This window comes from Dreissena polymorpha, chromosome 1 (assembly GCF_020536995.1).
Source record: "Dreissena polymorpha isolate Duluth1 chromosome 1, UMN_Dpol_1.0, whole genome shotgun sequence".
Taxonomy (NCBI): domain Eukaryota; kingdom Metazoa; phylum Mollusca; class Bivalvia; order Myida; family Dreissenidae; genus Dreissena; species Dreissena polymorpha.
In genome coordinates this window covers 87,777,954-87,850,042 of record NC_068355.1, presented here as the reverse complement: position 1 = coordinate 87,850,042, position 72,089 = coordinate 87,777,954, and the positions used below count along the sequence as shown (strand labels likewise).

Genomic DNA, 72,089 nt, shown 5'->3' with positions numbered 1-72,089 from the left:
GTGTGGTCATTTATTAGACGATCTTTAAAAAATAAAAAAAAGGAAAAAAAATTTGGAGGGGGAGGGGGGGTGAGAGGGGGGGTATAATGTGGGGTGGGGTAATTTAGTAGATGTTTAAAAAAATTATTATTTATTTTTTTTTGGGGGGGTAGGGTAGGGGGGGTGGGGATGAGAGGGGGGTATAATGTGGGGTGGGGTTATTTATTAGATGTTAAAAAAAATTTGGGGGGGGGGGTAGGGGGGTGAGAGTGGGGTATAATGTGGGGCGGGGTAATTTATGAGATGATGTTAAAAAAAAAATTAGGGGGGGGGAGGTTGGGGGGGGGAGGGATTCTGGGTAGGGGCGTGGGGTATTGTTTGGGTGAAATCCATTGTGGTATTCAGGTAAGTGTTGTTTTGTCAAAGTAATAATAAAATGTGATCATAAATAAAGAAGTTATGGCAATTTAAGCAAAATGTTCAATTCTCTATGTGTTAAAGGGGCCATAATTATGTAAAAATGCTTGATACAGTGGTCTGCTCTTGTTTAAAGGTTGGGAAATGTTGGTTAACAAGTATGCAACATATAAAAGCAATATGTCAAAGGATATAGGAAATATTTGGGGTAGTACGCAAACTTTAACATATATTTATCAATATTATGCATATTCTAAGTATAAAAGGGGCAATAATTATGACAAAATGCTTGATAGAGTTGTCTGCTTTTGTTTATAGGTTGGGGTGATGTTGGTAAACAAGTATGCAAAATATGAAAGCAATATGTCAAGGGACAATGAAAATAAATGGGGTAGTACGAAACCTTTAACATTTGCTGCATATTGTAAGTGGAAAAGGGGCCATAATTATGACAAAATGCTTGATAGAGTTGTCTGCTCTTGTTTATAGGTTGGGGTCATGTTGGTAAACAAGTATGCAAAATATGAAAGCAATATGTCAAGGGACAATGAAAATAATTGGGGTAGTACGAAAACTTTAACATTTGCACGCTAACGCAGATGCCGGGGTGAGTAGGATAGCTCCACTATATACATTTTATATATAATAGTAGAGCTAAAAAGGGCCATAATTATTACAAAATGCTTGATATAGTTGTCTGCTCTTGTTTATAGGTTGGGTTCATGTTGGTTAAGAAGTATGCCAAATATGAAAGCAATTTGTCAAGAAACATAGGAAATATTTGGGGTGGTACGCAAACTTTAACATTTGCACGCTAACGCCAACGCCGGGGTGAGTAAGATAGCTCCACTATATATATTTCATATACAATAGTCGAGCTAAAAATCTAAAAATAAATGACTAGTTATGGTAAGGACATACATTTTGTTTAAAACGCACTAAGTGACCCCATGACCTAGTTTTCAACCCGGCATGACATTCAAACTTGTTCTAGACATCATCTAGATACAACTTCTGACCAAGTTCAGTGAAGATCAGATGAAATTTTTGGGACAGACGGACAAAGTGACTCCTATATAGCTCCCATTACCAATGGTAATGGGGGTATAAACAAGGCTTTTCTTTGTTAAATTTACATGAACTTGACCCAAGCAATCCAAATCTGGGTCAGGACTTCAGTTATTATGTTTTATTACAATAACTCAATGTGTTATCGAGAAATTCAGTTTAAACAAGCAAATTCGTTGAGTTGATATCCCCCGCTTAAATGCTTCTGGACACAAAAGTGTTTTATTTGACACTAAAAAAAAAGCATTTTTTCAAGATGCAAAGGGCCATAACTGTGTTATTATCAAATGGTGTACAATGCCATTTGGCGTGCATCATCCTATTATCCATATATATACTCATACAAAGTTTCAATTAAATCCGCCAAAGCACTTCCAAGATAAGACTCCCGACGAACAACGCCAAAACAATATCCCTCCACCTATGGCGGGGGATAATTATTAACACACCATTAAAAGCCCTTAATTAAAACACATTATAAGCTGGAGTAACCAAACCTTGCCTTTATGGTGATTTCAATATGGACAATACATTTTACTAGTTTGATTGATATACATCATGCCATTCCTGAGAAACCTGCTTACTGAAATACTGTTAAACAGTCTTTTTTATGAATCCATATTTCCTAGTATAAAAAGGCACTTAATATAGACAGATTTCAAGTAGTTACTTAGACAAAAAGGTCATTTTATTGAGAATAAATATTTCAAAATTGGATAAAATACCTCAAGCCAATCCTGAGAAACTAGCTAACCAAAAACTTTAAACTGCATATAAAGTGACGCAAATTGCTTAACAATTAGGTGTAAAATGTCATCTAACTTTAGACAAATGCAGATGACTAAACTTAGCCTATGACACAATTAAAATATGGGGAATACATATTGTATTTAAATGTAATCCTTGAAGCAGTTCCTGAGAACCTAGAATGCTGAAACTTGCGCTGGGAAGTAAAATAGCTGCATTTTTGAAAGTTGTGCAAAAACTGCTGGCTTAATGACAGTAACAGTAAAGACAAGCTTGAGCGCACCCACACTTGATCATATCGACTGCTTAGTTGAGCTTTTCCACAATAATAGCCAACAAAAAAGAAATCTTGACATCATCACTCAGGTAAACAGTTTATATTTCCGTCGTATCAGCCATTAGCAACGACAAAGAAAGATTCGATTGGTCATTGACTGATTGGGAACAGCCTAAGTGTACCCCGGGTACACTCAAGTATACTAAAATGTCCCAGGGAACAAAAATTACACTAAAACGTTGCCGGGAATTCTAACGCTAATCCCTTTACCACTTAGATACATATTTTTACGCATTTGTAGTCCCTTAGAAATGTCATTTAATTCAAGACCTTACTACATTGAAGTTTTAAAGGCTTCATTTCCAAACATAAGATATTTATGAGCAGCAAACAGTATAAAACCTGAACAGACTGCGAGTTACGCGCAGGCTGTTTTGTAATTTGCAAACAGTGACAGCCATTTTCACTTTGCTTCCGAGAGGAAACTTTGTTAAAAATAAATTATGTTCATATTTGTCAATAATTTGTAAAATGGCCTCCACATTATTTAAACTCGTACTCAAAAAAGAATGTTGCGGCAGGTTTTGTTAAAAAAAAGAAATTATTTTGTATTGCGAAGCGCGTTGACATCAGAGTCTGGGCAGGACTACTCGGGTAGTCTAAATTGGCCTGGTATGAGTATATTTTTTGTACCTGGGGTACATTTGATTTATGTAAACTTGAGAGTACCAAGGGTAAATTAAAGTAGTACCTTTGCTTACAATGTTCAATCGAGCCAAAGTAAGTGTATGCTGTTTATCAAATTGTGTACATTATTATAAGCAGTTATCACATTCCAGCACTTAAAAACAAAAAAAGGGTGAATAAAGCTACTTATGTACATACCTTGATGTAAAGTGATTAACATAGATTTAACAAATCAATACTTGTTTCAAGCATTTTATTTTCATTATTTGTATAAAAACGTTTTAAAATGTATCTCATCCATAGTATTTCCAACTAACAAGATATACACATGGTCAGATACTTACATAAGCAAAGACATCAATGGATTTTGTTCCTTGTTAAAATGAAACCAACTATGCGAATCCCTCACACATTTCCTTGTTCCTTGCTCCATAGAAATAATTATTCCAGATATTAGAGGATTCCAATAAAATATTCTCACAAAAACAAGCCATTTCCAATCCATTTTGCATATCCAAAGCCTCCCTGATGCATGTGACCTATAGAGACATTTCAAGCACAGTAATACATGCAGTGGTCAACACCCTCTTATCACCTCCTCTGTTCTTCAGTTGTATCCGGGTGTTGCTACCACAAATATTACTGTACAATCTTACATCCAAGTTAAGTTTCCTTATCCTGCATGATTCAAATAAGAGGATTGAATAGAATCCAGCCTGCAGACCAAAAGATTGAGGGCTCCTTGGAGTAAAATATCCCCATACTTACCAACTCCTAAGACTTAATCCCCAAAATTGCTCAAACAATCCAGATTGTGTTTTCCGATCCATCTGTTTTTATTCCCTCCAAAAAATGCAGTGTTTTCAATCACCTGATCCTAGAATTTACAAGTTTGCTCCAAATCCATTGAATTCCAAGTAATGAATGAATAAATATGAGCAATCCAAAATATCCTAATCCATGGATTCCTGTATCCTCCAAATATCCGGCTCCTACTTGGATCCATTATCCTGATCCATGAGCCCTTTAGAATATAAACAGATAAAAATTACATATAAGTACATTTTACAATAAATTCTATACTCTACATACAAAAGCAATTACAATTTGTGATTGAAGTGAAATTATGCAAACCGCGATTACATTTACAACACATAAAATCCCAAGTACAACAATTCATTCTATGTTCTTTGTAAATTTTCTAAGCCAATAAACTATTTAAACCTTTTTCTTTGCTAAAAACATTTACCAATTTAAATATAACGAGATGTTTTTCAATACCACTATTACACTGACACTTCTAATTGTAACATGAAAGTGTTTCTTGTATATTGCAAATCTAAGCGATCCTGAAAATGTCCCCATAAATGTGTGAATGTCTATGCAACATGACCCATAACTTGTGAGCGCTCTAGTATGGTGATCGTGATCTAGATCTCATGGGCGAGTATCTTGGTGACCCCCTGGATCTGCGGGGTGCAGACATGGACCTGCTCCGGGAGCGCCCGTATGAACCACCTCTGTACCCACCACCACCAGAACCACCACCTCCACCACCACTGCCTGTGTCCTCCTTAACACGCACGTATGATGTCTCACCCTGAAAACACAGCCAACAAAAATGCGTACAGTAAATGCTCCTCTTTACCATCATAATGATCAATATATATATTATTTTATTAAAGTTAAAGGGCTTTTTAGTTGCGTTTCTTTTCCACAATTTTGATTAGTGCCCAACTTAATTACAAAATAAACAAAGTCTCAAATCCAGTGCCTTCCCCAGGAATTTTTTCAGGCGCCCCGGGGCCGATCGGGGGTGGGTTCGGGAGAGGTGTCCCCTCCCTACGTTGATTTTTTTTAATTTAACGTGTCAATTCACGTTCTGTGGTGCGTTATAACTCAAAGAAAAACAGTGTCAAAAGACGTCATTTGGTGCGCTATGACTCTTCAAAAAAATCCCCCAGTCATTTAAAAAAATATTTTTTTTATATTGTTTAATTGTTTTAAAACTTTTCCGCACAGATAGTAAAATCCCGACTCGAACGATTCCCCAATACATCCGTTTCAACCTGACTCTATTACTGTATACTTACTATTTTTCAAGTTTCTATTTATTACCCGATAATCCTGTTTATTCCGTTTTTATCAATCTCTTTCTGGTAAATATTAACGATAAAAGCTTTCAGTTATTTCTTTAACACAAACCTTGCCATTTGTTAAGTGACTATTTATAGATTTGATGAAATATTGCCTCTGAATATGCGTCAATCCCCTGACCTGTTGTGTGCTTGTTAAAACGCTCAATACACGCCATTTGTATGCAATAGACGCGACGTTGTACATGCTGCATAATGTTCGCGCTCTTTTTAATTGAGAAAAAGATTCGACACAAAATAAATTTGCACTGCTAATTTGAAGCAAAAATATTTAACGTTGCGGTAACATTTACATTCGGAAGTGTGTTTCGGATTAAAAACGCGTTAACATCGACTTACGGGAATGGGTTTCGGATTACACATTTTATTATTCCCATTTGAGATTTCAACAAATATTAACCGTTGCGTTATAAATTCAACGATAATTTGTTTAAACACTTTACAAGTCGAATAAATGTTTTGACGGAACTATGCATGAAATTCACGTTGTCCACGAGGATCACGGCCGGTTGCCATCATCAGTCTTCTAACTATCGATTATCAGACGAAACATTTACAAGTGTGCGTAATTAATTCAAGGAAAATTTGTTAAAGCGCATAACGTGTCGAATAAATGTCAGAAAAAAGAGGTGAATCAGTTCTATAAATGGACATGTTGAAATATACATGTACTGGAATTAAATAAATTGTTATCACATAATTGTAACCGGGAGTCATTTGCACAACTTACTCGCTATAATAATTAATTGTTTACCACTTGCAATAAATTTCTCGTATTAATTATGAGTCATAGGTAACACTTGTTTACAGTAAAAAGGTGTGATGATGATGCCCGAAACCGTCTTTAATGTTCTGTACTGTACTAATTACCGGTTTTATATTACTCAAATGGTACAACTTCTTGCTAATCAAGCTGCGATAAACTCTTACTTCATGCCCGACGTCAATCAAAAATAATGGTCGATAGTTAACCCCGCCCTCATAAGCATTCGCGTAACCGATTGGACGATGAACTTCACAGTTTGACGACTGGAAAGTTACCAGATACATCATTGTCAGCATTTAAATGACCGTGTAATGTGGCTAGAATAATCGATATGCGCGTCATGCTATTCTCTTATCAGTGGATTATCCATTACCCCATGTGGTGTTTATGGCGATAACTTGTGAAAGTAGATACCGAGTGCTCTTTTAAAACAGGGAATATTGATACACTGATAGGGAAACCTTGATTTTTTTGGACAATCTCCACTTTCTTTTACTGAAGAATACACTGATCGGAAAATTTCAAGCGCCCCGGGGACTCTGATTTCGAAATTCAAGCGGCAAGGGGCGCTAAAATGGCCTGGGGAAGACCCTGCAACTCAAATATTCAAATTTTTAAGTTTGCGACTTATGTGCTCACAAATTTGAACTTGTTGAGACTTTTTCTCACAAAATAAAGGGATCAAGGCCACTTCAAAAAGATGGGTATAACTCCTAGTTATACAGAGCTATCCATAAGGCAAACATGGTGAAAGACCATCACAATTTACAGGCCAGACTGGCCTACGAGGACAGTGATTTTTTTCTTTCTTTATAAAGTACCAGAGAAAGGCACTTTCCCAATATAATAGTTAAACAACAGATGTGTTTGTCGCTTTGAAGCCATATATTTGACCTTGGAGGATGACCTTGGCCTTTAACCACTCAAAATGTGCAGCTCCACGAGAAGTAAGAGAATGAATGGATAAATGATTTTTTTTAATTTTGACATTTGACCTTTAAGGATGAACTTGACCTTTCACCACTCAAAATTAGCAGCGCCACGAGATACACATGCATGCCAAATATGAAGTTGATGTGTTCAATATTAAAAAAGTTATGATCAAACTTTAACGAATTTTAAAGTTTTAGGAAAGAAAAATACAATGATATTTGACCTTTGACCTTGAAGGATGACCTTGACTTTTCACCACTCAAAATGAGCAGCTCCATGAGATACACATGCATGGTAAATATCAAGTTGCTATGTTCAATATTGCAAAAGTTATCAAACTTTAACCAAGGTTAATGTTTTGGGACAGAATGACAGACATGCAGGACAAAAACAATATACCCCCGATCTATCGATCCGGGGGCATAAAAAATCCCAATTTCTCAATTGCTAAAAAAAAATCCCAATTGAAGGTTATTTTTTAGCTCGACATTTTCTGAGATGAAAAAATAGAAAGTGAGCTTGATTATCTTCCTTACTTTAAACTTACCTCATGTGATTTGAACTTGGAATCATCAAGCTTCCTGCAGGCATATTTCATATCTTCTTTCCTAAGGAATTCACAGACTCCAGTTCCATCTTTGTAGACATCAGCATAGCACACATCACCAGCCTCTCTCATGTGATCCTTCAAATCCTGCCAGCTACCAGTGGGTGGCAAACCTGCAATTGGTATCAGCCACTTTAATAAACACCTGTCGCAGATGGATTTAATTAATGGACATCCAGCAGCATGTTTATAATATATTAAATGAGTGGAATACTTTAATAGGTACATTTTATTTTTTATCAAAACATTCGAAAGAGCTTATATATATCCATGCCACAATTTATTTGCTTTACATTCACTTTTAAACAAAGGTTAACATCAAAAGTTCAAACCTGAAACAAGCACCCTGTATTCTGATCTACGTGAAGGTGGTCCACCCCGCCCACCACCACCACCACCACCTCCTCCTCCACCTCTAAATCCTCCTCCACCACCACCGCCACCACCACCAAAGCCGCCTCGAGAACCACCACGGAATCCGCCTCCAAATTCACTGGGGCCACCTGGCCCACTACCACGAGGAAATTCTACACGCAGAGTATAACCATCGTAGTTGTATCCATCACGGTCTCTAACTGCATCTACAGCATCTCTGAAACAATGATGGTATTGAGAATACATCACCTTCACAAAGGTGAACACGATGAAATAATAATTACAGATAGATTCTAAATATGAATTGTGATGTTCATATTTTCACACTAGTCAATATAAATTTCCGCCAAAGAGTCTTTTGATGAATTTTGAATTGGCAGACTCTTGGCGTCAATAGTCCACTCAATCTTTTTAATAGCAAGAGTTCCGACACGAATTTCGGTCGCATCACTCCTGAATTTAAATACACACATATGTGTGACTATTATGAAAGAACGTTGCCTAAATAGTATATATTGAGCAAAATATATTGAAATTTACCTGTTAATAAACTATATTTCGAGTTTGTTTCATCTAATATAAATCCTTGTATAGTAAAGGTTCATGTTATCTCCCTTGGTGGAGGTTAAATTCAACTATGTTTGTAGCTGAGTTCGAACAAAAAGTGTGCACTATGCACAAAACAGTAAAAATGAAATTGGAAATAATAATCATAAGAAGAAGCAAAAGAATAAATATAACCAGGGCTTTCCTTATACCTCAAATCTCAAGAGTCAAGGACTCTTGGGACCATATTTTCAAGAGTCAAAATCAAACTTCTGAGAGTCCTAATAATAACGCAGGAGAGTCAATGATTTTTTGCAATTTAAGCAAATTACTGAGATATAATATATAAAAAGCAACAAATAAAAAGATACATGTATGTTAACATTTATTTCTTACATTTTACTGTCACTACAACACTATGCATTTAAACACAATATTTCAATGATTAATAAATACAAAACATGTATTCTAATACAACATTAACTTCATGTATACAGCAGAGTTATATGTCATAAGTTCTTCTTTCGCACGTTTGGGGGTGTTAGGAGCACTGTCATTTAGATCTAAAGTACGCTTTGTCGTTGGCGTCTTACACACACTTTCAGAGTTACTACCGAATCCGAATAGGTTTCTCTGCGACATTTTCCGATTGCACTAGCACAATTACACTTTGCACAATTACACTTTATCCAATAACTTTGTTTGACCGTTTCGCGTGGCTATTAAATTAAGAATGAAATACAAAATGTGAAAAAAAACCCATTTCCGCTGGCTATCACCAAAAAAAACAACAACATACGGGTGGTACCTAAACACAATATAAATCGGTAAACTATAAAAGGAAATTATTTATACTCGCCGATAAAGGTGCCTCCGTATTTAATCCCATCAAAAATTCCGACGCCCTTTAATTATTTCATGTGCCATCTTCACGGAAGACGTGCGACCAACACGCCGTTTTCTATGCCTTCTCAAACGGTCAATTATTACGCCTACATGTATTTTGTAATCAATTAGTGTAATGTAATTTGACGTTGTAGACAGTACATATGCCAGCATAACTTTCGCGCGTCTTTGAACTGAGCAATCATGAAGTGAAACAGTGATGGGTGCATTCAGCTTTGGAAATACATTCTGCCATACTCTGGAAATATCTCAAAATATGCTTTACGGTGTTATGTGGATATGGATGTTATTATTTTATATTGAATATTATTAAAACTGAAGCAGATGAGTCCATTCTGTTTTGGTGGGTTTATAGTTCTTCTTAAATGCTCTGAGCTTTTATGAGTACATACGTACAGCTCATAGGGTCAATAGCTGGGAGTTGGATTATTGCAACTAGGTGGGTTTAATACACGTCTTTTCCGCAAACAGCTGATAACAAACGCTATGATAAATAATGGAAAGTTAATACACGCGTCATCGAACCAGCAGTGTTTTAATTGGTCAATACTAGATTTCTTAATTAACCAAACTCCGCCTACTGGGTGGACTTGTGCTTCGATGATTGGAAACGGGCGTCAACGATTAGTGTGTACTAAATGAGATACTCCCCCCCGAGCCAATTATCGCTTAGTCTTAACAACTTATGATCTCGTTGACGCAAGTCGGTATATTCCCCCGGGTCAAATACGACGCATGACGTAATTTTCTCAAGAGTCAAAAAGGGGTCTTCTGTAATTTTCAAGCGTCAAAACCCGGGAGCTCGGGTCAAAGGAAAGCCCTGATAACTATTATAACTCAAAATATTAGAATCGACAGTAACGAAATACCCCAAAAGTAATAGGTTACAGGTACGAAATAGCTATGGTACGAAAAAGAACAACAACAATGCCAAAATACTTGCCTTCAAAAAAATGATCGTACAATGTCTATGATTTCGAATGAAATACAGGTATTTTTGTGATCTTAGTTTATATTTGTTACACACCGGGTAGATTTTAGATATATACACTTGTAAATACTGTTGCAGTTTTTAAAAGATCATACATTAGCTACTTTATTAGTGATTCTTTTACTTTTTGCATCTAAATTGTTTTTATAGCAATAATGATTATTTTCACTTTTTGAGGTATTATTCATTAATACTGGTATCAATATTTACTACATAAAACATGTGCATGTATCTAAGGTGATAGTTCTTCAGGTAGATTACAATATATTATGTAAACTCAGGTACACCTACAACTCATTACCAGGTCAGTTCTGGATAATTGCTCATCAATAAGGGATAATTGCTTATCAATGGGAATCTGGCACTAGTGTGTATTGAATGGTCAGGTTCATGATTTAGTGGACTTTTAGGTTAACCTTAAGTTTAAGAGTTATGACATAACTGAATTTCAGGTACACCTTAAATTTAAGGTACATGACCTACATAACTGAATTTCAGGTACACCTTAAATTTAAGGTACATGACCTAAACTGTTTATTAGGTTAACCTAAGATTTCAGGTAGGGGGTTTACTATATAAACCTGATGTTATATTCAAAGGGGGCTTGGAATTAATTGCTAGGAGAGATGTATATATCATAAATATCAAATGCTTGACTTAAGTTGGAAATGTGAAAATAAATTGTGTATATAATGTAAATAAAATGTAGTAGTAGAAACGAATGACTTTACTTAATTTCTACTAGCTCTGCTAGTTAAAGGAGTTACAAGAGAGTTCGTCCACTTTATGGACTGGTGGCAGCGTATTAACTTGACTGACTTATAAAATTCTAGTCAGGATATTTGTGCAAGACTAGACTTCGAGTTACTACCATTGAAGTTCTAATTCTGCGACAATACTGTAATTCCCATAATAGTATTGTATTTATTTTTCGTTATGGTTTTAACAGACCGGAGTTTCAGCATTCAGATTTATTCTGAACGCGAATTATTTCAGCTAATTTTCCAACATCATTTTTATAAATAAGCTGCGTTATATTTTTGGTAAAATGTTTTGCCATTTTTCAGCTGTGTTTTCTATAATAACTTGTGATAGGCTGGCTTTTTAAAACAGGAAATGTGTTTGCCAGAAACACTATGCCCCCTATGGCACCGCTTTGAAGCCATATATTTGACCTTTGACCTTGGAGGATGACCTTGACCTTTCACCACTCAAAATGTGCAGCTCCATGAGATGCTAGTTGCAATAATTCAACTATCAGCTTTATAACCCAAATGAGTTGCTGATAGTTGCAATGCGCTCTCTCTTGGCCATGGGTGCAAAATGTTATCAACAATGCAAGGGTTAAGAAACACTGAAACTGCACGAACTTATACAAGTTTACCTATCTAAACCACAAACTCATCCAAATGGTACCATTAAAGCAAGAAATAATTGACAGGGCTCGGCCGTGAGGGCGACGTGGGCGACATCTTCGCCCGAGACATAATAATGTCGCCCTTAAATTACATGAAGGAGAAGTTGACTTCGCCTTCTTTTTTTACAACATCGAAGTTTTTTCTCTCAACTTTTTCATCTAAAAATTCTCTATTACACATGTCATAAATTCACTGATGACGCTTGTTATGTTATCAGTTTATTATCACAGCAAAAGATCGACTGCTGTGAAAGCTTATCCAGGCAACTAGCATACATGGGCATTCACTTCAAACAATAACGGTTTAGATCAAAAGATCATAGCGAGTGTCATTTCGCCGACAGTTTGGATAGTTCTCTGTTCTGCAAGCCAAATTAGTACACGCCTTGCAGGCGGAGTTAAGCGGTACATTAACAACGATAGTTACCAATGAGAACGCGCGCATTGTATATACATATGCAATAGTTTACCTGAGCGATGAAATGACGTCGTTATAGACATGTATTTACGCTCAAAAAAGTTTACATGCGCAACACATTCCCAACAGTAAATATGAATACAATTTATTCTAGAATGTTCTACTGTTTACTTGTTTCGTGTTTCAAAACTCTTAAACACTAATTATCCAGTCGATGTGCAATTTATTTTGTCAGACATTAATTCATAACCATATACATGTAAACGAAAACTAACAACCCACCCGTGCAAACTGTAGTGCTAATTTCCATAATTTTATCTACCGTATCCATACGTTAACGACTTTATTTTATATCCCGCAACCTCTTTGCGCGTGCTTAAGGTTGTCAAATGATTACGTGATAATTTATTGACCATTCGATGATTACATGTTTTTGGCAGGCGGCACGGTTAAAGAAGTCGGCAAAAATTATTAAAGAAAAACAAAAATGATCAAAGGTCTATTAATTACGTAGATCCACTACTGTAAAAGTCCAGCGAGTTTTGTCAGTTTGTTAATTCACCGATAATTACGAGTAACACCCATCTTATATAAACTGGAATCACAGTTCATTTTTATACTAACAAGTCCTAATACTACACAATAGACATTGAGAAAACACATTTCCTCGATTAGATATAAATTATCCGAGTAGAATAAAATTGCTACGTCATGACTCATGACCTTCGACATTGCACATGCCAGATTTATTGTAACATTAAACCCGCGTTCAATTCAAAGCTGGCGATTCAAATTACAAGTGAAGTAGACTAATGGTGATTCAATAATGGAGAAAGCATTAACTGGATTTAACAAACATGTACGTGTAATAAGGTTTGTTAAACCAGATAACAACAAGGAAAATTTGGATTATTAAATGAAACAGGTTAGGCATTCTCAAGTGTACATATTTCGGATATGAATACAATTCGGATAAACAGTAATAGATATACTATATGTAATCTACAGGTCTTTGGTCCCATGCATTAAGATTGTGTTTTGTTAAGACTCGTTTTTACCACAATTTGGTGATTTCATGACGCGAAAAATTCCCAATGGCATTGGTTCCGGACCTGTTCCCAATTGGGTGAAAAAAATCACTGACTAATTATCATTTATTGATACATTATGATGTAAATAGGGTTTGGATTGTCATTGCATTATTTAAGTACTGTTTATTTTTATGATACACATGGAAATCACAAGTTTTATTTGTATTCATTGATTTATGTGACTTAATATGTAAGGATATATTGAATTTGAAAATAGTATTTGTTTGTCATTGATGATGATACTAAGGCTTGGTGTAATGAGGGGTATAAAGCAAGCGAAGATTTTATTAAACGCCCAACAGAAATCACTTCTCCTTCTAGTGGCCTCACTTCTCCCTAATTTCAGCTCAGGGAGAAGTCACTTCTCCCTCAAGTTTGAACCTAGGCTGAGCCCTGATTGATTTTATTGACTTAGGTTTTGTTTTGTTCGCTGTATCCGCCATATTGGAAAATTAACCGAAAATTGGTTAAGTCACAGTACACCAATATTTTGCATGTCGGGTTATGTGCTCCAGCCTATAAAGTCGATAACGATGTGGTATTCGTTACAGAATACACTGTTCCAAATCTAAACATAAACATGTCAGCGAGAAAAGTGTGTTGAAACATCGTCTTGTTTTTAAAGGGTTCATGCAAAGGATGACATCCGTAGGTTGCCATTCAGGTAAATTTAACATGTTTATTATCCCCACGCTTTTTGAAAAAAAGGTGGGGATATTGTGGTTATCTCCGCCGTCCGTCCGTCTGTCTGTCCGTCCGTCCTGGCCACTATCTCCTCCTACACTAAAAGCACTAGAACCTTGAAACTTACACACATGGTAGCTATGAGCATATGTGCGACCCTGCACTATTTGGAATTTTGATCTGACCCCTGGGTCAAAAGTTATAGCGGTTGGGGTGGGGCCGCGTCAGAAATTATCACTCATTTTTTTAGGTTATTTTACATTTACTTCTTTATTTCTACACCGATTCACTTCAAATTGATACTGGACCTCTCTTATGACAATACGGTCAATCTCAACCATGCATGGCCCCATTCCCAACCCTGGGGCGCCCCGCCCACATAGGCCACACCCACCAAAAATTTCCATTTACTATAATTTTTTCATTTCTACACGGATTCACTTCAAATTGATACTGAACTTTTGTTATGACATTAGGGTCAATCTCAACTATGCATGGCCCCAATCCCAACCCTGGGGCGCCCGCCCACATAGGCCACACCCACCAAAAAATTCCATTTACTATAATTTTTTCATTTCTACACGGATTCACTTCAAATTGATACTGAACTTCTCTTATGACATTAGGGTCAATCTCAACTATGCATGGCCCCATAACCAACCCTGGGGCCCCGCCCACATAGACCACACCCACCCAAAATTGCCTTTACTATAATTTCTTCATTTCTACACCGATTCACTTCAAATTGATATTGAACTTCTCTTATGACAATACAGTCAATCTCAACTATGCATGGCCCCATTACCAACCCTGGGGCGCCCCGCCCACATAGACCACACCCACCCAAAATTGCCTTTTACTATAATTTCTTCATTTCTACACCGATTCACTTCAAATTGATACTGAACCTCTCTTATGACAATACGGTCAATCTCAACTATGCATGGCCCCATTACCAACCCTGGGGCCCCGCCCACATAGACCACACCCACCCAAAATTGCCTTTTACTATAATTTCTTCTTTTCTACACCGATTCACTTCAAATTGATACTGAACTTCTCTTATGACAATGGTCAATCTCAACTATGCATGGCACAATTACCAACCCTGGGGCGCCCTGCCCACATATGTCACACCCACCCAAAATTGCCTTTTACTATAACTTCTTCATTTCTACACCAATTCACTTCTAATTGATGATGAACTTCTCTTATGACAATACGGTCAATCTCGGCTATAAATGGCCCCATTACCAACCCTGGGGCACACCTAGGTCAAACATTCGGCGTGGGGATACGCGTCGGCCTCTGCCGCGCCATTTCTAGTTAAGTTTATTCATTATTTTCCTCAATTTGTCTCGAACGACATCTGTTTAGTGAAGCGCACGGATTGAACTGCACCCATGTTTATGAAGGGGTGCATATGGACTGCCAGAGCCGCCATAGCAAAAATTATCAAAGGCTCTGGGAGTCCGTTTATATGGACTACATGAGATGCACATGCATGCCAAATATCAAGTTGCTTTCTTCAATATTGCAAAAGTTATGACTAAGGTTAAAGTTTGGTGACACATGCAATGACAGACAGACAGACCAAAAACAATATCCCCGATCATTCGATCCGTGTGCATAAAAAGAACTGAAACTGGGATCTTGCCCTTCATTGTTAAGGTTCATGTAAAGTGTAAAAAGGCGTATTCTTCACATAGAAATACTTCAATAAATATTATGGCAATAAATTCAATTTATAAGTCAATAGCCTCGTAAACACTTGTAGAACATATAAGAAAATGCTAATAAAAAAAAATATGATGCAAAATGTTGCTTTTGAAGAAATATACAGCGCATGCATGAAATTATCAAAATAACAAACGGAGTTAAATTGAACAAATTCCTTTGGTCAAAATATTGTATACACTTAATGTTAGGTACTACAAATGAAAAGTCCACACAACACACACCAACAATCCTAAAATAAGGAAAATAAAAACATAAAAAAATGTCAAAAGTTAACACAATAATTGGGAACTACTTTAAGTATGGTGGACTTACCAGTGAACCTTCATTTTCAAAATTACTTATTTATTCGCAATACAGTACTCATTATAGTCACAAAATGACACAATTACAAAAAATAAATTATATTACCAAAAGGGAAAACACTTTGATTGTTCATTTGAAATATATAGGACTCGGAAAGACGACTAATTGGCTACCTTTAAACAAATTATAACATGTTTATGTCACATCTCGAACTCCATACACGTTAGTTAAACATGTGGGGCATAAAACATCCGGTTTCAAGGAAGTCGACATAACAATATTTCAATTAACGATCTAGGCATAATATTTGTGGGATCGGAAAAATGAATTATACAAATGTTGGGCACACGCACATATTAAACCAACTGAACACTTACATTTCTATAAAAACCTTGTCATCGATGAAAAAGTGCATTTGTTATTGTGTTGTCATGTTTACTTGTTCAGGAAGCCATTATTTGCCGGAAGTATATTCGAAAAATATTTCGTTTCAAAATCGATCATTGATAAATTACTCACGATCCGTTTGTTCTAAAATTTGTATAATTTGTTTATGAGGTAATTTCAAGTTATGTTATAAAGTAAATATTTAATATAAGCAATATTTAACAAATTTGCAAATACGAATCAATACACATTTCTGACCAAGATGGACGACCGATGAAATAAAATCGGGAGGAGAGTCAATTATATCAAGATTCTTTTCAAATAGTGCGTTTCAAGTAAGTGTCATTGTTATGGAGATATTATGAAAATGATATATTTTCATTAATTTTATTTTATAAGATCATAACTCTTATTGATCGCATGCTATGCGCGCAGAAAGTTAGTATTTTTCCAAAATCTATAAATAGCGACTCATGGCATTGACATGTTCATTTTGAAATACGCATAGTGTCTTTGTGGGGCTGTATTGACGCAATTCAATGCTGGGAGTACCTTACATATAACTTGCATATACTGTTGGTGTCTTTATTTGGTGCATTTGTGTTTTTTTAATGAAATTGAGAATTTGCCATACCTTGCAATATTTTTGATAATAATTACATTATTACTACCATTTGTGAGTGTTTTTTTTTAATTGTGTACAGTCATATATGGAATAAAAATGTGATTATTGCAACCATATGTAAATTTCATTAACTTATTTTGGGTATAACTGATCATTTTTATATTTTAAAATTTCATCTATATGGGGTCATTTTGGGACTTTACATGAACCTTAACTTAAAGATAAGCGTTTTTACAAATTGTTCAGCAATGTTAAAATACTTTTGGGAATGTCTGACAGCTACCTGCGACAAACACCAGAACAGTAAACTGTTTATAAAAGGTGAAATGAGATTGATTTATAGGCAAAATGCATTTTTGAAAGATTGACTTATTTGTAATCACCTGTGATCTTCGAACTCCACAAATGCAAATGGCGGTCCTCGTCTGGTTTTCAAATCAACAAACGTTATTTTTCCAAACTTGTAAAATAAATCTTCTATATCTCGAGCTCTAATGTCTGGAGGCAAATTACCAACATAAATTCTGTTATCGGGCATGATGGGTTCGGTAAAATGAAAATATTTAAAGTTTTCAAAAACCCTTTGATGCGCGTGTTTGTAATGGCGTCTTCTGTGCAGGAAATTTATGCGCACGCACAAAAAGGATTTCCGGAATTTTATGTTGGTTCGTCCCATTGTATTTTCTGTACGTTTTTTGTTTCGCCCCACATTCTATGTAAAACAGTTGTCATCTGGACACACTGTCTTTCACCAACCTTTGAAAGTTAAACAGTTATTTTCATTGAATTGTTCTCCAATTTTACGCGTGCATTAAACCAAAGACCTATAAAATGCATTCAGTATTCAGAAATGAATATTTAAAGGGGCCTTTTCACAGATTTTGGCATTTTTTTTAACTTATTCATTAAATGCTTTATATTGATAAATGTAAACATTGGATCATAAAAGCTCCAGTAAAAAATCAAGAAAAAAAATAAAAAGAGAGAACATTGCCCGGAGCAGGTTTCGAACCAGTGACCCCTGGAGTCCTGCCAGAGTCCTGAAGTAAAAACGCTTTAGCCTACTGAGCTATTCCGCCGAGTCCACATTCATTACGTATTTAATAGCTTATATATGCAATCTTCGTAGTTTCACAAAATTTAACGACAAAAAAAGAACTCTCCAAATTATTCAATCGTTTCGCGTTGCAACGCTTTATAATTTCAAAGATCTTTTAATATACCAAGATTAGAATCATCAATGCGATAAAGAAGGAAATCTCGTTAGTTCTCCAGGCCCGAGATTTGACGACGTGATTTCCAGTGGCGCAGAAATATTAATAGATCTTTGAGATAACAGAGTGAGACTAGCGGCTGCTCGATTGATGTTAGGTAATATTGATCTCGTTTTCGTTGCGCTAATACCCGATATTTTCTGTTGGTCCGAATAGATATTGTGATCCATTGGTACATAATTCTACAATTTTCATATTCTAAAAGCAATTAATTTGAAAACAACAAACATAATTTTGAATTAAGTTAATCATTTTAAATAAATCATTTATTAATCAAACAATGTGTTTGCTAAACAATTAATTACATCAATTAATAACCCGATTGATTCTTAGACAGCCGACATCGATATAAAATTCTCGATATCACGTGACCGATTACGTCAGGGAAATCTCGGAGGCCGGGCGAAATAACGGGATATCTCGATAACACTTATCTTGGTATATTAATAGATCTTTGATAATTTTTAGGTTTTAAAATCGTCAAAAGATGCATATAATGGCTATATTAGAACATGGTTAATGTTCAGTATTACTGTTTCCTCACAAATATCATAACTAAAACGAAAACTTACGAATCTGAAACAACTTTTTTCAATTTTGTCAATTTACCAAAGCGTGAAAAGATCCCTTTAAAACTATATTTTCATAGGTGGCCAACGTTAAATAAATTTGACATTCTAATGCAGACGGCTAATAAAAAAGACATTATAAATTTTGCTTAATATATGTTTAATGCCAATGAAATGCGTAATAATATAGACAATATGTTATAATTTTTAATAATAGCACATAGAATAAAGCATTTTTCATTTCTTTTGATTGAAGTCTTCCGAATTTAATTTAGCTAGTTTTATATCGTTAACAGTTAAGAAACTATTTTAAAATGCGCAAGTAATTATCAATAGGTGCAAATAAGTGTCATTTTACACCATATGTGGGCGTTCTACTAATCCGTTATGAAAACAGATGCCGCAAACTGTGAATGACCCTTGACACTTGGATACCCGGTCTGATTAGCGAGTTTTTTTGTACATGCAAATTCTTTCAACTTCTTATATTTTAAAAATTGCAAAAAAAACAGTTTAAGATGACATTAATAATATATAATGTCATTCATGATATATTATTGCTTAATTATATATGTTAAATATATTAAATATTTGTCTTTTAGCAGTCACTAATCCATATGCGTATATATTTATTTTATTTAGAGCTACTTTATTGTTTAACATAGTAATAAAGAATAACGTTGTACACTATACATTGTGTATGCTACTTTTTGACGACATTGACTATGTTATACGATTATAACAATGCTCATACCACAGCACTCACACAGTATCAACACACAACAAATTAACACTCGTGAAGAAATTCGTATAATTTACACGATTTAAAAACACTATATTCAAACGCCAAATAAAGTCCGGTATACTTACCAATATAATAAATAAAACAAAGCAACTACTATAGACAACTTTGACACATGAACGGGTTATATATTCTCAATAATTCTGGATCTTACTGTATATATATTTGGCCGCCACGTAAGTTTACAACACCTTCATTACTCATTGGTTACACTTTTAGATGCAAACAGAGAGTTCAGAGAAAAATAAAATTTTCTTAAACGGATTATTCATACGTGCTTATTGGCGATAAGTATGCCGACTTTGATTGCAAAATTAACGGCCTTTAATGAAAAAACTGAAACATCTATTACTCAACGAAAAAAATTGTGACTAACGAACACTTCATACTGTATGCGATAATTCACGATATTTTTGCCGACTTTGATCATTAAATTAACGGGTTTTAAGTAGACTTATAAACAAGTTATGACTATTTAATAGATATGATAATTATATTCAGCATAACTATTCAATGATAGTACAAAATATTGTATGGCCTTTCTGGTATACCATGAGGCCTTTTTAGTTCACTTATGCGGCCTTTTTGGTGCGGCCTTTTTGGGAAGGCCTTTTTGGTAAACGGCCTTTCTGGTACTATACCCAGTATTCTATAGGTCTCCGATTAAACAAATTCGTACTCGTAAACTAATCTAAATATTTTCGTTTCGCTTCACCGTATGGAAATAATGTATCCATGGTATTTAGTGGTAAAAACTTGTTGCTATGCATATTATCTTAATAAAAAAACTTAAAAAACAATTCATCGGATATTTTTTTTTATCAGGAAAATATTTTACTTGCACCTATTACAGGCCGGGTGCAAAATCAACGGGTTTTTCAGGGGTTTACACACGGGCTGGACAGAGTGTAATCACATCGTTAAGAACTTTATTTCTTGCAAATATTTCAAGTTATTGAAATACGTTTGCAATAATCTATAGTCTATAATCCATAAAAGACAGGTTTATTTGAAGTTTGTGCCGATATCTTAAGGTATAAGAATAAATCCTTGAATACGTCTGAAATCGATGACAAAATTTTACGTTGCATTAAACATTATCGTGTACAATGAAGGGTCGCACTAAAACGCGGACCAATCTGCGGACGATATAGATTATATAGTGATCTGCGGACCATATAGACAAAGAAGGATTATCGAATCTGTTGACGATATAGACAAAGACGGATTATCAGAATCTGCGGACGATATGAACAAAGAAGGAAATGGGAGACGATATGGATTGTTATTGAACAATGGTTTTGCAATAGTTCACGCGTTATGTTCGATATACATGTATACAAAGAAGGAATCTGCGGACCATATATATAAAGAAGGAATCTGCGGACGATATATACAAAGAAGGAATCTGCGGACCATATATATAAAGAAGGAATCTGCGGACCATATATATAAAGAAGGAATCTGCAGACGATATATACAAAGAAGTAATCAGCGGACGATATGAATACAGAAGGAATCTGCGGACGATATATACAAATGTCATTAATATTATCTAAAAAAATGACAGTGGTTTCCACTTGTCTGAACTATTGTTTTTCAAAATTTATAAAACCTTTGAAAAATTTAATCATATTATAAACAGTGTAATTGAATTAAAGACGCTCTATCTTGAGCGGAATAGTATGAAAACATTTAGATTGTTAAATCTTAAATAACTGATGTGTTAATTATCCATAAATTAAGTACGTAAATTGTGACGGTAATGTCTGCTATTTAAATTGGATGTGGAATCAAACTTGGTTTTACAAAAAGTATGTAATCTAATTATCCTTTCTTCATTGAATCAACGCTAAACATATTTTAAATATCAATTCTTGTTAGCCAGTCACACCATTCATTGTACTATGGTATATTTCCTTTTTTGTTAATCATGTCCGCAGCGTCCGCAGATTCGATATTCCTTCTTTGTCTATATCGTCCGCAGATTCGATAATCCTTTGTCTAGTATATCGTCCGCAGATTACTATGTCATTGATTCTCCACTAAAGTAGTAAATAAGGATGTTGGTCGAGCTTAAAATAAATGTTCTAATTACGAACTAAAAACAACTTTTTATGAAAGTCCAATGCATGTATAACAATGAAAACATACTGGTTCTTCTAACATTTTACCCGAATTCTTTTCACTTATGTTGAAATTAAGTCACCCTTTAAGCGGGTATATACGATTTTTTATATGTGTTTAATTGTAATATATTGATAAAATATGTTACAATAACATGAAATGGGAAAGAAATTTTTTACATTAAAGCCGAATTTCATAAAATGCAGCAAAGACAAATTAGCGCCTCGAGCCGATTGTGACGTACATATTTTTCTACAAATACCGAAGCATTCGTCTTTGTATTAGGATCGGAGTTAGTGTTCGTGTGTCGTATGAATAGATATCTTTGCGGGAATTCAAATAAACCGTTAAACTAAGTTTAGATTCACATCGTACATGTATGGTATACATGCTGGCGAATTCGGCTGTACAGCCGTTTTCAATTTCAGAATTAAATATCTGGCTTATTTCGCATTTTTCGACACATGTTCTTCTTAACTTTTATTTTAATTTATATTGAAATATATATATATAATAATTTTTTACACATTTTATATAAATTCATAAATATTTGACAAAATCGTATATACCCGCTTTAACTCACATTTTATGCAAAACAGATACGTTACTTAGGTTTTGCTTAAATTTAAAGGTTATATTGATTGCATAAGCATGGTTGTATTTGATTAAACGACTGATTCACATTCCCACAACAATCGATCATTAAAATGGTATATGATTTGATGCTCCGCTTAACATTTTGAATGAACTATTAAAGTTCCTTCCGGGGTGTGAAAATTGTGTTGGAAAAATGTAATAGTCAATATTACTGACAAGAAATAGCCATCACTTTACTGGATACCTAAATTACATAAGACGCCATATTCAAGTCGTTTTATCGCTAATTCAGTGTCTTGTACCACCAAACAATTATCAGTGTATCTGACATCTGCATTGAGTGCTATTAGATATCATATAGCTAAATTTTGTAATAAAGTTTATGAAAATAGTAATATTAACCTATTTTGGTCAATAAAAAACTCCTTAGAAGTTATTGATAAAATTGAAAAGAAAAAATATAAGGTGTCACAGGTAAGTACTTATGATTTTTCTACACTATATACAACGCTTCCTCACGCTTTAAAAAATCCAAACTTGTTTCTTTGATTGAAAAAACGTTTGCTAGAGAGAAGTGTTTGTATCTAGCTTTAAACACTAAAACAGCTTTTTTTACTAATCAGATATTAGATAATTACATCATTTGGACTGGTCTTGACTTTTGTGCAGCACTTACTTTTCTTCTGGATAACTTGTTTGTTGAATTTAATGGTAAAATATTTAAACAAATTATTGGCGTTCCTATGGGTACTAATTGTGCGCCACTTATAGCTGACCTTTTTTATATTGTTATGAAAGCGAATTTATGTTAGAATTATCTAAAACTAAGCAAGTAGATTTGATTCATTGTTTTAACCTCACTATTAGGTACATTGATGACATACTTAATTTAGATAATCCATTATTTGAACAATATATTCGCAAAATCTACCCAAAAGAACTAGTCTTAAATAGATCGTGTATATCCAATACAGACGCTGCGTATTTAGACTTACATTTAACTATTAACAGTAATTTGATAAAAACTAGTTTATACGACAAACGGGACGACTTTAACTTTGAAATTGTGAATTTTCCGTTCCTAGATGGCAACATCCCTAAAGGACTTTCCTATGGTACTGACATTTCGCAGTTGGTACGCTATGCCAGAGCATGTTCATGTATTAAAGTTTTTAATGATCGTAATCTAATATTAAAAAAAAAAATGCTAAAACAAGGCTTTTTGTATCATAACCTAAGAAGTAAATTCGCAAAATTTTACTCTTAGTATGGTGATTTAATTTCGAAATATAATGTTTCTTTAAAATGGTATTTAAATAATGGAATTTCCCATCCATCATTTTATGGAGATGTTTTGAAGCGTGTCCGCAAATTAAAATATGTTAAACCAAATGTTCTTATTAAACTTTTCAATTTAATTAACTTGTTTTTATCAAAAGGACACGATGCTTATGTACTTAAAACACGTGTTTGATGGTTTTCGATTCACTATATCTTTCTTCTCTTAAAATTTGGAATCATTAGTGATATTATAGGCATTTTTCACTATTGAACAAAATTGTGTCTTTGTGTCGTATGCACAAATCTGCATGAAAACTACATTTGGACTGACATCGTACATCAAATCATTTCTGTCGTCAGTTGTCAAAACACCTATATACTGTTTAATTCCAATAATGTCGCTTTAATGGAATTACCATTTTTATACATTTGATTCTTAATATTTAATCAACTAAACTTGTTTTGTTAGTAGTTCAATTTTGCAGTAGCCCCCCATTAATAGTTTTATTATTACTTTACAGTACTGCCCCTGGATTTTGTTCACGTCATTGTGTCTTCGCTTGTCAATTACGTCATAACTCGTTCTCTGTTCCTGGGTACATGGATTTTTTGACGTCATACGATCAACTTTCCAGTTGTAATCTACATGCATATGTCATTGGGTTTATACCGTTCAATTTTATTTACATTTTCTCTCTGATAGGCGTTTCTTGTTTGATTTAATTATTATTATTTTATTTTTTAGCAGTCACATAAACAACCAAGCAATGTAATATGGAATTTGTACACCCATTATTGTTGCTTCTTCCTGTATTTGCGCGATGATTATCTGAGATATGAATTTAATGACGCTATATTTTTAAATCTTTTTCTATAAAGAAGGCATGTAGTTGACACTTGTTTGTAGTTTCATTTGATCGTTCGTCAAAAATTTGTAACTCTGTTGCTCTGGTATCTTCAATACCATTGAGCAATTAAATTGTAATTAAATTCAATGCGTTTTAATTCCCTTTTATTATTGTTTAATTTGAGTTGCAATGCTATGACGTTAAATTTTATTTACACTTAAATGTATTATGAATATTGCTTGGCCAAGTGTGAGGTTGAGCGCTCTATAACCGGTTTAAACCCCCAATGCTTTGCATTGACCGTTCCAAGGCGGTGACCCCAGCTTTATTCATATTTTGTGTTTATGTTGGTTTGTATTGTGCTGTATTGTGCTGTTTTATACTGTTTGAGCAATCGGTCACTTGCCTTAAATAAAGGACCAACTAATTGTTTATAATGAGAATTCAATACTGCTCCAGCAGCTGGAGTTTCACTTCTTTATATTATATTATTTATTCCAAAAAAGATATATATATCAATCAAATGTGAACTAGTTAATCAAACTACCAGTGTTCCTTACTGGTATTATAGTACAATTAAGTAGGGGTGAAGTTTGTAATATATATCTATACAATTAAGAGTACATAAATGACAAGAGATGGTAACGTATCTGTTTATTTCATTCTACAAGACACAAATTTATGTTAGATTTTGAACATGAACATAAACACATGTTAACAGTTCAAACACATTTGACCAATCTATTATATGTCTGAATCAGCTATTTTTGTACATTTATTAATAAACAGAGCACACAATGTCATTTTTGGTCATGGTAATGTATCTGTTCTATACGTTCGTTAATGTTTATAATATTAATGTTTATATGCAAAGTATAAGCTCACAAAACAGCGTGAGAATAAACAATAACTTTTAAACATTAGGTAAAACAACTTATCCGTCTAATGTTGTGTGTTAATTACTACACCGCGTGAAAAATACCGAGCATTGAGTTCTTTTTAATCGTGGTAACGTATCTGTTTTCTGCATGTGTCAGCAATGACAATCTAGTTTTATGGTACTTAATAGAAACCAACAGTTATGATAAAAATGGTAATGTGATGCTCAAAATGTTGTATGTTTTTTATGTATATTACAAATCTTAAAACATTAACATGCATGTACAAAATGAATATAATTATTTTTGCTGTATTGTACATGGTATGGAATTGAAGTAAATTGTGTTAATTTTTAGATATAGAATCTAAATAGATACAATGTACTGACAAAACACAGTAGGCACGTTACAATAACTTTAAAACTCTTTCAATATAAAGAAGTGAAACTCCAGCTGCTGGAGCAGTATTGAATTTTCATTAAAAACAATTAGTTGGTCCTTTATTTAAGGCAAGTGACCGATTGCCCAAACAGTACAAAACAGCACAATACAGCACAATACAAACCAACATAAACACAAAATATGAATAAAACTGGGGTCACCGCCTTGGAACGGTCAATGCAAAGAATTGGGGGTTTAAACCTGGTTATAGAGCGCTCAACCTCACACTTGGCCCAGCAATATTCATAATACATTTAAGTGTAAATAAAATTTAACGTCATACAGTGTCCGACAAATTTCTTATTTTTTAGGTAGCCCACTGGGCTACCAATAAAAATATTTGGTAGCCCATAAAATTTTCATACAAAATGATAAGAGGCAGGTTTTCATCTTTATTTTATTTCTTCATTTACATATACATAATATGTATACATACATATACATAAAACAGCAAGTAGTCTGATGTACACAGTCAATATCGTAAATTAATGTTACAGTACAGGCACCATGTACTTAAATGTAAATGTGCCAAAGAAAATCATATACTACATGTAGATATAACATGTAAGTGCACATGTATGTGTACTTAAATTCGGACAGCACGTTAAGTCGTAAACGTAAATAAAGCGTTTAGATGATCAATTCGATTGACTCGTATGGTGTTAATCAATGCAATTGCCCTTTTTAACAACAAATACCGAGTTTCAAGAAATCAAGAGTATTAAATCATTTATTTACTTGTGTCCGACTTTAAGTACTGTCCGAATTTACGTATTGCATCCGTATGTTACGACACTTGTGTGCAGTCATTATACAATACAATAATTGTTTCAATAATGAAGGAACTGAAACAGCGTAACGGTAACGATACAGCGTGTTTACATGATATTTTATTAAGAGAAAATGTCAATGCCAAATAATTCGCGAGAAACCCCGGTACTTTATTTGAAATTCACAACGAAACTTTTAATGGAAATTAAATGATCTCAATGTTGTACCCGCTACGAAATTTTTATTTACAAATAAATACACCAACGCCAATTTTCGCGCGCTTTTTATCAGGACAAAGAAATTCATTTCTTAAATGTAGAATTTTGTAACCTTAAATAGCTGTACACAACGCGTGCAAACCGTGGCAGGTTATTTACGCATGTTGCAATACAACGGTCCTGATTGGGGGCTTATTTCATCATATCTTTAAATAGAACCATATGCCGAAATTCATTTGACACTTTAGACAATTTCAAACGTTTGTGTTTATGACTCTTATCGTCTATATTACCCACCCATAATTTGGTTTTAAAAATATAAATCGGGCATATATGGGATTATTGATTAACAGTATATTAATCCAATTATTAATTGACAATGCAAACTAATTAGCAGGTGTTAACCGCGTTCACAAAGTTGTCATTTATATTCGTTTTCGGTTTCGTTACCGTTTTGAAGAATCCGCTATTGTTTTGATTTATTTAATGTTTGGCGTCCTTGGATATTTAACGACATCAAAAACGTTGTCGCTATTACTCATTGTTGCGGTTAACAAAGAATTCCAAACTGCGAAATGATGTTGCATCATGTGCGCCAACTATCCAACCGGCTCTCATTATATTATTAGCAGACGACAAATGTTGATTCTGATTGGATGATTAAAATACACTGTTACTGTTTAAGACATTACCGCAAGTGATCGGTGACTGATTAGATAATTGATTGCACTTTGTTATCGGATTATACGCAATACACAGTGCACAAACACATGGTCAGCGTGTTTATTCTACGTATGTCTGTCAATAAACCGGGCTACCGCTCTTATAGATTTATAGTAGCCCGGCGGGCGTCAGCTGGAAAATTTCAGTAGCCCGATGAAAAATTTCGGTAGCCCCCGGGCTCCGGGCAATGGATTTGTCGGACACTGCGTCATAGCATTGTAACTCAAATTAAACAATAATAAAAGGGAATTAAAACGCATTCAATTTAATTACTATTTAATTACTCAATTGCATTGAAGATACAAGAGTAACAGAATTACAACTTTTTGACGAACGATCAAATAAAACTATTAACAATTGTCAACTACATTCCTTCTTTATAGAAAAGATTTGAGAATATAGAATCATAGAGTTAATATCTCAGATAATCATCGCGCAAATACAGGAAGAAGCAGCAATAATGGGTGTAAAAATTCCATATTACATAGCTTGGTTGTTTATGTGACTGCTAAACAAATAAAAAATGATTTAATCAAACAAGAAACGCCTATCAGAGAGAAAATATAAATAAAATGGAACGTTATAAACCCAATGACCTATGCATGTAGATTACAACTGGGAAAGTCGGTCGTATGACGTCACAAAAAACCATAATGACATAATGACGTGAACAAATTCCAAGGGCAGTACTAAATAAAAATATTAATAGGGCTGTGCTACTAATAAAACAAATTTAGGTGATTTAATATTAAGATGCAAATGAATAAAAATGGTAATTCCATTAAAGCGACATTATTGGAATCAAACAGTATATAGGTGTTTAGACAACTGAAGACAGAAATGATTTGATGTACGATTTGAGTCCAAATGTAGTTTACATGCAGATTTGTTCATACGACACAATGACACAATTTTATTCAACAGTGAAAAATGCCTATAATGTAGTATTCCTGCAGATTTGTTCATACGACATCAACAAAATGTGTCTGTTTATGTGTGTGAACGACAACATTGCACGTAAAACATCGATCACAATGTCATTTTCAATTGCAGTAACATACCTGCTGCGTCATAGTCCTCTTGTATGTAGAATATCAATTTGATCTTCTTCTCGTGTGTTGATGTCCATTCATAGAACTCACTGGCATCTTGTATCGACACCTTTAAACTTGGTTTATATACATTAATATAATATTTTGAAGCCTGAACTGTATTTGGTGTTTAAGCCGTTAATTGTTGATAATTTTCAATTTGACTGTTTTGAAAGCGAATAATTTTTTATAAGTATTTTCATATTCCTAAAAATTTGGCCTTAAAATCATTAGAATTGTTGTATGTTAATTTGTTACAGCGTTTATTAAGATATCACGTTTTTAAAATCAATGTTTAATAATGTTGATAACAAATATAGTTTTATTTTTATCACTTTTATACAATAGATTTTACATATTGTGTTTTATGAAGCACCATCGAATATTAGTATACATAATTAGATAGGAGATTTATCAAATAAAAAAAATCCAGTTTTACCTTTCCCGTTTTATCCCGGCTCTTGACTTTTCCATGCCGTCTGATATGATGGATATCTATTTACTATATTGGTCTACTATTTTAAAGGGATCTTTTCACGCTTTGGTAAATTGACAAAATTGAAACAAGAAATATCTTTAAAAAAGATATACGGCGTAAATAGTTTAATGAATGAGATCAAGGATAGCGAATGTCTTTTTCTGTGCAGTTCTTAGCTGCATCACACGCAGTACGGGATGTTACGGGGAGTTTTCGCGGCTTATTTTACATTATAACATATTGCTGGTCATAAACCTATAGATACAAAACAGAAAACCAAAAGAAGAATGGGAGTGAAATTTAAACATATGAGTCAACCGGCCACACGAGAACAAACCTGTTTTAGTGGTCTGTCGGGCATTGCTATTTGATTCGATTATTAACAGTATCGAGAATCATCGTGCTCATGCTTAAAGTGATATTATGGGCATTTTGCACTGTTGAATTGAGCTGAAAAGAATTAACAGGTCAAAATAGTTAGTTAAAATGTGGTTACTGATCAATTATCTGCAACTCACCTTGCTACCAGTTGTTTATAAAAATATATTTTATATTCGATATTCTTACGTGACCCACCCAGTCCTGTAAGCCGAAATGATCCGTAAAACAATATTTTGTCTTTGTGTCGTATGAACAAATTTGCACTAAAACTAAATTTAGGTTCAACTCGTAAACGCATGATCAGTTGTCAAACGAAAGTACGGTTAATATTCAAATGCATTATTTTTCTCTTTCTGGTATATTGTTTTAGTATGTTGATGCTGCATTAATTACTATAAGTGTATATGAAGTAGAAACATCAAAAATAATCAACGGTTGCGATAGACACCTATAAACTGTTACATGCTCATAATATCACTTTAGTACATTAGGCAATATGGTGGAATAATTATTGTTAAATTTATTAAAAATAATATTTATCATTGTATTGTTGAAAACACATTAAGAATCTATTATTGACATACCATAATTATATTGCTGAATATCTTCTTTTAACATATTTCTGGTCTAAAGAAAATTCCAGGTAACCTAGTTCACGGATAGCGTTTTTATTATATAACGATTATTTTACTGACCGCGAACTCCGGTGATGACCTGTATATAAACTCTGAATGTCCGCGACTTGACCCGAAACCTCGCGGGTTGAAATGCAATTCTTTAAAGTGAGGCCTCGCTTCCACTGCTCTTTATACTTTTACATGTTAAAATGTTGACAGGAATATGGAAGTAAGTACTAAATATGAGAACATAGCCTTTTAAGTATAAACGCTTTTGCGCTGGTAATACTCTGAAAATAAAAGGTGTACGCACAAACTGTATTGATGTCGAGAATTGAGTGTAAAACTGTTCTATCTATTAAGCCTTTTCATTAGAGATAAAATTGTTTCATACAGTAAAACAGTGGTACAAAGACGCGGATATGTTTCCAATGTTCTGGTGGTATACTCAAATCAGCCAATGGAATAAATGAAGTGTATTCATTCGTACCTAGCCGCGGGAAATTTTATTTGAATTTTATTGGACACTTACAAAGGTCAAGTCAGGGTGAAAAGCTGGCTTATGCAGCTTACGCCGAAAAAGTTGTTTCAGATTCGTAAGTTTTCGTTTTAGTTATGATATTTGTGAGGAAACAGTAATACTGAACATTAACCATGCTCTAATATAGCCATTATATGCATCTTTTGACGATTTTAAAACCTTAAAATTATAAAGCGTTGCAACGCGAAACGATTGAATAATTTGGAGAGTTCTGTTTTTGTCGTTAAATTTTGTGAAACTACGAAGATTGCTTATATAAGGTATAAAATACGTTATGAATGTGTACTCGGCGGAATAGCTCAGTAGGCTAAAGCGTTTTTACTTCAGGACTCTGGCAGGACTCCAGGGGTCACTGGTTCGAAACCTGCTCCGGGCAATGTTCTTTTCCTTTTTTTAATTTTTTTCTTGATTTTTTACTGGAGCTTTTACGATCCAATGTTTACATTTATCAATATAAAGCATTTAATGAATAAGTTAAAAAAATGCCAAAATCTGTGAAAAGGCCCCTTTAACACAGGCTACAGGAAAAAGTTATTTGTTATACTAAACTATGATATTTTATCATAACGAAACATTTTTATTCAGATTTCAAAAGCATATTCCACCTATAGTTCCTAAATAAAATCATGTATCATTTTAAACAGATACGTTTCCATACAAAACAGATACGTTACCAAGAATATCAAAGAGTTCTACAATATATTTCTTGGGATATTTCTATATCGAGTTCTTATATATCATCAAATATCAACAAAATATAATTCTATGATATAAATAGTAAAATGTTATATTTATGTCAAAGCTATTTTCCAACGAATTTTGCTAAAATCTGCACTTACCCTTGTTTTCAAGAGCCTCTAATATTTTGTTTTCATTTCTTTAATCAAAAATGGCGGGAAAATGCCGTCCAGCGATGCTGCTTGATACATGAGGCCATCAGCTATATAACATCATTTGGTTATCGCGCAAAAATATCAATTTAATCTCATTTAGCGAAAATCGGTAACGTATCTGTTCGTAACGTATCTGTTTGTCCAAAACTAAACAACATCAGATGCCTCATTTATATTTGTCAGATTTATCGAAGTTGATCATTTTTGGCATTTATATATTTAAAATTTACTTTAAAAAGACCCGATATGCATTTACCAACGAGGGTACATGATGTTCAGTGAGAAAGGATGGTAACGTATCTGTTCCGTTTTTTTAAGAAAAACTAAATGTCGCCTTACCTTAATGAAGGCATCGTTGCTTTTAAATGTTTGTGGTAGAAGTATTAATGTCTAGCTGATGTAATATAATGTTTTGTGATGTTAAAAGGGCAGTTTTAATAATCAAAAGGGTTATAGTATTGTTATTCTTGTAGCTCTGAAGTTTGGTAACGTATCTGTTCAATGGTTCAGGGACATGGTTTTCATCATGTATATTTTCCAAAATAAAATATCCATAAAGAATTTGATGTATAATTATACTAAGTTATTTGAACTTTATTTATACATTTGATGGAGTTTTTTCATCTCGTGATTTTCGGGAAAGTGATATATAACCAAACGCAGTATGCAGGGCCGTACCCAGGAAATGTTGACTGGGGGGCCCAAACGGGGAGGGTGCGGGAGGGATTGCCCCTCCGGAATAGATTTTTTTTATTAGGCACTGTTCAAGGTGAATTTTAATGCATATAGAAACATATGTTGTGTTATAAATTTATGGATATATAACAAGTAAATCAGCACCTTTCTGAAGTCTAAAGCTTTAATCATTACGGGCCGTCCATAAAGTATGTCACGCTCAAGGTGGGGGGAGGGTGAGTAAGAAAGTGACAGTTTATGACATGGGGAGGGGAGTCAGGCCATGTGTGATGTCACACATTTATTTAAAAAAAAATGTATAATTTATTTATTATTTCTTTAGTAGAATTTAAAAATACTTTTCAAAAATTTGTGAAATATTTGAATTAGTTTTATGTCAAAATAAGACGAATTGCGTATCTCCTGATTCTGTTGTTCGAATGTTTAATAGGCAACTTGGCTGGGCCGGCTTATTCAATAGGCACAACCTCCACAAATTTTAAAGACGAAATAATTGGACTGTTCCATTTTTAGTTAGTAAAGGGTTGAAAGAAAATCTAAATTATAATTTCGTTTTTATTAGAGGTTAACATGTGGATAAATATTCATACTGCTCATCGTAACAACCCTACGGTTATAAAAGCCTGTAATGTAAAAGCTCTTTTACCGGTAAGTTAAATTTTAATACGGTTAAATAGTGAATTAAGTTTTAGATTAAATTTAAATTAAGTATTAATTTTAAAAAAATGTTGAAAGTGTGAGTTTGTGACGTACTTTAAGGAAGGGGGTCCAAGATTTTGTAACAGTTTGTGACATGCCGGGGTAAAAATGGTTAAAAAAGCGTTACATGCTTTATCAACGACCCCTTGGTGTAAAATTCACACACATGTTTAAAGCTTTAGATTTCAGAAATGTATTACACTTCATAAAGAAGTAAAAGCAACCTTTGAAACTAAAAAACCTTTATTATGAAATGTAACATAAAGTATGACTGTAGAATAGGTTTGATTTCAAAGAGAAAATACTACTTTGGTTATATGTCAGTAACTGACATATAACCTACTAGTATTTTCTCTTTGAAATCAAACCTACTCTATATAAAATTTCAAAGTAAATTCATTATAAAATGTTTAACATCTACAAGACAGTTTTCACAGAAATATTCAATAAGCTATGACTCTAGAGGAGGTTTGAATTCAAAAAAGAAAACACTATAATCGTTCAGACCTACGACCTTCTGTATCAGTTCCATCCATTCGCTGTTTCTCTTTCCTTGTCCAATCAAAAGACGTGTTACACCCACCATCAAAAGATGAAGCATTGAGCACAATGGGTAATTGACAGAACGGGGATGTGTTTACAAGGTGATAAGAAAACAATGCCTAGGGTCTTATCTCCACTGGCGAGTAAATTAGCGCTAATCACCTTGTGTATCAGGGGCAATAAAACACATCTGCACATTTGTATTGCAGGGAAGTGTTCTGTGGGCCCTTTTATGTGAGAAAATTTGCAGTAGGCCCATTACTAAAAAATCATAACTCGAAAGTCAGCTGGGGGGGGGGGCCCGGGCCCCTGGGCCCAGTGTCTGGGTACGGGCCTGATATATGTGCTTCGGTGGGTGGGGACATTGAAAAAGCGTTGAAATAGCACCTTAACGTGCTGGAATTATTGAAAAAACGCACAAGAAACATCAATTATTGTATGTCTTACGTATGTAATGACACTCTCGTGAAATTCAAAACAGCAAGCATGTTTTCGAGCAACATCACAGGAAAATATATACCTGGGACAGAATTTTCTTCTAATTTACTACTTTAGTGGAGAATCAATGTTGTACTCTATATCGTCCGCAGTCTGGTCCGCGTTTTAGTATCTGCCTTATAGCATATTGTGTCATATCACTGTATCAATAGTGCAATGTCTCCACTATTATGTGGCATCATTTTATTCATGTCTGTATTTCCGGTTCCGATATCTCAACACACGCGAGACAACCTTGACTAGAACGACAGCATTGCAGGAGAAGAATACTATCATGGCAAGCTCAATGCGAAATTCATTGTTGAAGTGTGCGGTCAGTTACAATACAAGATCACAGCTTCCGTCAGTGTTTGCAAAATCAAAACCTAAGTTTTACGCGCACATTTCTAAAGATGCGTGTACTAAGGATATGGCAGCTTTTCTTGAGAGCAAATAATTTAATATTTATTTTTAAAATATCCATGATCATCAAGTGTTATGAGTGACAAATTTAAGTTATCTTTGGATTTAAACATTATTACAACATAGTGATTTGTGTTCGCTATCAAATTTACTTGTGTTAACCATTTGAAATCAGTCTTTGGTGAATTGCCTCGTGTGTCCGGAATAACCGTGAGTGTCCGAGATCAGAATGCCGCCCAAGAAATCGAACCGTAATAATTGTGAGGACTGTAAAAAGGAAGTAGGGGCAGATGATAAAGCATTGGTGTGTTGTGTTTGTGAAAAGTGGCATCACATTAACTGTCAACATGTTCCCATGGATGATTATAAATTTCTCACAAAATCGGACGATAGCATCCAGTGGTATTGTAAAAGTTGCAGGGGAGCTTCTCAGAAGCTACTAAAAATGCTCACTTTAGTATCAAAAAGGCAGGATCAACTAGAGGAAGAGGTCAAAAAAGTAAACGGTGGATTAAAAGACGTTAATGGGAAGTTGTCAAATCAGGCGGCCGAGATAAGTATTGTAATGAAAGATGTGGCGGAAATGAAGCTCAAGCTACCGGAAGTGATCAGCGAAAAGGTTAGTGAGGTACTTTTAGACAAGAGGGAAGAAGATTTGAGAGCTAATAACATGATATTCTTTAATCTTAAAGAAGCGGAGAATGGAAGTTCAAAGGAAAGGGACATTGAATTACTAGGGGAGGTAATAAGTAGCATTGGAATAGATTTGGATCTATCACAATTAGAGAATGTAACAAGATTAGGTCGTCTCTTCCCAAACAGTACGAAAATACGCCCCATAAGGCTATCCATTGAGAGTCGCATCAAGAGGGGAGAAATACTAAGGAATGCTTATAAGCTAAAGGACATAGGTAGACTTTCAAAGGTCGGAATAGGGAGAGACCTCACTCAGAAGCAGAGAGAAAACAATATTATACTGAAGAAAACGCTAGAGGCTACGAGAAAAGACTTCCCAGGGAAAATATGGGCTATCCGGCGGGATAAGATCGTTGAACTCCAACCCAGACAAGCAATTAACTTGCCAGCTGGTGCAACAGGGACTACTCTCCCCGCCCCTCAAGGGTCCTGGGACGGTTATTAAATGGTTTGGTTTCACAGAGATTGTAATGTAAATATGTTAACAGTTAAACATGTTCAAATCACAGTTAATCGCGTTCAAAATGTTCAAAATATTGTTAATCACGTTCAAAATGTTCAGTTATTGAGTCGTTCAAATGGAAGTGTGGATAATGCAGGGTGTTCAAATACTTAGTTAATGGGTTCATCTGAAGATACAGATACATTTTGAAATTGTGCTTTACAAATGTTGATTCGTTGTCGAATAAAGTTGCAGAACTTGAGGCATTTTAGACATGTTACATCCAGATATATTTGGAATTTGTGAGGTTTTTTCCAAAGTCAGCTAATGAAAAACTGAGTATAAATGGTCTGAAGTTTACAGACTATGATGCCTTTAGTCCTACTTCCAATGGGAACAGAGGTGTATTGTTTTTAATAAGAAAATATTTGAAAGCTACAAAATGTGACTACTTTTGATGATCAGGATTTAATGAGAGTGTCTGGTGTGAAATATCAATTCATTACTGGAACAGTTTGGAAGAATCAACAATAGCTGCCACAAGTGTTAATCAATTTAAATCGTTGCTTTATTCTGAGAAATGGAACATTAAGTTTAACCCGTCTGTAAATGAAGTTAAATTAATTTTACTAAGCGCACTCTAGAGAAGTTTTAATAAAATTAGTTCATATCAGAGAGAGATTCTAAAGAAGAGACCATTTATCAGAGGGGCCACTACAGCATAGCTAAATTACGGCCCAACAGTCCAGGTATCCAGGTATCCAGGTATACTAGAAATGTTGTATCGATGTCGTCATCCATGCTCATGACGTTGAGACGAAATGATCAGATGTGCCGAGTACACAGAATTGAACATACAGCAAAAGTGCACACAGAACGTATGAACTTATTTTTTAGATATTATGTTTGAAAATGCTTCGTTACTTAATATTATCGTACTATTACCTTATTTAGAGCTTAACCTTATTTCGATCACTTTGATTACATAACAGGGTTTTCTTTCAGTATTTTGTGAAGATAAGCCCATGGCTTTGAAATTGGGAATTTAATCAGCATTTTCAAGAAACTGGGAAAATATTTTGGAATTTAAAACTACCTGAAAGAGTTCAACATCTTTAATCTAATGCTAAAATACTGAGCTCAAGTAGGGGATTGAACCCACGACCTCCAGAGTGGTAGTCAGACACTTTCACCACGTCGTTAAAGAGCTAGCCCAACAGCAATGCTGTTGGAAATGACCTTATTTCACTACACTCCCCCTTCCCCCTTTTAATGTTTCAATATTCAGACACGTTCGCTACAGCATGTCTTGCATCCTCGTGGCCCTCCTAGAAACCATTAAACAGCTCAGACCCACTCCAGCAATCACAGTTCTTTTTTGCCTCGTTGCCATTAATGTGAAAATACTGAGCTCAAGCTGGGATTGAACCCACGACCTCCAGAGTGCCGTGGTAGTCAGACACTTTAACCACATCGCCAAAGAGCTAGGCCAACATTATTGAAGGCTGTTGGAAGTGACGTTATTTCACTATAAATCACAAACACCGCTAACACCAACATGATCAACAATTTTCCACATAGTAAGCTCACGCAAAGTTTTCAATCACAAACCAGGGCTTTTTTTCAGCTCTTTGGGAAGATAGCCCATGGCTTTGAATTGGGAATTTTATTGGCATTTTCAAGAAATTGGGATAATAAATTGGGATTTAAACTACTAAAAGAGTTCAACATCTTTAATCACAAACATCATCATCATTCAACATGTTGAATATCAGTCAGCACTTTGCTTTTGGAAATCAACGATGACAATGCAAGAGTCACTTGTTATTAAATTACTTTAGTTTAAATAACAAAGGAATGAGTTTCAATGGGAGGACTTGCACTTGTTGACGATGTTTGTTTATTTAATGACGCTTGCTTCAAAAAAATTAACAGTTTTTTTTTGTTTAGGAATCTTTTTCACGTATTATTTGAATTGCGCGACATCTTTGTTTTCCATTCAGCCGAATCACAAAACGCTTGAATTTCATCGCAAATATAATAAGCACCTTAACAACATGGAGAATATCGGGCACACGAATAATGCCTACGTTTTCCAATTTGAGGTTTAGTGTAAAATCTGTACGAGACCGGACCACGCTTTGTAAAAAAGCGTAAAAGCCGATGTCATTAGCGGTTTTTTTCCTGGTTGGGAAATATTTAGCAAATTTTGGGAAAAAAGTACACTTTTTGCGATTGGGAATATAGCCGAATTTCAGCTTTAAAATCGGGCCAAAAAAAGCCCTGCAAACTTATTTTCCTAGTTCATGTAGAGATGTGATTTATTAACTATAACACTATGACACTGACACTCTGTGCTTTTAATTATTGTACTTACATTTGCCAAATACAAATAGTCGTTGCCAAACTGGAGCAACAGTAGGGCAATGAAGATCATGTTATAACAGTGATTTTTTTTGCTCAAAATTACTGCCGATTTTCGGCTGTTCCCAATTGCAAACATCAACGTTTTTTTCCACAAAAAGCTGACAAAATTTCCACAAAAAGCCCAATTTCCCCAATTTTTTTTTTTTTTTTTTAAGAAAGAAGTCTCTTATGACTTATCAGGGGTGGCGAAATCTAAAAAAACTATACTTGTCCGCGGACAACCATTTAGGAAATTTAACTTGCCCGTTGCTTAACTACACTTGTCCGTTAATGTTTATATAAATTATAAACTCAGTTATTGCTTAATGTTAAATAATGTGGAATATATCAAAATGAGTATGATTTGCTTGTTTTGTTTATTATTGTATTTCAATGGTACATTCATTATAGCAGTACATGTATATTATAAACAATATAAAGACTTGCTCAAGCTTTAAATCTTGCGAAGCTAGTGTTATTAAAACATGTGCTGAACATAAGTTCATTGTAATCTTAACAAATTAAACTAGTCCAATATGTGGACCTCATCAGACCGAGGCTCCGCTACTGGTAGCAATTTGATTATATAAACTAGTAACCATTGAAATCGGTTAGCCAAGTTTCTAGAAAAGTTCTGTTGCGTTTACTTATATCATATTTTTATCATAATCTTTCTTAGTTTTTTGGGAGGTGGGCTGCTCAAAGCTTCGGGTTTCTGCTCCGTTGTTGAAGATAAAAAAAAAGTTTCATCTTTACCATTAAAGTCGTCTTAAATAACAAGGTAGACCGTGTTTTGATTATCTTAGATTGATACTTTTTATTTCCGTCTGATTGTAAAAATAAAGAAACCAGTCTGTACAATGTCTAACAGTCGGGCCGAATGTTGAAAATGCGGCATGCTCCCGGTCTCATATAGAATAAAGGAGATCACTGCGCAGAAAAGTGCACGTATTTAAGCTTGATTGCTCCGCAAATAGCACTGACAATGTAATCGCGTGTCAACCTCCGGTTTTGTAAAACTTAATTACGGCTTTAATACAATGTATTTTTGTATACCTGGACGCGACTTTTAAAAAACTTGTTGTCCACGGACAACTCAATTGAAAAAAGTCAGTTGCCCAGACAAGCAAATGTACGACTCGGGCAACTCGGACATTTGATTTCGCCACCCCTGCTTATGATTTCTTAACTCTAGATCTCAACCTTTTATTTAAGCATCCTACAAAACTTAAATTTAGTCCTTTTTGTCAATAAATAATTCCCAAATTTGCCACTTTTATCAATTAAAACAATCCTAATTTGACCAGACTCCTTTTCCCAAAATGGTTAGAAAAATCCCTGAAAATGCACCTAACAAACAATTTTAATTCTGTTACTTATAATCATACTTATAATGCTTAATTTTACCCAATGTCATGGTTTATCACACTATTTTCCCAATTTCATGGTTTATCGCGCGAATTTTCCCAATTCAAATGGCACAGGCTGTAACAAATAAAAGCAAAAAAAAACACTGTATAATTATATAAACAAACACCCAGCATTTTACAGTATGTTGAAAGGTTTATTTAATAACAGTACATTTAAAAAGTTTATTTAATAACAACACATTCAACAAATTCACTTAATAACAGGACATTTAATAATTTAGAAGTCTTGTTGATTGACACATCCTTAGCAGGCTGCATATGTTGTAGGAGCTTGCATGCTTAAGCGGCCTTCTGATGATCTAAAAGTAATATAAATATAATATTTTTATAAAAGTATTCAATTCATTAAAATGATTTGTAGCATATATATAATTTTATATATATATATATATATATATATATATATATATATATATATATATATATATATATATATATATATATACAGGGCCCTCAATCTATTAAATCTGCCGCCGAAATTTCGGCGGTAGTCCCCCACCTGAAAAGTATACTTTTTTCCCCTTTTGGAAAAATTCCCCCTAACAATTTTATTTTTTTTAAATAGAAAGATGTGTCTCATGATTATTATATCTCAATTCTATTTCAATTTAATCTTTGCAGACATACTAAATTATGAAAAATGCAATGAATATACCCCCGGTAGTGCAAACATGTACAAATGTAATAATGAGAGAGTAAGTAAAAAAATCCCCCAAAAAGGGAAATGCCGCAAAAATTCCCCCCTCATAAGGGCTGCGAGCCCTTCCCCCAAAGTAGTGTGAGGGCGCTGATATATATACATTATATAAATGTGTTATAGCATATGACATATATAGTGCCCAGAACACAACACAGTTAAATATGTTAAGTATTTGTGTACATTAAATCTCACCTTTGGTTCTCATTTGCTAAACAATTTTCAAAACAGTACATCCTGTAGTCAATGAATTGCTTTGTTTTTATGACGTATAGAGTCCACACAATTTTGATTTTTTGTTGGAAATCATATTAAAGGAACGGAAATTCTGATTTAAAACTGTTGTTTAACTTTCTGTTAGCTGGTGAGTTTATATTTTTTGCATTTTTGAAGGAGTCACAACATAATTTGAATTGAAACTTCACTTTGTACCAGCAATTAGACACTCTGAACTTTCCATGTTCATGAGTGTTAAAGAGAATATCATGTCATAATTAAGAACCAATCATGTTAAATGTTTTGTAATTGCCTTTAATCATTCCGATTTTGCTAAAAAAACCTCAATACTTATCTTGTTGATTACTATTGTTGTCAAGCTAAATAGAACTTAATCTGCTTTGTATGCTGTGATAAACACTTAACACTTAAAAGCAAAATTGGTATATTCAAAGGTTGTGCTATCTCTGAATTAATAACTTGCAACCAACTAAGATAACTTATTATAACACCCCAATAATCGCGCTATCAGCATTACATGCCATATTGCGGCAGTCAGAACGCTGTATTGATTTCAGAAGTATCACTTACATTGTGGAAATCTATTGCATAACGCCTTCGTAAAGCGGCTGATAAACAGAGCGTCTGCTGTGACATTTAGGAAATATTAAGCAGAAAAAATACAGATTTTCTAAAAATTGCCATTTGCGGAAATTGTTCGCCATAATTTTTAATTAGTCCCCAGTGGCCAATGGTGATGGGCAGCAGGAATCCTGCTTTAATAATGGTTTTTAACCCATATCCTGATATAAAACAAGAAAGCAAGAATATTTTGCAATGTAATATAACAAACAACAACAAATATAGACCAGCAGTCACTTTGAAAATCAAGCTGAAACCAAACTGTGGATTAAAATGTGTTATAACCTGAAAAATATGTACAGTATATGCAAAGTGACTTCAAGTGTTAATTTTTGGACTCGGTCGCCTAAGTCTGTTGGGACTTACTGAGATTAGGTAATGTAGACACTGGTTGACATGTACAGAAACAAATTATGTGTATACATAGCAAATTGTGTTTTTCTTTTGTGCAGTTGATGCAAAATTAAGTGAATTCATCAAAGATGAACTCTCAAAAGAAAAAGAGTCAGGTGGAGAGTTAAAGGCAAATGGAGTTGAAGGCTGGAAAGTGGAGACAGATGGAACTGGGGTGATCTTAACGAAGTCATTCAAGGATGAAAGGTGACTATCTTAGTTTCCATGACATTGCAGATCAGATGCAAGATGATTAAATTAACCCTTTCAGTGCGGGAACCGAATTTTGAAGGCCTTTGCAAACAGTTTGGATCCAGATGACTCATCAGGATCCAAACTGTTTGCTATTCTGATAGTATTCTTTGAAAAAAATCGAAGAAAATGCTAATTTAAAAAATTCAGCAGACGACATTTTAGCACAAGACAAATTTCCCAGCATGCAAAGGGTTAAGTATTTCATTCAGTTCAACTTTACAGAGTTATAACTTTCTTAAACTAACTTTGGCATATAACAAAGGTAAAGTGAACTACATTATTATCATTTCACCTTACATGACAATTTAGACATCACTTGACCCTGTAGGGTACATGTCCTGTGAATCTTGTGTAAAGTTGTTTATACTGGGGTCTGACAGATGAGACTGCATAGCATGTCTATGCCGCCATAAAGTATTAACATTGTGTATCAGTCCATAGTCTGTGTAAAGTTGTTTATACTGGGGTCTGACAGATGGGACTGCATACTAGCATGTCTATGCCGTCATAAAGTATTAACATTGTGTATCAGTCCATAGTCTGTGTAAAGTTGTTTATACTGGGGTCTGACAGATGAGACTGCATACTAGCATGTCTATGCCGTCATAAAGTATTAACATTGTGTATCAGTCCATAGTCTGTGTAAAGTTGTTTATACTGGGGTCTGACAGATGAGACTGCATACTAGCATGTCTATGCCGTCATAAAGTATTAACATTGTGTATCAGTCCATAGTCTGTGTAAAGTTGTTTATACTGGGGTTTGACAGATGAGACTGCGTACTAGCATGTCTATGCCGTCATAAAGTATTAACATTGTGTATCAGTCCATAGTCTGTGTAAAGTTGTTTATACTGGGGTCTGACAGATGAGACTGCATACTAGCATGTCTATGCCGCCATAAAGTATTAACATTGTGTATCAGTCCATAGTCTGTGTAAAGTTGTTTATACTGGGGTCTGACAGATGAGACTGCATACTAGCATGTCTATGCCGCCATAAAGTATTAACATTGTGTATCAGTCCATAGTCTGTGTAAAGTTGTTTATACTGGGGTCTGACAGATGAGACTGCATACTAGCATGTCTATGCCGTCATAAAGTATTAACATTGTGTATCAGTCCATTGTCTGTGTAAAGTTGTTTATACTGGGGTCTGAAAGATGAGACTGCATACTAGCATGTCTATGCCGCCATAAAGTATTTACCCTTTGCATGCTGGGAAATTTGTCGTCTGCAAAAATGTCGTCTGCAGAATTTCTAAAATTAGCATTTTCTTCGATTTTTTTCAAAGAATACTATTAGAATAGCAAACAGTTTGGATCCTGGTGAGACGCCACGTTCTGTGGCGTCTCATCTGGATCCAAACTGTTTGCAAAGGCCTTTAAAATTCAGCTCCAGCGCTTTAAGGGTTAACATTGTGTATCAGTCCATAGTCTGTACCTAAGTGTTTTAAACAAGTACAGGATAAATCTCTCTTGAACTTCATAGGTTGAACAATCTAATGTTAACTAGGTAATGGAAAAGAAAGGAGTTTTGGCTGCGACAATTATTTATTTTTGCTGAATTATGGCCCTGTTTTTGGTAGACCAACTCACATGAGCAGAACATGCTTATGGTGAGCTTTTGTGATCGCCTTTTATTGTCTTTTATTGCTAATTGCTCAGAATATTTGTCCCATTTATATCTCAAATAGTCTAAATCAGGTTCATGATGCGATGTAAAAAAAAAAGAATATATTATTGAATAGCCTGTGTCTTAGAGTGTGTCATAGAGGAATCAATGACACATGTCTTGTGTATGCAATATTGATGAAATTTGGTCAGAGGAGTCGTAGGTTACCAGGCTAAATGTTAAAAAAACCTTGTTACTACTCTTAAAGCCACATTTAAAATACAAGGTTATGAATTGTGGTAATAATGTTTATATTGTTTATCTATATTTATTGTATATATTGGAGTAGACTTTGAATCCTGGTTACAATAGCGCAAACACTAGGTCACCTGGTCTAATGTTACAAAAAGCTTGCAACTACTCTAGAAGCCACATTTTTACTCAATCTTGTTACAGGCACTAAGTCAAATCTTAAATCAGAGACCACAGTTATGACTCTGTACTAATTTTCATGAATCTTTGTCAAATTTTCATAATTACAGCCTTGTTTCAATTTGGGTTAATTGGGGGTAAAAAAGTCACCAGATCAAGTCATTGACACCTTGAACTTGTCTCAGATGAGCACTTCAGGGCCTTTAAGTCTCCTGAATTTAGTGTACGGAACCTCTCTTATACTGCTCGAATGATTATTCAAACTTCAACAGCTAAACACCTCGATGTGCAGATGATTGTAAAGGAAATAATTTTCAATGGACAAGTTTTTGCTGAACTATCGGCCTTAGTCTTTTCCCTGAGTATGATGTGTTGTGGTAGTGTCAGTATCGGTGACACATTTCTAATGCATCTTGTGCATTTCTTCACTAACAAAATAATGTGTCATAAGAATTCAAGGGAAAATAAAATTAAGAAAACTTTTGATTGTGCATTCAACTATGTGTTGTTCCTTATGTGATGCTAAACTAAGCCACTGAGCCTCTTTGGTATACATGTACATTTGTTGTGTTTTAGCATAAAGGTGGAGTTTGATGTGAACGACACTGTTGATCAGTACCCTGAGGGGCTGTATGATGACCCTCAACAGGCTGAGGCAGAGTCTCCTGCAGTAAGTGCACTCATGTCCTACTACATAACACATCTGATACAGTGACATTACACACCAGATACAGTGACATTACACACATGATACAGTGACATGACGCACCTGACTCAGTGACATTACACACACAGGGCTTTTTTTCCTGACTTTGTGAAGCGGCCCTGGCCCCTCACTTTGTGAAAAAATGAGTCGCGAACTTGTCAAACTTGTGAAAAATTGAGTCGCGAACTTTTCAAAATTGTGAAAAATTGAGTCGCGAACTTCTTAAAATTGTGAAATTCAAAGTTCAATGCATTAGCATAGTTAAAGCATGTTAAACACTTGAATATTATCAAAATTTCCTTAAATAATGCAATAAAGGCATATTTTCCTTCTATGAATACTGTATTTGATACAATAACAACCCATATACATATATCTGATTTGCAAAACATTATTCATGTACCAAATGCAACTAAAATACCTGGTCCCAACAATTCTTTACCACAGGAATAACATTTATAAACATAGAACATTTCAAGGGCACATAACTCAGACATGTTCTGGACTTTACAGCTTTAGAACTCTGTTATTTTTACTCTTGAAAATGTCAATAATTCTCTTAATATATGGAGAGGAAAATTCCTTCTTCATGATAATTTTCATGTTCTGTGAGCCTGACCCTCGTCAGTGCATGATGATCTCCCTGGGAGGTTGTCATTTGATCTGAAACATTAGGTATACATTGAAAAACAGTACTTTTGTAAGAAATGTAAACAAGTTATTTTATTTTTCACATTTTTTCACAAAGCATAAATAGACTAAATACAAAGTTTGAATCATGAATATGTGTCATGAATATGCATTTAAATTAAAAAAATATATATGAAAGGACCACATTATTGCACGTACTTTAACCAAGATTTACAATCGTAAACAGATACGAATAACAAGTCTCGGTCATCAATACTAAGGGCCGTTTTGATTAGCTTCCATCAATACATAAGCCGCGGCAGATGCTTTCACTTTTATCAAATGACTTTCCTTATAATGTTATCAATGTGCATGTTTCAAATCTTACCCTTCTGTAGAAAGCTTTTGTTTCTTTACTGTTATCCCAATTTAAATAAATCGGGATTATTTTGCGTTTTTTAAAATTTTCTTCGTGTAGTAGAGAGCGTTCGGCGCAATCTGAACGCATCGGACAGTGGGCTACACCACATAGACGATCGCCGTTATGGCGGAATTGTCCGAGGGGTCCCGATTGCGTTCGGCGTCGCCATTTTTAGCTCATCTATTTTTTGAAAAAAAATTATGAGCTATTGTCATCACCTTGGCGTCGGCGTCGGCGTTGGCGTCGGCGTCCGGTTAAGTTTTGCGTTTAGGTCCACTTTTCTCAGAAAGTATCAATGCTATTGCATTCAAACTTGGTACACTTACTTACTATCATGAGGGGACTGGGCAGGCAAAGTTAGATAACTCTGCCGTGCATTTTGACAGAATTATGTGCCCTTTTTATACTTAAAAAATTGAAAATTTTGGTTAAGTTTTGCGTTTAGTTCCACTTTTCTCAGTAAGTATCAATGCTATTGCATTCAAACTTGGTACACTTACTTACTATCATGAGGGGACTGGGCAGGCAAAGTTAGATAACTCTGGCATGCATTTTGACAGAATTATGTGCCCTTTTTATACTTAGAAAATTGACAATTTTGGTTAAGTTTTGTGTTAAGGTCCATTTTATTCCTTAAGCATCAAAGCTATTGCTTTCATACTTGCAACACTTACTAACTATCATAAGGGGACTGTGCAGGCAAAGTAATGTAACTCTGACTGGCATTTTGACAGAATTATGTGCCCTTTTTATACTTAGAAAATTGAAAATTTGATTAAGTTTTGTGTTTAGGTCCACTTTATTCCTACAGTATCAAAGCTATTGCTTTCATACTTGCAAGATTTATGAACTATCATAAGGGGACCGTGCAGGCAAAGTTATGTAACTCTGACTGGCATTTGGACGGAATTATGGGCCCTTTATACTTAGAAAATTGAAAATTTGGTTAAGATTTATGTTTTGGTCCACTTTACCCCTAAAGTATCATAGATATTGCTTTCATACTTGGAACACTCACAAACTATCATAAGGGTACAGTAAAAGGACAAGTTGCATAACTCTGGTTGTCATTGTTACGGAATTATGGCCCTTTTTTGACTTAGTAACTTTTAATATATGGTTAAATTTTGTGTTTCGATCCACTTTACTTCTTAAGTATCAAGGCTATTGCTTTCAAACTTCAAATACTTTCATGCTATCATGAGGTTACTGTACCTGGCAACTTGAATTTTACTTTGACCTTTGAATGACCTTGACTCTCAAGGTCAAATTATTAAATTTTGCTAAAATTGCCATAACTTCTTTATTTATGATTAGATTTGATTGATACTTTGATTAAACTACTCTTACCTGACATACCACAATAGACTCCACCCAAACCATCCCCCGTGCCCTCCCCCCTCCCCCCCCTCCCCCCCTCCCCCCCCCTATTTTTTTTTTTTTTTTTTTTTTTTTTTTTTAAGATCATCTCACAAATGACCACCACACCCTCACACTATACCCCCACCCCTACCCCCCCACCCCCAATTTTTTTTTTTTAAGATCATCTCACAAATTACCATCACACCCTCACACTATACCCCCCCCCCTTCCATTTTTTTTTTTAAACTGTTATGTTTGAAATACCGTCCAACCATCGCACCCAAACCCCCCCCCCCCCCCCCCATCGCCCCCCCCCTTCCCCGATTTTTTTTTTTTTTTTTCGCTTTTTTGGAAGATAATGTAATAAATGTCCACAACCCCACACTATACACCCCTCTTCACTCCACTCCTCCCTCCTTTGTGATTGAAAATGAGAGTCCCTTCACCTTTAAAAAGAAAATAGATGAGCGGTCTGCACCCGCAAGGCGGTGCTCTTGTTTTATAGTGACGTTGCTAGGCAAAGCTTTTACTATTTACGCCGGTTTCACCGTTTACACAACACTTTTAAATCGATTAAATCAAGCAAACATGGGTAACGCGAGTCGACAATTTTTCGCGAATTCGGAATTAAAAACGAGGTTATGAAACTTATATTTCTGTTCCGAAATGGCCGTTTTTTACAGTTTTGAGCACGAAAAGTCAGTTTTTTACGATTTAAAACGGCCGTTTTTGTAAATATTCACGGCCATGTCAGGTTTGTGAATTGGCCGTGTCAAAATTGTGAAATGTCCGTCCACGGCCAATCGCAAAGAAGGAAAAAAAGCCCTGCACACATGATACAGTGACATGACACACATGATACAGTGACACTACACACATGATACAGTGACATAACACACCTTACGCTAGTGCTGCAACAATATACCGGTATATCGGTATATATCGCAATACGCAATCTGCATATTGTATTGCGATACGACTTTCATCATACCGGTACGAAAATTTTACAAAAATTCATTCACATTTCGTCCAGAAAAGCCATCCGAAATAATGATAACAAGGTAAACAAAACAAATCAGTGTAAATATTTTTTTTTTTCGTAAAAATAGCATTCTGAAAGTGTATTATAAGGAGTAGCGTTGATACATCCGAGCATTCGTTCGATGATAATTCAACAGATTATCGTTGAATTAATTGCGCACAGCTGTAAATGTTTCGTTCGATTCTAAATTGAGCATTATTAATTTTGTAATCCGAATTTCGGGAATACGCTTCCAAATTTTAATGCCAATGCGACAATAAAAAAATTCTAGCGTCAAATAAAAAGTGCTTTATCCTTTGTCTCAATAAAAAGCGCGCGAAAATTATACAGACATGTAGAACGTCGCATGGAAAGTATGGGTGTATTTTGTGTTGTATAAAAACGGAAACATCACGTCAGGTGAATTACGCGTGTTCAGTGGAAAAAAAAACGCCCCGGTTGGACGTTATTTCATCACATCTTTAAATAGTAACGAATGCCAAAATGTATTTGATACTTAAGAAAATTTGCGAATGTTTGTGTTTCTTGTTATTCTTGAGCACATTTATAGTAAATATATACCAGAATTTGCTTTAAAACTGGAATAAACGGGATTATCGGGTAATTGGCAAGTTATAATTTTGGTACAAGTTAGCAATATATTGCGATATATTGCAATACGGGTTTTTGAACTGACAATATATTGCAATACGGTTTTTGGCGTATTGTTGCAGCACTACCTTACGCAGTGACAGTACACACATGATACAGTGACATGACGCACCTGACTCAGTGACATTACACACATGATACAGTGACATGACACACATGATACAGTGACATGACACACATGATACAGTGACATTACACGCCTGATAAAGTGACATTACACACCTGATACAGTGACATTACACACCTTATACAGTGACATTAGACTTCTGATACAGTGACATTACACATCTGACACAGTGACATTACACACATGATACAGTAACCCCCCCCCCCCCCAAAAAAAAATAATTAAAAAAATCAGTGTTTTTTCAGTTATAGAGAAAATTTTAACGCTTGGGTCTGGTAACATTGATTTAATGAGAACAAAAATGCTAGTTTTTATGCCCACGGATCGAAAGATCGGGGGCATATTGTTTTTGGCCTGTCTGTCTGTCATTCATTGTGTGTATCCCAAAACTTTAACCTTGGTTCAAGTTTTGCAATAACTTTTGCATTATTGAAGATAGCAACTTTATATTTGGAATGCATGTGTATCTCGTGGAGCTGCACATTTTGAGTGGTGAAAGGTCAAGGTCATTCTTCAAGGTCAAAGGTAAAATATATGGCTTCAAAGCGGCGCAATAGGGGGCATTGTGTTTCTGACAAACACATCTTGTTTTAAATTATTTTTGTGGGACAATATATACCATATGAATTTTCCAAGACAAAAGCTAAACATTTACGAGCGAATACATGATTGGCTTTGGGAAGCAATGGAAGCATGATGTAGTTCTCATGAATAATCAGTATGTTATTATTATACCCCCACAAACGAAGTTTAGGGGGGTATATAGGAGTGAGCTTGTCGGTCGGTCTGTCTGTCTGTCGGTCGGTCTGTATTAAGTGTCTGCTCTCTAATTCAAGTTGTTTTCATCCGATCTTCACCAAACTTAGTCAGATGTTGTATCTAGATGATGTCTAGGTCAAGTTCGAATATGGGTCATGCCGGGTCAAAAACTAGGTCGTGGGGTCACTTAGTGCGTTTTAGACATTCAACATGTTGTCCGCTATCTTATTCGAGTAGTTTTCATCCCATTTCACCAAACTTGGTCAGAAGTTTTATCTAGATGATCTCTACGCCAAGTTTGAACATATGCCATGCCAGGCCAAAAACTAGGTCACGGGGTCACTTAGTGTGTTTTTTAACATTCAGCACGGTGTCCGCTCTCTATTTCAGGTAGTTTTCATCCGATCTTCACCAAACTTTGTTAGACATTTTATCTAGATGATCTTAAGGCCAAGTTAGAACATGGACCATGCCAGATCAAAAACTAGGTCACGGGGTCATAAGCATGTTTAACACATTCAGCATGGTCAAGTAATTTTCATCTGACCTTCACCACACTTGGTCAGAAGTTGTATCTAGATAATGTGTAGGTCAAGCCGGGTCGAAAACTAGGTCAGGGGGTCGCTTAGTGCATTTTAAACATTGAGCATGGTGTTGGCTGTTTTTTGTGAAGACAACATGCAAAATATTCTGTGTCAATGCGGCATGTGGGGGTATCCGTCACGTCTGTGACAAAGCTCTTGTTTAGGGGAGCTGAAGCGAGGATGTCCTGCTCTAAGTGATTGAGCAAGAAAATAAGCAAAGAGAGTGTGTACAAATGAGAATGGAGTTTTCCCATGATTTTTATAAGTTGCCCGTCGTCTATCTTAATAGCGCAAGGACCATATAGAAATTACAGGCAAGTGCACTCCCAATTATGCAATTTTACTTGAACCGAATGAATCAAATCCTGACTAAACATTATCTGTAACACGAAACAAGATGACATTGTAAAACGATTTTTATATGCTAAAAAGTTGCAGAATGTTTGTATTTTTATGTTTTTAAACTAATCAGTAATGTTACTTAACTTACTTTTTTAGGGTCTGCTATTGTAATTAACCTGTGTATGACACTTTTTGATTTTGGAAGTTTCATATACCACAATAGTATTGGGCAGTGTTTTTGGATCTTAGAAATTATTGCTGTTGACACACAGTTGTAATTTACACACTGTGTATTTTTATATTTTGGATTATTTTGGACCTTTCATAATAATCTGAATATATAAAAGTAATTGTAACATTTTTGTGTTTTCTATTCCAGTTAAACAATCCAAATCTTGACACAGGCTTTTTATCCCCCCTCCTTGAAGAAGGCGGCACATAGCAATTTTACTGTACATATGTCGGTCTTTGCAAGCTTCCTCTGTCAGCTATAACTTTGCAAACAATATATTGATAATTTTGAAATAAGTTTGCACAAATGTCAACCACAGTTAGACAATGTAAGGCATGTAAAAACATCTGCTATAAAGGTCAAGGTCGAACTTAGAGGTCAAACATTAATTTTGACCATAAAAAATCCTGTCTTTGTTATAAATTTTCCATTTTTTGATGGATTTTGATGTAATTTGGCACTAATGGCATATTTCATAAGATAATGTACCCTTCCCCGCTTCTCCCAACTTTAAATGTCAAAGTTATACTAAAAGGTCGAATGTCAAATTTGACTTCATTGGAGTTTTGAGATACAAGTGATATATTGGGGCATCTTCACTTGCCTTGTTGTTTCTGAAAGTGGGCACTTGTATACTGCTTTAAATGGATTATTATTATTTAAAAAAATGTGTATGGCTAAAATAGTTTTATTTGATGTCACAACTTTTGAAGTTATTGTATATTCTAGTGGTATGATGTCAAAGGAATGACTTAGATGTTGCTAACAAGAATGAATCTTCTTTGTACAGTTGGTGTCCAAGCCACCATTTGAAGTTGAGATCAAAAAAAAGTCTGGCCGTACATTAACATTTATGTGTGAGTTCAGAGAGCAGGAGATGGAAGGACAACCAGAGGAGGAGGAAGGCGTTGGTAAACCATATTGCAATTGGCATACTAATGATAACGATAAAACCTCCTTTTACTAATACACTCCGAGACCCAAAGCCATATCTTTGCTTACCATACACATAATAAAAGGAAGTGAAGAATTAGTACAGTGACAAGCACTGGTCTTGTTATTAAGAAGGTTAATTTTGTATTGAAAGTGATTCAAACATTTTAAGCTCATCTATTTTTTGAAAAAAATTTATGAGCTATTGTCATCACCTTGGCGTCGGCGTTCGGTTAAGTTTTGCGTTTAGGTCCACTTTTCTCAGAAAGTATTAATGCTATTGCATTCAAACTTGGTACACTTACTTACTATCATGAGGGGACTGGGCAGGCAAAGTAAGATAACTCTGGCGTGCATTTTGACAGAATTATGTGCCCTTTTTATACTTAGAAAATTGAAAATTTTGGTTAAGTTTTGTGTTTAGGTCCATTTTATTCCTTAAGTATCAAAGCTATTGCTTTCATACTTGCAACACTAACTAACTATCATAAGGGGACTGTGCAGGCAAAGTTATGTAACTCTGACTGGCATTTTGACAGAATTATGTGCCCTTTTTATACTTAGAAAATTGAAAATTTGGTTAAGTTTTGTGTTTAGGTCCACTTTATTCCTACAGTATCAAAGCTATTGCTTTCATACTTGCAACACTTATTAACTATCATAAGGGGACTGTGCAGGCAAAGTTATGTAACTCTGACTGGCATTTGGACGGAATTATGAGCCCTTTATACTTAGAAAATTGAAAATTTGGTTAAGTTTTGAGTTTTGGTCCACTTTACCCCTAAAGTATCATAGATATTGCTTTCATACTTGGAACACTCGCAAACTATCATAAGGGGACAGTAAAAGGACAAGTTGCATAACTCTGGTTGTCATTTTTACGGAATTATGGTCTTTTTTGACTTAGATACTTCGAATATATGGTTAAATTTTGTGTTTCTATCCACTTTACTTCTAAAGTATCAAGGCTATTGCTTTCAAACTTCAAATACTTTCATGCTATCATGAGGTTACTGTACCTGGCAAGTTGAATTTTACCTTGACCTTTGAATGACCTTGACTCAAGGTCAAATTATTAAATTTTGCTAAAATTGCCTTCACTTCTTTATTATGCCCCCCTTCGAAGAAGAGGGGGTATATTGCTTTGCTCATGTCGTCTGTCTGTCGTCGGTCCGTCCGTCCACCAGGTGGTTGTCATACGATAACTCAAGAACGCTTGGGCCTAGGATCATAAAACTTCATAGGTAGATTGATCATGACTTGCAGATGACCCCTATTGATTTTGAGGTCACAAGGTCAAAGGTCAAGGTCACGGTGACCTGAAATAGTTAAATGATTTTCGGATGATAACTCAAGAACTCTTTTGCCTAGGATCATGACACTTCATAGGTACATTGATCGTGACTCGCAGATGACCCCTATTGATTTTCAGGTCACTAGGTCAAAGGTCAAGGTCACAGTGACAAAAATCGTGCTCACACAATGGCTGCCACTACAATGGACAGCCCATATGGGGGGCATGCATGTTTTACAAACAGCCCTTGTTTATGATTAGATTTGATTGATACTTTGACAAAACTACTCTTACCTGACATACCACAATAGACTCCACCCAAACCATCCCCCGTGCCCTTTCTTCCCCCCCCCCCCTCCCCCGAACCCCCCCCCCCCCCCCCCCCCACCGACCCCCCCCCCCCCATTTTTTTTTTGTGAAACGGTTAAAAAACACAAATATTTATTTTATTATTTTATGTTTGAAATACCGTCCAACCATCGCACCCAAGAATCCCCCCCCCTCCCCCCACCCGATTTCCCCCCCCCCCCCCCCCCCCCACCACCCGAACCCCCCCCCCCCCCTAATTTTTTTTTTTTTTTTTTTTTTAAGATCATCTCACAAATTACCACCACACCCTCACCCCTCGCACTATACCCCCCAACCCCACCCCCCAATTTTTTTTTTTGGAACGGTTAAAAAACACAAATATTTATTTATATTATTTTATGTTTGAAATACCGTCCAACCATCGCACCCAAGAATCCCCCCCCCCCTCAAATTATTATTATTTGCAATTTTGCAATTTTTTCACATTTTTGGAACATAATGTAATAAATGTCCACACCCCCACACTATACACCCCTCTTCACTCCACCCCTCCCTCCTTTGTGATTGAAAATGAGAGTCCCTTCACCTTTAAAAAGAAAATAGATGAGCGGTCTGCACTATACGCCCGTCTATGACGGGACGTATTATGGTATACCCCGCGTCTGTCCGTCCGTCTGTTAATGTCGTACGCTACGTCAAATATCCTTTGACAGATTTTCTTCAAATTTTAACACAATCTTAATATTGATAAACCCTGATCCCCTTTCGTTTTTGACGGAATTCTGAATTGTCGTTCCAGAGTTATGGGACTTTGTTCGTCAAAATTTCGTGATTTCATTGAATGTCCTACTGTAGCTCAAATATCCTTCGATGGATTTTTTTCAAATTTCAACACAATCTTAATATTGATAAACCCTGATCCCCTTTCGTTTTGACGGAATTCTGAATTGTCGTTCCAGAGTTATGGGACTTTGTTCGTCAAAATTTCGTGATTTCATTGAATGTCCTACTGTAGCTCAAATATCCTTCGATGGATTTTTTTTTTTTTTTTTTTAGTATCCCTGAAAAATTGAACAAGGTGAGCTTTTTTCTATTCCGATTGTACACTACCACTTACCCATCTACATTTCTCTTTTATTATTGGTCAAAATATCTATAACAGGTTTACTTCAACTCCATATCCTCTAAAGAAATGCATACATATACTCAAAAAAAGATATGGTATGAATGTCAAGGAGACGGCGCTCCATGCTCATGTACTTATAAAATAAACCATGTATTCAAATACAAATAAACTGAAGTAAAAAAAATCATTCAAAGGGTTATTTATTACCTTACTACTTCATTGGCGAACGACGGGCGTATCATGCGCTCATGGCGCAGCTCCTCAGTTTAAGATCATCTCCCACCCCCATTTTTTTTTTGAAACGGTTAAAAAACACAAATATTTATTGTTATTATTTTATTTTTGAAATACCATCCAAACCATCGCACCCAAGAATCCCCCCCCCTCCCCCCACCCGATTTCCCCCCCCCCCCCCCCCCCCCCCCCCCCCCGAATCCCCCCCCCCCAATTTTTTTTTTTTTTTTTTTTTTTAAGATCATCTCACAAATTACCACCACACCCTCACCCCTCGCACTATACCCCCCCACCCCACCCCCCAATTTTTAGCCGGATTTTTTTCGAAAAAATCTCGGCTTATAGATTGATGTTGTCGGGCGGGCGGGGGGGCGGGCGGGGCGGGCGGGGTGGCGGCGTGCTCGAAAATGTTAAAGTTCTTATTTCATGGTATAACTTTGGTATGCTTGGACCTAGAGTCTTCAAACTTGACATGAAGGTTGGCCAGGATTAACAGATGACCACTGGTCATTTCAAGGTCATTCATTTGAAGGTCAAGGTCACTGTGACCTTCAATATAAAAAATGTTAAAGTTGTTATAACTTTGGTATGCTTGGACCTAGAGTCTTGAAACTTGACATGAAGGTTGGCCATAACTAGTTAGTAACCACTGGTCATTTCAAGGTCATTCATTTGAAGGTCAAGGTCACTGTGACCTTGAATGTAAAAATGTTAAAGTTCTTATTTCATGGTATAACTTTGGTATGCTTGGACCTAGAGTCTTCAAACTTGACATGAAGGTTGGCCAGGATTAACAGATGACCACTGGTCATTTCAAGGTCATTCATTTGAAGGTGAAGGTCACTGTGACCTTCAATATAAAAATGTTAAAGTTGTTATAACTTTGGTATGCTTGGACCTAGAGTCTTGAAACTTGACATGAAGGTTGGCCAGAACTAGTAAGTAACCACTGGACATTTCAAGGTCATTCATTTGAAGGTCAAGGTCACTGTGACCTTGAATGTAAAAATGTTAAAGTTGTTATAACTTTGGTATGCTTGGACCTAGAGTCTTCAAACTTGACATGAAGGTTGGCCAGAACTAGTAAGTAACCACTGGACATTTCAAGGTCATTCATTTGAAGGTCAAGGTCACTGTGACCTTGAATGTAAAAATGTTAAAGTTCTTATTTCATGTTATAACTTTGGTATGCTTGTACCTAGAGTCTTCAAACTTGAAATAAAGATTGGCCAGTACTAGAAGATGACCACTGGTCATTTCAATGTCATTCATTTGAAGGTCAAGGTCACTGTGACCTTAAATGTTAAAATGTTAAAATTGTTATAACTTTGGTATGCTTGGACATAGAGTCTTCAAACTTGACATGAAGGTTTGCAAGCACACTTAGATGACCACTGGTCATTTCAAGGTCATTCATTCTAAGGTCAAGGTCACTGTGACCTTGAATGTAAAAATGTTAAAGTTCTTATAACTTTGGTAGGTAAAAATGTTAAAGTTCTTATTCCATGTTATAACTTTGGTATGCTTGTACCTAGAGTCTTCAAACTTGACATAAAGGTTGGCCAGTACTAGAAGATCACCACTGCTCATTTCAATGTCATTCATTTGAAGGTCAAGGTCACTGTGACCTTCAATGTTAAAATGTTAAAATTGTTATAACTTTGGTATGCTTGGACCTAGAATCTCAAACTTTCCTAATTGTCAATTCAAGTTCATATTTGTGACCTTAAATGTTATTGTTGTTCATGTATATGCATGCATTCAAAACATAACACAAGGTTTGCTCATGCCTTGAAAAGTACTTACATTTCATTTTGACCTTTGAACAATATTTCAGTAATTTAAGTATTGCATTGACAAAAACACGAAAGGTACTTTCCTGTCATTGAAATAAAAAATCCGGCTTCAATGCGGTCATCTCCGACCGCGGAACTCTTGTTTTTTTTTTGGAACGGTTAAAAAACACAAATATTTATTTATATTATTTTATGTTTGAAATACCGTCTAACCATCGCACCCAAGAATCCCCCCCCTCGAATTATTATTATTTGCAATTTTGCAATTTTTTCACACTTTTGGAACATAATGTAATAAATGTCCACACCCCCACACTATACACCCCTCTTCACTCCACCCCTCCCTCCTTTGTGATTGAAAATGAGAGTCCCTTCACCTTTAAAAAGAAAATAGATGAGCGGTCTGCACCCGCAAGGCGGTGCTCTTGTTTTTTGTTGCCTTCACTTTTTTATTTATGATTAGATTTGATTGATACTTTGACAAAACAACTCTTACCTGACATACATAGACACCACCCAAACCATCCCCCATCCCCCACGCCTCCCCCCCCCCTTGAATTTTTTTTTTTTAAGATCATCTCCCACCCCCATTTTTTTTTTTGAAACGGTTAAAAAACACAAATATTTATTGTTATTATTTTATTTTTGAAATACCATCCAACCATCGCACCCAAGAATCCCCCCCCCCCCCCCCCCCCCCCCCCCCCCCCCCCCCCCCCCCCCCCCCCCCCCCCGAATATTTTTTTTTCCCGCATTTTTGGAAGATAATGTAATAAATGACCACACCCCACACTATACACCCCTCTTCACTCCATCCGTCCCTCCTTTGTGATTGAAATTGAGAGTCCCTTCACCTTTAAAAAGAAAATAGATGAGCGGTCTGCACCCGCAAGGCGGTGCTCTTGTTAAAAACTTTCAATCATTATTATTAATTTAACATTCATTTTATGATGCCACCTTTCCTTTTGAAGCAGATTATTTAGAAGGGTATATTGCTTTGCCCCTGTCCATCATACTGTTTTGCTAACAATTGCTTCAAAATTGAGAATAAGCGTTTTCAATATTATATTTGCTAACAATTGCTTCAAAATTGAGAATAAGCGTTTTCAATATAATATTTACTAAGACTCAAGTTATAAATCACAAAATAAGTAAATATATATTTGGAAACTTTTAATTGGGAATTTTTAGGTCCCATTGGGAAAAAAATTGCTTTTTTTCCATTGGGAATTGGGCAGTATACCGAATTTTAATGAAATAAAAACAAACACTGGACATACTGGTTACTTGGGGGGAAAGGGACAATTATAGATTTCAGGTCAAAGGGATAGTGATGTAATTTTGACATATCCCTTTGTTTAAGATATCACATGAATATCTTTGACTTTGAGAACTCTCCAAAAAGTCCATTGTCCAAAAATTTCACACAAAAAGATTGAACATATAAAATGGTAGCCAATGCATTTTTGCTTGGCTTGCTTGATAGTGTTTATGTGTCAAACGTTAGTTATACTCCTCTTTTAAAAGTTAAAGAATTACCATGGACAATTATCTGTCTATCATCGAGTCTTTCTGTCTGTCAGTAGACACAAAATTTTCAGCAAGAATTATTCTCCAATTTTTAATATACGACACTCAAACTTACTTTTTTTGTTCGATAAGACATGAAGTAGTTAATGTGTAATTTTTAAAATTCTTCTTACAAACTATTTGTTATTATACTTTTTGTCCCCTACCGGTTTCACCTGAGGTGACTTATGGTTTGCGCTCTGTGTGTCCGTCAGTCTGTGAGTCTGTCACACTTTTCTGGATCCTGCGATAACTTTTTAAAGTTCTTAATATTTTTTCATGAAACTTGAAAAAACATGGATAGATGGCAATAAGGACATTATGCACGTCATTTCATTTTGTTCCTACGTCAAAAATTCTGGTTGCTATGGCAACAGATATTTTAAAAAATATATATATAATATATATATATTTCTGACAATAGTGGAGCCGGTAGCCGGTAGGGGACATATATTGCTTGGTAATAGTCTTGTTCAACTTAAAATGTATGTAACATTGTTTTCCAAACTAAAGACTTTTATCACAACTAGCAATTTCTGAAACAACAAACTCCAGATGTGTTATATTTGGTATTTAACATTTTTTATTCGCCCTCTTATTAAATTTATTTAATCATGACCATGATGTCGTAACCCCGACACAAATAATATAGACTCCTATACAGGTATTTCAAAATAACTTAAAATATCTGTCTTCTAAAACCACAAGATACAAAGGTTTAAAACTTGGTATGTCACATGGTATGGTGGTTCTCCGAAAAGTTTGTTTGAAAAATGGACCAGAGTCAAAAATGGCTCGCTTCCTATTACTTCATGTTGCTTGGAGAGGTATTCGTCGATACCTTGACAAGTTCTAGTTCATATATGTATGTTTGGAAATTTAATGAATTGCCATGCATATGTTGTTTTGTTATGCTCCCCCAAAATTTATTTTGGGGGAAGCATATAGTCGCCGCTCTGTCTGTCCGTCTGTGTGTCCGTCCGTGCACAATTTTTGTCCGGGCTATCTCTCAGCAACTAATGACCGGAATTCAATGAAACTTTATGGGAAGCTTCACTACCAAGAAGAGATGTGCATAATATCAGAGGGTTCTGGCCGGATGTTTATTCACAGAGTTATGGCCCTTTGAAATTTTCCATTTACTGTACATATAGTGCAATTCTTGTCCGGGCGATTTCTCAGCAACTAATGACCAGAATTCAATGAAACTTTATGGGAAGCTTCACTACCAAGAGGAGATGTGCATATTATCAGGGTGTTCGTGTCGGATGATTTTTCACAGAGTTATGGCCCTTTGAAATTTTCCATTAACTGTACATATAGTGCAGTTTTTGTCCGGGCTATTTCTCAGCAACTAATGACCTGAATTCAATGAAACTTTATGGGAAGCTTCACTACCAAGAGGAGATGTGCAAATTATCAGCGGGTTCTGGTCGGATGATTTTTCACAGAGTTATGGCCCTTTGAAATTTTTTAATTTTTCCATTTACTGTACATATAGTGCAATTCTTGTCCGGGCTATTTCTCCGCAACTAATTACCGGAATTCAATGAAACTTTATGGGAAGCTTCACTACCAAGAGGAGATGTGCATATTATCAGCGGGTTTTGTCAGATGATTTTTCACAGAGTTATGGCCCTTTGAAATTTTATATTAAAAAATACTTGTCCCCCAACTACTGTGCCCTCAAGACGTTTCCTTTTATCTGAATATATAGTGCAATATTGTGACAAAAAAACCTTTGGGGAGCATCACCCGTCTCCGACGGTTTCTTGTTTTAGCCTGCTATGATTCATAAGGATGACTTGTTGTTGTTTCAGAAGATCAGTTTGACATAGTTGAAATGCGGGTAGATCAACCCTCTGATGGAGTCACCAAGGAGAACTTCTACTCTCACAGTACATCATTTATGGAGGGGGGTAAGAAGCATTTGTTTATAAATTTATCCGAAGACATCAGTTGAGCATCCTTTTAGCCCACTTGTCAGGGCTTTTTTTCCTGTTTTTGTGAAGCAGCCTTGGCCCTCCCATTTTGTGAAAAAATGAGTCGCTAACTGTTCAAAATTGTGAAAATGAGTCGCTAACTGTTCAAAATTGTGAAAATGAGTCGCGAACTGTTCAGAATTGTGAAAATGAGTCGCGAACTGTTCAGAATTGTGAAAAAAAATGAGTTGCAAACTTTCTAAAATTGTGAAAATTTGACTCTTGAACTTCTTGAAATTGTTAGAATTTGAGTCGCAAATCTCCCAAACTTCTTTATTAATGAAAAACAGCCATTTCTCTGTTAGATGTACATAAGTAACAATTTGTTATAAAATATGAGTGGACACTGGTTTAAATAAGATTCCAATGTATTGTTGTATTGATGACTAGATTTCACAGTAGTATTCAAACACTAGCTTACCGTGTGTGTGTTTGTACAGGAGCTGTATGATATGCTGATGGACATGCTGGATGAACGAGGCATTGACAACAAGTTCATCAACAACCTGGTGAACTTTGCGAGTGCCCACCAGCATCAGCTCTACATCACCTTTCTGAACAAGGTGCATTCCTTCGTCAAGGAAAAATGAGCTCCATATGCTGCATAAGCTACAGTGAACATCCAGCCCAGCATGCTGTGCCCACTACTGACAGGACTTCTGTTGATTCTGAGTAGCCAAGTGATTCAAGAAACTTGTAGATTCCATAGCAGATTCATTTGTATGATTTTACAAGGAAATAAATGTTGTCAGTTCTACATACACGAGTCATACACGGTTTCCGTCGTCCGTGCGTGCTTGCGTTAGGCTTTTTCTTGTTAATGCGATTAAGTCCACAGTATTCATCTGATTCTTTTCAAACTTGTTCAGTGTCTTTATATTGAGGACTTGAACCCTATTGAAAATGGATTACATCAGAGTAAAAAGTCCAGAATTATCTCCCCTTGAATTTGAGAAAATTGTGAAATAAGGCTTGTTTACGCAATTAAGTCCACAGTTTTCATTCAATTATTTCCCAACTTGCACAATGTCTTTATCTGAATGATGAGTCAAACCCTATTGAAAATGAGCAATATCAGTGTTATAAGTCCAGAATGATCTCCCCTTGAATTTGAGAAAAAAATGAAAATTCATTTTTCAATGTGATATAAGTCCATAATTTTCATCCAATTCTTGGCAAACTTGCACAGTGTCTTTGTATCAATGAGGACTCAAACCCTTTTTATGCCCCCCTTCGAAGAAGAGGGGGTATATTGTTTTGAACATGTCAGTTCGTCGGTCCGTCCGTCCACCAGATGGTTTCCGGATGATAACTCAAGAACGCTTAGGCCTAGGATCATAAAACTTCATAGGTACATTGATCATGACTAGCATATGACCCCTATTGATTTTCAGGTCACTAGGTCAAAGGTCAAGGTCACAGTGACTCGAAACAGTAAAACAGTTTCCGGATGATAACTCAAGAATGCTTAAGCCTAGGATCATGAAACTTCATAGGTACATTTATCATGACTGGCAGATGACCCCTATTGATTTTCAGGTCACTAGGTCAAAGGTCAAGGTCAAAGTGACTCGAAACAGTAAAATGGTTTCCGGATGATAACTCAAGAATGCTTACGCCTAGGATCATGAAACTTCATAGGAACATTGATCATGACTAGCAGATGACCCCTATTGATTTTCAGGTCACTAGGTCAAAGGTCAAGGTCGCAGTGACTCGAAACAGTAAAATGGTTTCCGGATGATAACTCAAGAATGCTTATGCCTAGGATCATGAAACTTCATAGGTACATTGATAATGACTGGCAGATGACCCCTATTGATTTCTGGTCACTAGGTCAAAGGTCAAGGTCACAGTGACTCGAAATAGTAAAATGTTTTCCAGATGAAAAACTTTAAACTTGGTTAAAGTTTGATAACTTTTTATGTCTGTCGGTCCGTCAACCAGATGGTTTCCTGATGATAACTCAAAAAGTATTGGAGAAATAAGTACACAATAATCTCCCCTTGAATTTGAGAAAATTCTCCTTGTTTGCGCGATTAAGTACACAGTTTCCATCTTATTCTTTCCAAACTTGCACAGTGTTTATACCAGTAGAGCGATTCAGGCCCTCATGGGCCTCTTGTTTAGCTCACCTGGCACAGTGTGCTCATGGTGAGCTTTTGTGATCGCCTTTTGTCTGTTGTGAGGTGTGGTGCGTTGTCAACATTTGCCTTGTTAACACTTGAGAGGCCACATTTATTGTCTGGTCTTAATGAAACTTGTTCAGAAGATTTGTCCCAATGATATCTTGGACAAGTTTGAAAATGGTTCCGGTTGGTTGAAAACATGGCTATGGTACAGGGGGCGGGACATTTTTGGCTATGGTAAAAACTTTTTTAACATTCTAAAAGTAGCATTTATAGTCAAATCTTTATGATACTTGGTCAGAACATTTGTTATCCCCACGCTTTTTGAAAAAAAGGTGGGGATATTGTGGTGATCTCCGCCGTCCGTCCGTCTGTCCGTCCGTCTGTCCGTCCGTCTGTCCGTCCGTCCTGGCCACTATCTCCTCCTACACTAAAAGCACTAGAACCTTGAAATTTACACACATGGTAGCTATGAGCATATGTGCGACGGTGCACTATTTGGAATTTTGATCTGACCCCTGGGTCAAAAGTTATAGGGGTTGGGGTGGGGCCGCGTCAGAAATTATCACTCATTTTTTTAGGTTATTTTACATTTACTTCTTTATTTCTACACCGATTCACTTCAAATTGATACTGGACCTCACCTATGACAATACGGTCAATCTCAACCATGCATGGCCCCATTCCCAACCCTGGGGCGCCCCGCCCACATAGGCCACACCCACCAAAAATTTCCATTTACTATAATTTTTTCATTTCTACACGGATTCACTTCAAATTGATACTGAACTTTTGTTATGACATTAGGGTCAATCTCAACTATGCATGGCCCCAATCCCAACCCTGGGGCGCCCGCCCACATAGGCCACACCCACCAAAAAAATCCATTTACTATAAAAAAAATTTAGGTTATTTTACATTAACTTCTTCATTTCTACACTGATTCACTTCAAATTGATACTGAACCTCTCTTATGACAAAACGGTCAAACTCAACTATGCATGGCCCCGTTGCCAACCCTGGGGCGCCACGCCCACATAGACCACACCCGCCCAAAATTGCCTTTTACTATAATTTCTTCATTAATACACTGATTCACTTCAAATTGATACTGAACCTCTCTTATGACAATACGGTCAATCTCAACTATGCATGGCCCCATTACCAACCCTGGGGCACCCCGCCCACATAGGCCACACCCTCCCAAAATTGCCTTTTACTATAACTTCTTTATTTTTACACCCATTCACTTCTAATTGATACTGAACTTCTCTTATGACAATACAGTCAATCTCAACTATGCATGGCCCCATGATCAACCCTGGGGCGCCCTTGGGTCAAACATGCGGCGTGGGGATACGCGTCGGCCTCTGCCGCGCCATTTCTAGTTCTAATGATATCTTGGATGTGTTAGAATATGGTTCTTGTCTGTTAAAAAACGTGGCCGCCAGGGAGCAGGGAATTAATGCTTATATGGCTATAGTAAAACCTTGTTAGAACTCTCAAAGTTACACTTATTGTTCACTCTTCATAAAAGTTGATATCTTGGGATGCACAGAACATGTCAGTTCCTTTAAATCTCAGGTGAGCGACTTTGGGCCTTTCAGGCCCTCTTGTTTAGTGAAGTTTTTCAGTGGCAGATTTGGAGTACACCTGTAACTCCAATATAACTCGGATGACGGGTTCAGGGTACAAGACAGCGTTCTAAACGGATTCGCATTATAAGTTCTTAGCATTCATACATTATTACAAGGTTGTGTTGTCATTCGCCAATACATGGACTCTACCGTATCGATAACTGTATATTACCTCTTCTAATGTGCATATATATCGGATTATCCTATATAATTACATTAATTAAACAAAATATTCTGACAATTTATGAAGACAAATTCATAAACACAAACATATGCCATTTTTCGGAAGTGTAAAATGAACAGTGCATTATGAGAAAGCGGTTTCAAGGGGCACTGTTAAGATTAAATTGTAACAGCCAATGGACAAGTGAGTTTAAATCAAATTAAACGCATTTAGATTCAATGAGATGTTTTATTACGTCATACGCAGTAATGCAAAAAATGTGCTTCCCTGGGATTTCCGAAAAATAGTGCGAAAATGAAAGTGAATTTTGTTAACAACTACCCTACATTTGGATGGAACTCCTTATTGCTTATTAAATTTCTCTTTGCCTGTAATTTTTAGCTCACCTGAGCACAGCGTACTCTTGTTGAGCTTTTGTGATTGCCTTTTGTCCGTCATGCGTCGTCCGTTGTGCGGCTTCAACATTTGCCTTGTTAACTCTCTAGAGGCCACATTATTGTCCAATCTTCATGAAATTTTGGTCAGAAGATTTGTCTCAATGATATCTTGGACGAGTTCAAAAATGGTTACGTTTGCTTGACAAACATGGCTGCCAAGGGGCGGGCATTTTTCCTTATATGGCTATATATCGCTATAGTTAAATCTTGTTTACACTCTAGAGGCCACATTTATAGTCCGATCTTCACGAAACTTGGTCAGAAGATTCATCCCAATAATATCTTGGACGAGTTCAAAAATGATGCCAGTTGGTTGAAAAACATGGCTGCCAGGGGGCAGGGCATTTTTCCTTATATGGCTATACTAAAACCTTGTTAACACTCTAGAGGTCACATTTATTTTCCGATCATCTGGAAACTTGGTCAGAAGATTTGTCCCAATGATATCTTGGATGAGTTTAAAAATGGTTTTGGTTGCTTTAAAAGCATGGCCGCCAGGGACGGGGCATTTTTCCTTATATGGCTATAGTAAAACCTTGTTAACACCCTAAGAGGCCACATTTATAGTCCGATCTTCATGAAACTTGGTCAGAAGATTCATCCCAATAATATCTTGGACGAGTTCAAAAATGATGCCGGTTGGTTGAAAAACATGGCCACCACGGGGGTGGGGCATTTTTTCTTATATGGCTATACTAAAACCTTGTTAACACTCTAGAGGTCACATGTATTTTCCGATCATCTGGAAACTTGGTCAGAAGATTTGTCCCAATGATATCTTGGATGAATTTGAAAATGGTTTTGGTGGCTTTAAAAGCATGGCCACCAGGGACGGGGCATTTTTCCTTATATGGCTATATATGGCTATAGTAAAACCTTGTTAACACTCCAGAGGCCACATTTATTATCCAATCTTCATGAAATTTGGTCAGAAGATTGGTCTCAATGATATCTTGAAAGAGTTTGAAAATAATTATGTTCGCTTGAAAATCGTGGCTTCCAAGGGGCGGGGCATTTTCCCTGATATGGCTATAGTAAAATATTGTTAACACTCTAGAGGCCACATTTATTGTCCGATCTTCATGAAACTTGGCCAGAAGATTCATCCTAATAATATCTTGGAAGAGTTAAAAAATGATTCCCGTTGGTTGGTTGAAAAAGATGGCCACCTGGGGGCGGGCATTTTTCCTAATATGGCTATAGTAAAACCTTGTTAACACTCTAGAGACCACATTATTGTCCAATCTTCATGAAATTTTGGTCAGAAGATTTGTCTCAATGATATCTTGGATGAGTTCAAAAATGGTAACGTTTGCTTGAAAAACATGGCTGCCAAGGGGCAGGTCATTTTTCCTTATATGGCTCTATTAAAATCTTGTTAACACTCTAGAGGTCACATTTATTGTCCGATCTTCACGAAACTTGGTCAGAAGATTCATCCCAATAATATCTTGGACGAGTTCAAAAATGATGCCAGTTGGTTGAAAAACATGGCTGCCAGGGGGCAGGGCATTTTTCCTTATTTGGCTATAGTAAAACACTCTAGAGGCCACATTTATTGTCCGATCTTCATGAAATTTGGTCAGAAGGTTGTCTCCCAATGATATATTGGATGAGTTTGAAAATGGTTTTGGTTGCTTCAAAAACATGCCCAACAGGGGGCGAGGCATTTTTCCTAATATGGCTATATATGGCTTTAGTAAAACCTTGTTAACACTCTAGAGGCCACATTTATTGTTCAATCTTCATGAAATTTGGTCTGAATGATATCTTGGATGAGCATGAAAATGGTTATGTTTGCTTAAAAAACATGGCTGCCAAGGGGCAGGTCATTTTTCCTTATATGGCTATAGTGAAATCTTGTTTACACTCTAGAGGCCACATTCATTTCCAATCTTCCAACCAATTTATCTTTGTAAGAAGATTCATCGCAATAATATCTTGGACAAGTTAAAAAATGATGCCGGTTGGTTGAAAAATATGGCCACCTGGGGGCGGGCATTTTTCCTAATATGGCTATAGTAAAACCTTGTTAACACTCTAGAGGCCACATTATTGTCCAATCTTCATGAAACTTGGTCAGAAGATTTGTCGCAATGATATCTTGGATGAGTTCGAAAATGGTTCCGGTTGGTTGAAAAACATGGCCGTCAAGGGGGCCTGGCATTTTTCCTTATATAGCTATAGGTAAACCTTGCTAACAATCTAGAAGTCATATTTATTGTCCAATCATCATGAAACTTGGTCAGAAAATTTTTCCCAATTATATATTGGACAAGTTTGAAAATGTTTCTAGTTGCTTGAAAAACATGGTCACCAGGGGGCGGGGCATTTTTCTTGTATGGCTTCATGAAACTTTGTCAGAATATTAGTTTAAATGATATCTTGGATGTGCATGAAAATGGTTCTTGTCTGTTCAAAAACATGGTTGCCAGGGTGTTCACTAGTTTTGTTCTAATGACATCTTGGGCTGCACAGAACAGGTCAGTTCCTTTGAATCTCAGGTGAGCGACTTTGGGCCTTTCAGACCCTCTGTTTCATTCTTAGTTTAAACCTATTTATTTTAGCTTGATTGCATCAAATGCCTAAGGCTTATATAAAAGCTCTCGTGTCCGTTTCCTGGACCTAGAAACAGTACTTGGTGTTTTTCGGGGAGATCTAAAGAACGCTCCCAAGATGGGGATCGAATCCTTGACCTCCCGGTCGCTAGGCAGACACCATATCCATAACACCACGGCAACGTAAACAGGTTTCATTCTTAAAAACCAATATAACACTAGTCCTTACTTGAATGTTTGGTTTTAATCTGTGCTCATGGCAGAATGAACATACACTGTAACTCCAATTATGGCCACAAACCTGCACTATTATAACGGACTGCCTTGTAATTAAGTTCAATGTTCATACTTTGCCATGTTGTGTTGTTATTGCGTAATTTGCCAAAACATGCATATTAACTCTTCCGTATTGAAAACATTCATACCGCTTTTGTAGATTAAATACATATATATCTCTCAGATAATCCCACAGGAATAGGGAAAAGTGAGGCAGCTTAAAAGAGAAGTGGTTTCTGTTCGGCATTTAATCATCTCTTCACTCTTTGATACACCCCATGCACATCATAAACAATTCGTATTGGGAAGTTCAGGGGAAACAAAAATTAAACACAAATATGTGATGATGTTGATTTATTGATGTACTTAACTGAGTTAACTTTATATATTTAACCCTTAACCTTCTATGTACATAAAAATTGATTAGCCTCATTTCTGCTGAATTAATTTCTATAGTAGAGGCTGAAATTAGTTTTTGATTTCAAAAGGATGCATTTCAATTATTGTAAGACATAAGTAAATAAAATCTCTATTTTTTCTGATTTGTCATTGATTGTAGATTGTTTTAATGGGCCATTAAATTTTGCAGAAGCATAGTTAAATGGCAATTAATAAAAAACAATTCCAATAAGTCTAATTGCTCCTGACCGTCCATTTCAATGTTCAAATTTGCATAACCTGTAAATGAGGAAACTAATGGCAGAGATTTAAAATCGCCACTTGTTTTTCGCAAATTGAAAATTGTATCACCCCTTTTAAAAAAACTTTGGCATTTTTGGCAACAATTGGGAATGGCAGTGAGAACCCTGTATGTTTCCATGGGTGTTAACTCTGCTAGATAAATAAACTAAATGATTTTTCTTACCCTTAATTCCTCATCAATCACAAATTTATAATTGGGTCATGCAGAAACAATATTTTTCTGAAAATAGTTATAAATAAGAATTTATGGGCAAACTGTTGACAATTTAAATGTGAAATCAAAGCAGCTCAACATTTTAAATCGTCAGAATAAACATGTACTCCTAACTATTCCTGTAGATAGGTATTCAAACAATAATAACAGTATTGCTTTATATATCCAAAAAAGATGATAAAAATTTATATATAAAAAAAAACAACGTAAATATATAGGCACACATATGTTTAAATCTATCTGATTGTGAAAAGATTGTATTTTAATATGTGTACATCAAAAAAACATTTCTTGGATAGAATAATCATGAACAATAAATTCTCAAGTTCAAATACTGCACGAGTACGACATCCTGTTTACAAAGCAAATAATGACAGTTTTATCATATGCAGCGTGCCTCAGTGCGGTTGCCTATTCTGTCGACGCAGCACCTTGCGCTGTATAAGCATGGCTGTAGACTGCAGTTCCTCGTCCTGGTAGATCTCTAGAGCCTGTAGCACGCAAGCCAGCCCCATCTCATAGTCCCTTGCCTGGCAGTAAGACCTGAACACAGGACAAATGGAGTCGTTATATGGCTATTGAACTGGCAATACTAACAGAACAGGGGAGACACAGGTCCGTCATATGGCTATTGGACTGGCAGTACTAACTGAACAGGGGAGACACGGGTGTATCATATGGCTATTGGACTGCCAGTACAAACTGAAGAGGGGAGACATGGGTGTATCATATGGCTATTCGACTGGCAGTACTAACTGAAGAGGGGAGACAAGGGTGTATCATATGGCTATTGGACTGGCAGTACTAACTTAATAGGGGAGAGAACGGTGCATCATATAGCTATTGGACTGGCAGTACTAACTGAAGAGGGGAGACACGGGTGTAGCATATGGCTATAGGACTGGCAGTACTAACTGAACAGGGGAGACACCGGTGTATCATATGGCTATTAAACTCCAGTACTAACTGAACAGGGGAGACATGGGTGTATCATATGGCTATTGGACTGGCAATACTATCTGAACAGGGTAGGCAGGGGGTGTATCATATGGCTATTAGACTGGCAGTAGAAACTGCAGAGAGGAGACACAGGTGTATCATATGGGCTATTGGACTGCAGTAATAACTGAAGAGGGGAGACACAGATGTATCATATGACTATTGGACTGGGAGTACTAACTGAAGAGGGGTGACACAGGTGTATCATATGGCTATTGGACTGGCAGTACTAACTGAAGAGGGGAGACACAGGTGTATCATATGGCTATTAGACTGGCAGTAGTAACTGAAAAGAGGAGACACGGGTGTATCATATGGCTATTGGGACTGGCAGTAGTAACTGAAAAGAGGAGACACGGGTGTATCATATGGCTATTGGACTGGCAGTAGTAACTGAAAAGAGGAGACACAGGTGTATCATATGGTTATTGAACTGGCAGTACTAACTGAACAGGGGAGACACGGGTGTATCATATGGCTATTGGTCTGGCAGTACTTACTGAAGAGGGGAGACATGGGTGTTTTTTATATGGCAATTGGACTAGCAGTACTAACTGAAGAGGGGATACACTGGTGTATCATATGGCTATTGAACTGGCAATACTAACTGAACAGGGGAAACACGGCTGTATCATATGGCTATTGGACTGGCAGTACTTACTGAAGAGGGGAGACATGGAAGTTTTACATGGCAATCGGACTAGCAGTACTAACTGAATAGGGGAGACAAAGGTGTATCATATGGCTATTGAACTGGCAGTACTAACTGAAGAGGGGAGACATGGCTGTATCATATGGCTATTGGACTGGCAATACTAACTGAACAGGGGAGACACAGGTGTATCATATGGCTATTGGACTTGCAGTACTTACTGAACAGGGGAGACACGGGTGTATCATATGGCTATGGGATTGCAGTACTAATTGAAGAGGGGAGACATGGGTTTATCATATGGCTATTGAACTGGCAGTACTAACTGAATAAGGGGGGGAAAAAGGTGTATCATATGGCTATTGAACTGGCAGTACTAACTGAACAGGGTAGGCAGACGTGTAGCATATGGCTATTGGACTGGCAGTACTTACTGAACAGGGTAGGCAGACGTGTAGCATATGGCTATTGGACTGGGCAGTACTTACTGAACAGGGGAGACACGGGTGTATCATATGGCTATGGGATTGCAGTACTAATTGAAGAGGGGAGACATGGGTTTATCATATGGTTATTGAACTGGCAGTACTAACTGAATAGGGGAGACAAAGGTGTATCATATGGCTATTGAACTGGCAGTACTAACTGAAGAGGGGAGACAAAGGTGTATCATATGGCTATTGAACTGGCAGTACTAACTGAAGAGGGGAAACATGGCTGTATCATATGGCTATTGGACTACTTTGTCACTGACGCGACAAATACCCCTACATGCAGCATTGAAACAGAATATTTTGCATGTTTGTCTTCACAAAAACAGCGGACACCATGCTCAATGTTTAAAACGCACTCAGTGACCCTGTGACCTAGTTTTTGATCCGGCATGACCCATGTTCGAACTTGACCTACACATCATCTAGATACAACTTCTGACCAAGTGTGGTGAAGATTGGATGAAAACTACTTGAATTAGAGAGCAGACACCATGCTTAATGTGTAAAACATACTAAGTGACCCCTTGACCTAGTTTTTGATCTGGCATGGCCCATGATCGAACTTGGCCTTAAGTTAATCTAGATAAATTTTCTGACCAAGTTTGGTGAAGCTCGGATGAAAACTACTTGAATTATCGAGTGGACACCATGCTGAATGTTAAAAAAACACACTAAGTGACCCCGTGACCTAGTTTTTGGCTTGGCATGGCCCATGTTAAAACTTGGCGTAGAGATCATCTAGATAAAACTTCTGACCAAGTTTGGTGAAGATATTGGATGGAAACTACTTGAATTAGAGAGACGACGCCATGCTGAATAATTAAAACGCACTAAGTGACCTAGTTTTTGACCCCGGCATGACCCATAGTCAAACCTGACCTAGACATCATCTAGATACAACTTCTGACCAAGTTTGGTGAAGATTGGATGAAAACTACTTGAATTAGAGAGAGGGACACCATGCTTAATGTTTAAAATGCACTAAGTGACCATGTGACCTAGTTTTTGACCCGGCATGACCCATATTCAAACTTGACCTAGACATCATCTAGATTATAAGATACAACATCTGACCAAGTTTATTGAAGATCGGATGAAAACAACTTAAACAAGCAAATTCGTTGGATTGATATCCCCCGCCAATACACTTCTGGACACAAAAGTTTTCTGGACTGATGGACAACGCCAAACGTGCATCATCCTCTTATCCAAATATATATACTCATACCAAGTTTCAATGAAATCCCTCAAAGCACATTCAAGATATGGCTCCAGACACACAAAAAAAAGCATTTTCCAAGATACAAAGGTCCATAACTCTGTTATTATCCAATAATGTACAATTGCCATTTGGGCGTGCATCATCCTCTTATCCATATATATATATATATATACTCATACCAAGTTAAATGAAATCCGCCAAAGCACTTCCAAGATATGGCTCCCGACACAAAAAAGCATTTTTTTCAAAATACAAAGGGCCATAACTCCGTTATTAACAGATGGTGTACAATGCCATAACTCTGTTATTATCCAATAATGTACAATGCCATTTGGCGTGCATCATCCTCTTATCCATATATATATATATATATATATACTCATACCAATGTTTAAAAGAAATCCGCCAAAGCACTTCCAAGATCTGGCTCGGACACAAAATTGCCGGCCGGAGGGACAACGCTAAAACAATATCCCTATGGCGGGGGATAATTAGAGAGCGGACACTTAATATGGACCGACAGACAGACCAACCGACCAATGGACAAGTTCACGCCTATATACCCCCCTAAACTTTGTTTGTGTGGGTATAATTATGTTTTGAGAAAAAGTAGGAAATTGTTTTGAAAGAGGTAAATCTCAAGTCACCAGTGGTGAAAGCGGTAGGGAACTTAATAATCATTGTTGATGATGAGGGACAGTGAATGACCTTATAAGTCACCAGTTAACACATAACAAATATAAATTGGTAATGCCTATTGTGTATACTTTTTAGGTG

The 72,089-nt window shown here is 36.0% G+C and overlaps 2 protein-coding genes and 1 long non-coding RNA gene across 3 annotated transcripts in view; 1 reads left to right on the top strand and 2 right to left on the bottom strand.

Moving 5' to 3' along the window:
* Nucleotides 1-3,413: 3,413 nt before the first annotated feature.
* LOC127839275 (serine/arginine-rich splicing factor 1-like) lies at nucleotides 3,414-17,764 on the bottom strand. The gene is made up of 4 exons (XM_052367557.1): nucleotides 17,504-17,764; nucleotides 7,970-8,229; nucleotides 7,578-7,750; nucleotides 3,414-4,775 (listed from the first exon to the last, which is right to left on the bottom strand). Exons 1-4 carry the CDS (start codon nucleotides 17,656-17,658, stop codon nucleotides 4,587-4,589), a joined length of 777 nt encoding a protein of 258 aa, XP_052223517.1. The 5' UTR covers nucleotides 17,659-17,764; the 3' UTR covers nucleotides 3,414-4,586.
* Nucleotides 17,765-34,280: 16,516 nt separating this feature from the next.
* LOC127835279 (complement component 1 Q subcomponent-binding protein, mitochondrial-like) lies at nucleotides 34,281-59,789 on the top strand. Its single transcript, XM_052361660.1, has 6 exons — nucleotides 34,281-34,482; nucleotides 36,392-36,504; nucleotides 41,470-41,617; nucleotides 44,286-44,379; nucleotides 51,356-51,476; nucleotides 59,647-59,789. Exons 1-6 carry the CDS (start codon nucleotides 34,361-34,363, stop codon nucleotides 59,787-59,789), a joined length of 741 nt encoding a protein of 246 aa, XP_052217620.1. The 5' UTR covers nucleotides 34,281-34,360.
* A 7,579-nt stretch (nucleotides 59,790-67,368) lies between these two features.
* The window catches only part of LOC127866530 (uncharacterized), a 4,813-nt gene continuing 92 nt past the window's right edge, over nucleotides 67,369-72,089 (bottom strand). Inside the window, exon 2 of the long non-coding RNA XR_008043027.1 lies at nucleotides 67,369-68,488. This is a non-coding gene — a long non-coding RNA (uncharacterized LOC127866530). The remainder of the gene's footprint in view (nucleotides 68,489-72,089) is intronic.

Excerpts from the sequence above, each read along its gene's own strand:
- LOC127839275 (XM_052367557.1), bottom strand. The coding sequence starts at position 17,658 with ATGCCCGATAACAGAATTTATGTTGGTAATTTGCCTCCAGACATTAGA. Across the intron at positions 8,230-17,503 it reads GTGGAGTTCGAAGATCACAG|AGATGCTGTAGATGCAGTTA; the intron begins GTGATTACAAAT and ends TCATTGTTTCAG. Across the intron at positions 4,776-7,577 it reads CCAAGTTCAAATCACATGAG|GGTGAGACATCATACGTGCG; the intron begins GTAAGTTTAAAG and ends CTGTGTTTTCAG.
- LOC127835279 (XM_052361660.1), top strand. The coding sequence starts at position 34,361 with ATGGCAAGCTCAATGCGAAATTCATTGTTGAAGTGTGCGGTCAGTTAC. Across the intron at positions 36,505-41,469 it reads AGCAAAAGTGCACACAGAAC|TTGATGCAAAATTAAGTGAA; the intron begins GTATGAACTTAT and ends TCTTTTGTGCAG. Across the intron at positions 44,380-51,355 it reads CTGAGGCAGAGTCTCCTGCA|TTGGTGTCCAAGCCACCATT; the intron begins GTAAGTGCACTC and ends TTCTTTGTACAG.